General features: G+C 50.6%; 2 protein-coding genes and 2 long non-coding RNA genes across 4 annotated transcripts; 2 read left to right on the plus strand and 2 right to left on the minus strand.

Annotated features, from left to right (window-relative positions):
• The first annotated feature begins 4,662 nt into the window (after nt 1-4,662).
• Nucleotides 4,663-5,552, plus strand: LOC139829489 (uncharacterized). The gene is made up of 3 exons (XR_011741978.1): nt 4,663-4,774; nt 4,881-4,935; nt 5,397-5,552. It is a non-coding gene; the product is annotated as an uncharacterized lncRNA (long non-coding RNA).
• Nucleotides 5,553-15,677: 10,125 nt separating this feature from the next.
• LOC139829427 (S-adenosyl-L-methionine-dependent tRNA 4-demethylwyosine synthase TYW1-like) lies at nt 15,678-34,205 on the minus strand. The gene is made up of 5 exons (XM_071816926.1): nt 34,183-34,205; nt 28,368-28,489; nt 27,731-27,815; nt 26,750-26,944; nt 15,678-16,848 (listed from the first exon to the last, which is right to left on the minus strand). The coding sequence occupies exons 2-5, from the start codon at nt 28,391-28,393 to the stop codon at nt 16,693-16,695; spliced, it is 462 nt and encodes a 153-aa protein (XP_071673027.1). The 5' UTR covers nt 28,394-28,489; nt 34,183-34,205; the 3' UTR covers nt 15,678-16,692.
• Nucleotides 34,206-45,777: 11,572 nt separating this feature from the next.
• On the plus strand, nt 45,778-51,350 carry LOC139829452 (coiled-coil domain-containing protein 81-like). The gene is made up of 7 exons (XM_071817000.1): nt 45,778-46,065; nt 46,736-46,797; nt 47,297-47,453; nt 48,316-48,572; nt 48,977-49,062; nt 49,534-50,500; nt 51,236-51,350. Exons 1-6 carry the CDS (start codon nt 46,002-46,004, stop codon nt 49,694-49,696), a joined length of 789 nt encoding a protein of 262 aa, XP_071673101.1. The 5' UTR covers nt 45,778-46,001; the 3' UTR covers nt 49,697-50,500; nt 51,236-51,350.
• Nucleotides 51,351-64,808: 13,458 nt separating this feature from the next.
• On the minus strand, nt 64,809-65,618 carry LOC139829405 (uncharacterized). Its single transcript, XR_011741891.1, has 2 exons — nt 65,446-65,618; nt 64,809-64,893 (listed from the first exon to the last, which is right to left on the minus strand). It is a non-coding gene; the product is annotated as an uncharacterized lncRNA (long non-coding RNA).
• Between the last annotated feature and the right edge of the window lie 4,671 nt (nt 65,619-70,289).

Genomic DNA, 70,289 nt, shown 5'->3' on the forward strand with positions numbered 1-70,289 from the left:
CGACTCCTTCTGCTCTCTCGTGGAAGTTGGAGGGTTAAAAGGCGGTAAAAGCAGATACAAATTGGCAAAATTGTTTGCGACTTTAGCATTCTCAGCTTTCTCATGTTCTTTGGGCAAGTTGTCTGACTCCAGTCCTCTGGACTTGCTGTTCTCACCAGGGTTGGGCAATGGTACAGGAGCCCACCCGCTCGGCATTTTTCCTCCCCCCGCCCCGGACTGCTGAGCTGTCGGGGGTGCCGAAAGCACAGCAGGGGATGGAGTAGGGAGAGTATCAAAGACACGAACCGGGCGAACTTCACAGCGACTTTCAGGATACTTATCAGGCTGCAACGCTGCAAAAATTCCCGCAGCAGCAGACCGTTTAGCCTTAAGATCTTTTAAGGTGCTAATTATAAGCTTCCATGTAGTTGCTAATGATTTAGCTTCTTTACCTCCATTGCTGACTTTATCCCACAACTTCTGCCCTGTGTCGTCCCAAAGCTCAAGTTTGACTCACTAATGCTCATAACAGTCTTTTCAGGTTTTAGTTGCTTCACTGTAGTAATTATCAGTTTCCAGGCGGTTACAACGCCGAGAATATGTTTTTCACTGCGACTAATTGCCTTCCACAACACCGTTCCCACTTTTTCTCAAGTCTCTATTTGAAAAGCTCCTAAGAGATCAGCAGGAAACCCATTGCCTCTGCACCAAATTAGCAGTCTTTTGAGGTTACTCTCCTCATACTTCACCCCTCTCTTAGAGAGAATATGCGAGAGGAGCCGCAGTATTTCTTCTTCTTCTTTAAAAATATTCTGCCCCGTCTCCTCCAGCCCCCAGCTGCCCACCTCTTTGGGTGTCCGTTGCAAGGATATCGGATCCTTTATCCCTCCTCTGTCGCTTCTGTAGCGATCAATCAGGAGTCACGCAGCCCGCAGACCGCGCCCCGGCCACGGTCCAGCCGAGCCGTTCCAGCTGGGGCTCGCTCCCCGCAGCGACCGTCCCCCTGCCGTAAATTCTCCTTATGGATCACGTCGGGGTCACCACTTGCGAGGGCGAAAACTCATGGACTCCACACAATTCAATACGAATTCAAGCGAAGCCATTTATTAGAGAAACAAGCCTCTTTATATATGCAGTTATTTCCTGATCACGCGTCCACGCTCCAGGCGTTCACGGGCCGATTGGATATTGTCCGTGTTCACGAGCTGTCCACGGGCCCGAGTCTCACTGCTGATAGGCCTGTTGATTTACATCCCCCACCACGGCTGGCAGCTGCTGGGATGCTGCGGGAAGGGAGCTTCATTTGATCTATCAACACATTAATGTACATGCTTGCAGTTGTTGTCATAGTTGTCCTTCAGCAGGAATGTATGGTAAGCATCCAAATAAAGATCATATTGGCGGCTGGTTTGCGTGTGCGGGTTTGAAGAACTCCCTGCGCAAGCGTGTCCTGACTAATGAAGTGGAATTTGGGAAGGAGGATGTCCAGGGAGTGACAGACTCCTCCTGGCACTTGGAGCAAGCTGGCAGCTCCCGGGCGAGCGCTGCTGTGTTGTGTGTCCGTGTGCGCGTGTTTTGGCTGCAGTGGTCCCGTTTCTGGTGGGGTTCGGAGGGCTCTCCCGCCTGGGCTGGTTGCGGCTGCCGCAGCCGCGGTGCCGGGCAGCAGAGCTGGGCTGTGCTCGCTGTCCTGCCTGTGGCTGCCGCAGGGCGCTCAGGAATTGCTCCTGAATGAGTCCGCCGCGTGCAGCTGTGGAGAGGAAGGGGCTGTGAGCGGCCGTGTGGCCGTTGGAGCTGCCGCGGCAACGGTTCCGCAGGCAACGGGCACCCGGTTCCACAGGCGGTGCCGGCGGCGGCTCCGGCAGGCGGTGGAGCGGCCATGGCTGCGGCGGGGCCGGGGGACCGGGGCGCGACTGCCACCGTGCGGGGCCAGAAGACACGGCTGAGCCGGCGCGCCCGGGAGCTGCGCGCCGCCACCGCCGTGCAAGGTGCTGCCCCTTGGGCTTGGCGGGGACGGGCTGGGGCTCTCGCTCCCCCGTTGTCCCGCACCAACGGCGCCTTCGTGTCCCCCAGAGCAAGGGAGGCAGTTTTTCACGCAGTCCTGCGAGAAAAAGCTCCGTGGGAACAGGGAGCGGCTCCCCCGCCTGTGTGAGGCCGTGCAGGAGGATGCCCAGGCTCTGGCCATGGCCCGGAAGGTAGCGGGAGCTCCCATCTGCCACGTCCCCCTGCCCGGTGCTGGCCCTGCAGAGCCACCTGCTCCGCCAGCCCTCTCCGGGAGCAGACAGCAGTAGGACGTGACCGTCCCCATGCTGACGGGGACGTTCTCTCTGCCCGCAGCACAAGCCCGTCCTGGCCCCCGAGGTCCTCAGGGCGCACAACTTGCCCCCCGATCTGGCCGGGCTGACGGTGGAGGTAACGGGCTCTGGTGGGCACGGGCTGGTGCGGGGGCTGGGGCTCAAAGGACACTGGGAACAGGGTGCACCGTGGAGGGACCCGGTGCCGGCACAAGGACAACCCCACAGGGCTGGTGTGGTGAGACACGGGGTGTTCACCTGTGTCCCACGGGTCCCTTTCCACCGCAGGACGCATCCGTGCAGGTCCTCCTTTAGCTCCCGGAGCAGATCCCTTGCCCCAGCAGAGCTCCTGGCCCTTCCAGCCTGCCTCTCCTGGGCTGTCTGACGCAGAGTCCCCCAGCCCTGAGGTGTTGATGTCACCTCTGCCTTAGCCCGCCCACCCCCCAGAGCAAAGCTCTCCCAGTCCCCATCCTTCCAAGGGAGTGACAGTGTCCTGGAGCAACGTCCCAGCGTCCCCGGCTCTACGGTGGGGGGAGTTTCCCAGGCAGGACCCCCTTCTCCCGCGGGTGCCCAGCAAGCGCTGCCTCCGGCTTGGTGACCTCTGGCTTGCCCATCCAGGAGGCCCGGGAGAAGCTCCGGGCCACAATCTACAAACAGGCGAACACGCTCAACATGCTGGACTACCAGCTGAGGCAGCGCTGCCAGACCCGGGACAAGCTGCAGCAGCAGCTGCTGCGGCTGCAGGAGGAGGAGTCGGATGAGACTAAGAAGCAAAAGCGGGTACCCAGGACCCCTCTTCCTGGGGTGGCTGCACCCATGGGAGGCTTGAACCCAAGCCCTGCAGCCCCTGCGTAGGTGCTGGGTTCAGCAGGTGGTGTCAGCCCATGTGTCCCCGCCATCTCTGCCCCAGATGATTCGCCAGCTGGAGAACGACCTTGACAAGAGGCGCGCCAAACTCCGCGCTGCAGAGAAAGTGGGCACCGTGTACGAGCGGGTGTATGATGCCCTGCAGAAGGTGAGCTCCTCCTCAGCGGGCCATCGTCCCACCCGCTCCCCCTGCAAAGGCAGCGAGGTGCCCCAGGGACTGTGCTGGAGGGACGTCCTCCTGGCTCAGCGAGGTTCTTCTGCTCCCCTCCATGAAGCGGTGAGAGCCTGGCCCGGGTTGCCCAGAGAGGTGGTGGAGGAACCATCCCTGGAGACATCCCAGGCCAGGCTGGACGGGGCTCTGAGCAACCTGAGCTGGTGAAGACGTCCCCGCTCATGGCAGGGGTGGCACTGGGGGAGCTGGGAAGGTCCCTTCAACCCCAGCTATTCTAGGATTCTGTGATTCCATCCATTGTCACAGTGTGGGGACCCCCAGGGCTCAGTGGGGTGACACGCTGTGGTTCCCTGTGTCCCAGGAGGTGAGCCAGCTGACTAGGGAGGCGCTGCGCATGTGCAGGGAGTCCGAGCTGGACGACATGGAGCTGAAGGACATGGAGGCCAGGGCCGAGGAGGCCCGCAAAGCTGCTGAGATAGCCCAGGTGAGATCAGCCAGGGCACTCTGGGGCCCACTGCCACCCTCCAGAGCCCACAGACAGCACCGTGCACCCAGGCTGGTGGATCTTCCTGCAATGAAGAACAAAAGAAACTAAGCTGGGCTGGCCCACGGCACCTAGATCCTCTGGAGCTACTCTCACGTCTCATTCTTGGGCCAGGATGCCCTGGGGCTGGGGACAACGTGCCCAAAGCAACAGCCATGGTGAAAGCAGCACTCTCCACCCTCCAGCCCTCCCTGCCCTCCATCCTGCCCACTTTCCTACCCAGCCCATTTACACGGGGGGGTCATTTATGACACTGGCCATCTCAGAAGCTCAGCTGGCTCACAGAGGTCCATCCTCAGAACAAGAAAGCCCTTGAGGTGCTGGAGCGAGTTGAGAGAAGGGAACAGAGCTGGGGAAAAGGCTGTAGCACAAGTGTGATAGGAGCGGCTGAGGGACCTGGGGGGTTCAGCTGGAGAACAGGAGCTGAGGGGAGACCTTCTGATCTCTGAACTGCCTGAAAGGAGCTTGGAGCCAGGGGGGGTCGGGCTCTGCTCCCCAGGAACAAGCGCCAGGAGCAGAGGAAACGGCCTCAAATTGCACCAGGGGAGGTTGAGGTTGAATGTGGGGAACAATTTCTTCCCCAAAGGGCTGTGGGGCATTGGAACAGGCTCCCCGGGGCAGTGCTGGAGTCACCATCCCTGGAGGGCTGGACAGAGGGAGATGAGGTTCTCAGGGACATGAGGCAGTGCCAGGGATGGGTTGACGGTCGGACTCGATGATCTTGAGGGGCTCTTCCAACCCAAATGATTCCATGATTCTGTGGTCCCAGCTTCTGCAGCCACTTCTCTCTTCTCCGATACCCTCCAGGAGGAGCTGGCCAAGAGGGAAGCCGAGTTCCTTGCGGAGCGCTCCCTGGACACCCAGAAGGTTCCCATGGAGAGGCTGTGGCTGAGGGAACTGAGCGAAAAGAAAGTGCCAGCGGTGAGCTGAGGGGAAAGCAGCAGCACCGAGCCCCATGGGTGGGGGTGGCAGGGCCAGCTCCCCAGGGTGCCAGCAGCTCGGGGGGTGACCATGAACGTCCTTACAGGCAGCCAAGTCCGAGTCCAGTGTGGACGTCTCGACCCAGCAGGACCCACTGGTGGGTGAGTGCTTGGCGGGGTGCAGTGGGGTGGGACGCGGGGGCAGCTCCGGGCATCCCTCTCTGCCGCTTTTCTCCCGCCTCAGCCCCCGAACTGGAGGCCGACGAGTCCCAGAGAGACCGCGAGGCCGGGATAAGCGAGACGATGGAGGCGGCCAAGGCTGCATTACAGTGCTCCCGCCTCTGGGTAATGGAAGAAGCCATCTCCCCAAACACCTGAGGCTGCTCGTAGCCACAGGGAGCCGAGACCTCTCTGCTCGCTTTGTTTTCTTGAGGGGTTCTCAGCTCTCCTGTGGGCCTGGAGCCCCCCAGAGCCCCTCTTGTGTGGGCAAGGATGGAGCTGTGTTTCTCCATGCCTTGAGCCTGCGGTGGTCCCTGGTGCAGAAACCCCCCTGAGGCCACGGGCCAGCTCCTGCACCCTGCATGAGCACTGTGGGCTGAGTTCTCGTGCTGTCCCCTGGTTAGGACATCCCCAGCAAGATCCTGGCACAGGAGTCATCCTTGGAGGCCCTGGAGAAGTACATCAAGGAGCAGGAAGAGCTGCAGGAGGAGCTGGAGAAAAAACTGAGGGATCTGGAGCTGAAGAAGGCTTTGCTCATGTTTCACCAGGCCCCCAACAAAACCAGGTGCTGCTGGCCTCGGGACAGCCGTGTCATAGAATCACAGACTCGCTTTGGTTGGAAAAGACTCTCAGGATCATTGAGTCCAACCATCAACCCACCCCTGACACTGCCCCATGTCCCTGACAACCTCATGTCCGTCTGTCCAACCCTCCAGGGATGGTGACTCCAGCACTGCCCTGGGCAGCCTGTTCCAATGCCCCACAGCCCTTTGGGAAAGAAACTGTGCCCCAGATCCAACCTCAACGTCCCTTGGCGCAACTTGAGGCCATTTCTGTTTGTCCTATCACTTGTTACGATTCGGGTGGTGAGAGCCTGTCCCATGTTGGCCAGAGAGGTGGTGGATGAACCATCCCTGGAGACATCCCAGGCCAGGCTGGACGGGGCTCTGAACAACCTGAGCTGGTGAAGATGTCCCTGCTCATGGCAGGGGGGGGTGGGTTGCAAGCTGAGCAGCTTTTGCAACGGATTTGTGGTGTCTCTGCACCCCTGTGCAGTTGTATGCATGTGGCTGTGGTTGGCTGCAGGATGCTGGAGAAGGAGCTGAGGGCGAAACTGCAGGAGCAAGAGGCCGGGCGAGACCGGTTGCGAGCCCAGATGCTGAAGAACGAGGAGCTCCTCTTTGAGATTGAGAACAGAATTGACCACTTCCTGTTCCGTGTGCGCGGCATCACCGTGCCCGGTCAGGTAGCCCCCCAGCGCTGGGTGGCGCAGTGACACAGCGCGGTGACACTTGGTGCAGCCACCGTCACCCCAGGTGGCTCATTTTGCCCACCAAGGTTGTTCTCTCTGTCTCCAGGATGACTCTCTCCTGTCCCGGGGGGTGGAGGGGAAGCTCCAGTACCTGGCCCAGAAGTGGCAGTACCTGGAGCAGCGGGCGGCCCACCTGCCCCCTGAGTGCAAGATCCTGGATAAGAGCAGTGAGGTACGTGGGGTGTCCATCCCTGCTGGGGTCTTCGGGGACCCGCGCCAGGAGGCTCCTCCTGATGGCCCGTCCCAAGTGAGGAGAATGGCGGTGGCCCCATGGAGCAGCTCAGCTCCAGGTGGCACTGGGCACTGCAGGGTGCTGTTCCCAGGGGATCATCAAGGGCATCCCTTGGGTTGTAACACCCACCTCCCCTTCAACAATTAACCCAGGGTGTCTTTCACAGACTTTTGTGAAGGCCAGGGATTTTCTGGAGAAGAAAATGTCAAGCGATCCTCGGAACGTGATGGTTTCCTTTGAGGAGAGAGACAGCAGCGATGACGGTAGGAGAGCTTAGCGGGGACGTGTCCCACGGCGACTGTCCCTGCCCCTGCCTGTTGGGATTTGTGACCATCCTCGCCTGTCTCTCCTGTCCCAGCAGAGCCCAGCCCATGAGTTCTCTCCAGACCTTGGGGCTGTCTCCAAGGCTTTGAGCATGGGTGGTGCTTTTAGGTGGGGATGTGGGAGCATGAAGGCAGCTGGCGGGGTGGCGAGCATCGAACCACAGAAGGAACAAGAAAAGATGCTGTGGGGCAAGGAGGGAGAGCCTTGTCTTCAAAATCACCTGGTTGTGAAGAACAACCAGTGCTGGGGTCTGTCTGTGGCCTTTTCCCATTGGATGCTCTTGGAGGAGCCACTGAGTTTCTGAGCTTGCCACCTGTTTTGAATGAAGCTGGAGCTGCGTCCAGCACCGCGTGGCTCCAGACCTTTCTGGGAAGCCCCAGCAGCTGGGGATGGGCCACAGCAGCGGCACTGCCAGGCCCTGCAGGTCAGCCTGGGATGCTGGGCAGGAAGAGCCAGGGCTTGGCAGGAAAGCTCACTGTGATGCCACCAGCCCTCCAAAGCGTGCTGGCTCTCCCTGGTGACACCGGCACAGCGGAGATGGCCCTGCAGACCCTCCCCAGCCCGTTTCTCTCTGTTCGCTCCTCCAGAATCCTCTGAATCCTCTGAAGAGAAGGAGGACGAAGATGGCGAGCACGTCCCTACCCGGGAAGACATCAAGAGGGAGGGGCAGCTGCTGATCCAAAGCCAGAAAAAAGCCATCAAAAAGTAGCAGCTGCTCCACGAGAGCTTTGGATGCCCCAGACCACCCCTTGTTCTTTGGATACCCCCACTACCCCTGTGTTTTGGATGGCCCAGACCATCCACTTGACCCTGTATTCCCCCGCCACCCCTTGTACCCTTTCTCCAACAGGTTTAATAAAGCAGATCTTTTTCGTTCCTCCCAAACCTGTGGTCAAGCTGCAATGGGGGGTCCTAGGTCACTTCTGTCACCCAGGACGCATGGGTGTCAAACCCTGAGGAGCACTCACCTGGGTTTGGAGGCAGCCCCATCGCCCTGGCCCTCACCCAGCTGTTCTCCTCGCAGAGCTGGGGATGGGCTGGGACGGGGGCGGCGTTCCTGGCCAGAGGAAAGCCGGGGGCAGGCTGGCTTTTCCCCCACTTGATCCTGTGGAGCCAGCAACTTCCTGGGACCTCTGTCCCCCAGACGGCTCTGGCTGCACCAATGGGCCGCTGTGTGTCCACAAACATCTGCCAAAGCCTCAGGTAACCGAGAAACCCACTTCTCAGCAGTGACATCACCGAATCCAAGATCCAGAGTCTGTTGGTCAACAGCTGGGAATGTCCCAGTTCCAGGTATTCTGACAGCCTGAAGGTCATAGAGAAGAAAATCATAGAATCCCAGAAACAGACTCACAGAACAGTTTGGGTTGGAAGGGACCTTCAGAGCTCATCCAGTCCAACCTCTGCCATGAGCAGGGACATCTTCACCCAGATCAGGTTGCAGCTGGTAGAAATGATGACCTTTCAGAGCGTGCTGGTGGTACTTTGTCCCTTGTGCCCTGCCCGGATGTGCAGAGGAGACAGAAGGGACCCTGGGAAGCTTTGGGGAAGACCCTCCATATGCTGAGGTGGTGTGTCTCCTTCCTCTTCAGCCTCTAAAAGGCATTTGGTAAAGAGCAGAGTTGGAACTGGGGGTTCCCATCTTTTGAGATAAACTGTAAAACCTCATTAATCATTTTGGTTGGAAAAGACCCTCCAGATCATGGAGCCCAACCATAACCCACCCCTGGCACTGCCCCATATCTCTGAGAACCTCATGTCCGTCTGTCCAACCCTCCAGGGATGGTGACTCCAGCGCTGCCCTGGGCAGCCTGTTCCAATGCCCCACAGCCCTTTGGGGAAGAAATTGTTCCCTAATCCCATCTAAAGCCTCCCCTGGTGCCGGTTGTTTCAGGCTCTTGGTCTGGTCTTTGCACTCGGGCTGTGGGGAACAGAGAAGCCACAAAACGTGTTGAAGACTTCTCTCTGGTAAAGCTGGACTCCGTTTTTCCATCTCAGTTTTTGGAGAATCTGCTCTGTGGCCTGTTTGTCAGATGCAAGGGAACACTGAGATGCTTTAGCTGTCTTGAAAGGAGGGAAGAGCAACGACACGCAGCAACATAGGAATTTCAGGTCTACTGAAACCATTAAGTTGTGAGCAGAAGATACAAAGGCCAATTGCTTTATCATGAGCATTCACTGAATGTGCTCAGACACAGCATCCCAACTCCTCACCACGTCTGCGAGGAGAAGACGTCACCGCACCAGCGAGCTCCTGCCCGGAGTGCGGCGATTAGGAACCACGCACACCAGGACGCAGACAGAAATTCACGCAGAGGCAGAGGTCTTGTTCAGGACGGAGCGCAGCGCCTGGCCAAGCCGAGAGCTGCCCCAGGCCTAGGCTGCCTTCTTTATTCACCATTGACAATTTACAGGATTTACAGGTACAGGCCTGGACTAAGATGTTTACAAAAAGCTGCTTTTCCACTAATGGTTGTTAAGAACACACTAAACTCGTGCGATGTTTATCTCACTTGTTTAACCACTCATTCACAGACCAAGGCCAAGGACATTCGCACATCCCATGCACTTGGGGGCGGTTATCCGGCCCAAGATACCATTCTCACAAGTCTGGGCTATAACTTTTTACAATTACAAGAAACGTACACAAAGTAATCTGTCCAAGGCCCTTTATATGTTATTACGTTAGTATTATGTCTTTGACCGTCCAAATGGTCACGTTAGTATTGATCTTCCTTTATCATCCAGATGGCTGGAACCGCACATCTTGCTCTCCCATATTTTACTTTCCAACATTTTCCCCTTTTTTGTTTTAAAATCAGGTTCTCAATGAGCGCAGTAAGGACCCTGGCTTTGTTCTTCTTTGCATTCTGTATCATTGTCCAGGTGATTTGAAGGACTACAAGAAAAACATCACACAAGCATATCCAAATCCCTCAAAAACCCATATACGCAGACTGAGAGCTGAAAATGAAGTTTTAGGGTCTAATCACTTTATGCTATGAGATAATGTTAGCCATTTTGTCTTACAGTCCTAACTCTTACAAACTGTGTAATTATTTGCAGAGTACTGGCTAAATCCTAAATCAGGCCTTGCACATTAGCAAAGACTGTTATTTGACTTGATATCACTCATAAACACTAGAATTCAAGTTCAACAGTATTACACATATTTAGCACTCTGATAAGAGAAAATACAGGTTCAAATAGCAGCTAAGGAGATTATTTAAATACGATATCATAAGAACAATGAGGATCCACAACGTGCATGCAGTCACTCACAAGAAACAAAACCGGAGGCCTTTTGCTTCAGGGTACTCACAAGAAACAGTCGCTCACTCCAATAAAGAAGTGAGGTGTCATTAATCCCAGGAAGTTTCCTTAGACGCTGTTCCTGTCCAAGGAAAGGACTCCAGTTCACAGACCCGCAGCTCCGAGAAGACCACTCAAAAAGGGTCTTTGGCAGGAACCCCATTTCACTGTTTGGCCAGATGTGGCTGTGGGCATTACAACATAGTCCAGAAGCTTCTCAGCGAGTCTGGGCACCTCCTTTGTAAAGGACCCTGTCAACTGACCGAGGATCCCACCCCTCCTGACCCATCAGTTGGTAGAGGTGAAGTTTATTGACAACACCTTGATACCATTCTAGGTGTATGTATGTGGGGACAGGCACAGTGGGGCACAGAAGGTGCTAAAGAGCCGTCAACCTCCTCACTGAAAGCTCCAGATTTCAGGGGAATGTGTAACTGCCTCACAATCCAGCCTGCGACCACAGTCATCTGGCAAACTACTTTGGAGTGGTGGTGCAGTCAGCTCTTGCCTCCAAAGTCAAAAGGGGGCATTCTGTTGGTGAGTTTGCATGCCCGCTGTGGATCATCATACCTTATGTGTCATTTTCTTGTTGCAAATCAACCTACAACAAAATAATACAAATTACAACAATTACAGTTATTAACAAATATTGGAGAAAGCTGCTTAGCCATACTAATAAGGAAAATAAATGCGTTGAAAGTGTTTTCGCCAGTTAGTCCCCAGTCCAAATCATGTAAATCTGAATCATTCTGATATGCCAGTGCCTCTTCCTTTGATCTCTTCTATTTCTTTGTTGCCCTCTGCCGCAGGGACAGATGCTGGATCTCTGGCATTAGGTCCTGCATCGTGTTTGTCCAGCTCGTAGAAAGGTTTAACGTATTTCACAGGAAGCCACTTTGGTCCTGTTGGAAGAAGAACACAAGCAGAGCCCTTTCCCAGGCGATTAACTACAGGCCCTTGCCACTGACTGTTGTGCAGGGGATCCGGTTATAAAACCTTTGGTCTCTGAGACAGTGAATCTGGAACACGGCAGTGTTTTTCCACTGCTGCGATAGAGGAGGGAGGCACAGTACGATTCAAAAAATGTAAAGCATATATTGCATTGTCTGATTGTTCTTGAGGCATCATATTTGCCCTTTTTTGTTTTAATAACATCTGTTTCAGTGTGGAATGTGCTCGTTCAGTGATAGCCTGTCCAGTGGGAGAATGTGGAATACCTGTGACATGCGAAACACCCCACTGCTATAAAAATTATTGCATGGATCTAGCAGTGTATCCAGGACTGTTGTCAGTTTTAATCTGTTGTGGCACTCCCAGCACAGCAAACAGCGGGTCCAGTGGGGCTGAACATCTCGGCTTTTCTCACTTGTATGTGCAGATGCACAAAACGTACCTGGAAAAGTATCTATAGAAACATGTACATATTTCAAACGGCCAAAAGATGAAACACGTGTAACCTCAGAGTGCCAAACGCCATTAGCTGAGAGTCCGCGAGGGTTAACTCCAAGGGAGGGCGAGCTTGTAATCAGACCTTGACATTCCGGGCAAGAGCGCACTATGTCGAGACCAAACACCTTTTTGAAGGCAGCAGCATTCTGATGGAAGAAAGCGTGTGAAGCCCTGGCAGACTGGAGGCGACTGTAGCTACAGTATAAGAATCTGGAACTGCACTGCCTTCAGTTGTGGGACCGGGTAAAGTCGTATGAGAGCGTATATGAGTAACAAACAGTGGGTGTGTGCGAAGCTGTAATGCAGTTTGCAATGATACAAACATATCAAAAAGCTGCTGTTGCGAGATTTAAGAAAAGCGGAGGGGATGCGCTGTAGGACCTTGACTACGTACTCAGAACCACAAACCAAATTTAGAGGTTCCTCCCTAAAAAGCTCTAAGGCATGCAAAACTGCACCAAGTTCCACTAATTGGGTTGAGCCTTCAACAGTTTTAACAGAATGATGCCAATCGTTATCTTCACGCCAGACCACTACAGCTCTATGAGACTGCCCTGAAACATCAACAAAAACTGTGCGAGCATTTGGGATAGGACCGAATACAAGTACGGCCTGTGGTCTGGTATCGAAGACACGCAGATTTTGAAGCAATTTACGTTTACATGCCAAAAGCTGTGCTGTTAAGAAAATCAGCTAGCGCCATTTGCAAAGACAGAGATTGTGAATAAAAAAATCAAAATCTGCTTTCACAAAAGGTACGTGTATGACAGATGGATCACGGCCTGCTAAAGCCTGAATCGGTTCTCTGCCTTTTTCGATCAGAGTAACAATCAATTCTAGGGGCTCAGGAATAGTTTCACGAAAAGAATTAGGCAAAATATCCGTTCCAAGTATATCAGTCTGTTTGCATTCTCACCATACGGTCCCGCAACAGCCACAGGTTGTTTCTATGTTGTAGCTCTGAACAGACAAATCCGCAAGTCCAATCGAATGCAGTCAGCCTGTTAGGTTGTCATAAATTTATTCATCAAAGTTTCTAACTCCATTTTGGCTGTCATATTTATTGGATATTGTTTTCCCTTACCGGATCGAAGTCCTGTTTCAGATCTATCAGTGTAGTGTTTGCTTTACCGATACTTTGGTTGCCCATACCAGCGGAAATACAGCATCCAAAATTCCCTTGGAGGTTTCTCACTTGCACCAGCAGATCTGCACCATCCAAGCAGCTTCTTGTGGGACATGCAACGGAACAGAATTCTCAGAAAACGTTATTTGAGCTCACAATTTACTTAACAAATCTTGACCCAAGAGAGGGCTGTCCTGGTCCCTCTGGATGCCACCCCTTCCCTCCAGCGCATCGACGGCACCACTCGGCTTGGTGGAAAAGCAAAACTGAAGTGTCTTGGGTGATGCAGAGACCAGAGAAAAGTGTTTGGCTTTAGCTCTCTGCCAAGCACATCTGGGGAACCCTTTGAAATGCTTCAGCCACTTTAGCAGAGAAAAATAACACCCCCACACATTCGCCAGGCTTTCACTGCTCACGCAGGGACAAAGGACAGCGCGGGGACAGCACAGCTCTCACTCTGGAGCTCGCTGGCTCTGACACCCGTGCCTGTTTGGGACAAATATCAATGGGAAAGATTTTGTGCTCTGGGATTCAGGTCATCTGGAGAACACCAGCAAGGAGAACGACTGCCAAAACCTGCACAACGATGTGACCAGCTCCAGCTCCCCTGGGGAAGGAGGCGGCTGGTGCTTGTCCCAGCCCAGCCATGCCATGGGCGACCCAGAGCGGCTGAAAGCAAAGCCTCTTTCCAGGCTCTCTACGCTGTGAGACCGTGGGGCAGGGTCCCATCCAGGGGGGACATGGGGGCACATCCTGCCCGAGCTCTAGCAGGCCACTCTGCTGCACGGGGAGCAGAGGAAGGGACAGAGGCACCTGGGTGGGCAGGTAGCCACCCAGCGCTGGGTGGTGCAGTGACACAGCGCGGTGACACTTGGTGCAGCCACCATCACCCCAAGTGGCTCATTTTGCCCACCAAGGTGGTTCTGCCTCCAGGATGATTCTCCCCTGTCCCGGGGGGTGGAGGAGGAGCTCCAGTGCTTGGGCCAGAAGCTGCAATACCTGGAGCAGTACCAGGGGGCAGCCCACCTGCCCCCTGAGTGCAAGATCCTCGATGAGAGCAGCGAGGTACGTGGGGTGTCCATCCCCGCTGGGGTCTTCGGGGACCCGCACCAGGAGGCTCCTCCTGATGGCCCGTCCCAAGTGAGGAGAATGGTGGTGGCCCCATGTCGAGCGATCCTCGGAACGTGATGGTTTCCTTTGAGGAGAGAGACGGTAGGAGCAGCGATGACGGTAGGAGAGCTTAGCGGGGACGTGTCCCACGGCGACTGTCCCTGCCCCTGCCTGTTGGGATTTCTGACCATCCTCGCCTGTCTCTCCCTGTCCCAGCAGAGCCCAGCCCATGAGTTCTCTCCAGACCTTGGGGCCGTCTCCAAGGCTTTGAGCATGGGTGGTGCTTTTAGGTGGGGATGTGGGAGCATGAAGGCAGCTGGCGGGGTGGTGAGCATCGAACCACAGAAGGAACAAGAAAAGATGCTGTGGGGCAAGGAGGGAGAGCCTTGTCTTCAAAATCACCTGGTTGCTAAGAATAACCAGTGCTGGGGTCTGTCTGTGGCCTCTTCCCATTGGATACTCTTGGAGGAGCCACTGAGTTTCTGAGCTTGCCACCTGTTTTGAATGAAGCTGGAGCTGCGTCCAGCACCGCGTGGCTCCAGACCTTTCTGGGAAGCCCCAGCAGCTGGGGATGGGCCACAGCAGCGGCACTGCCAGGCCCTGCAGGTCAGCCTGGGATGCTGGGCAGGAAGAGCCAGGGCTTGGCAGGAAAGCTCCCTGTGATGTCACCAGCCCTCCAAAACGTGCTGGCTCCCCCTGGTGACACCGGCACAGCGGAGGTGTTAACTCTTTGTTTCTCCTTATCTCTTTGAGTTTTTCTAGTTTCTTTCTTATATCTCCCCAGGACTTTGTTACAAACTGGGGGGTCCACTCCTTGAGTCCATTTATCCTTCGCTTTTTCCTTGGATGAACTTCTCTTCATCCCAGAATTCTAGCACGATCCCCCCCAAGAGACTGTTGGGGAGTCCAAAATTCTAACATGACCCCCTCTACCCCCGCAAAGGGACTGTCAGGGGGGCACCTGCAGCAGGTCGCTCCCCTTCGACCTCTTGTGGGGATCAAACCCATGAAACCTGGCTCACAACGTGGGGCTCAAACCCATGACACAGAGAGTTCTTCACTCGCTTTGTCCCTTCAGTGGCCAAGCCCCTCGCAGGGTGTTGGAACCCCACTTAGAAGGACTCCGCGCTCGCTTTGCAACCAGGTTGCGTCTCAGCCAACAGCAGTCACAGTCACACTGCCCGACCCGGCGGTACTTACAGTCCATTCTTCCCATCAGGACCTACCCGACCCAGCAGTACTTACAGTCCACTTTTCCCGTCGGGACCTTCGTGCACTCTGGATTACGGGTAAACTGCAGTATTCAGGGGGAGCGAGCTCCATTCTTTCCCTTCCGCTTTGATTTTGAATAATGTTGGTAGCTCTCCGCACAGCCGAGTCCAAGGGCCACTATTGAAGTGGGGCGCCTCCCTTGAACCTGAGGTAACACAGAGCTATCCAAGGTTATCATGTTGAGGTCGCCAATTGAAACAAATAACTTAGGCTTTTTCTATGGATAAACAACGTTTTATCCAATTCCTTAATTGTATTCCTTAAACACGTGTTCATTAGAGCAGAAGCAAAACAGCGCTGGGTGAGTGGGGGATTCGCTCCGGCCAACACGCGCACCTTTTAACAATAAGAAGTGTGCTTAAATACAGTAAGGTGTTACATATTCGTAATGACCCCAGGAACGCCTCTACAGATTGATAAGCTTTCACGCTTCTTATTAAAATAAGTCTCAGATAACCATTTCCACAGTCTCCTCCTTGACCCCTCCCTGTTACGCCTGCGCAGTGCCATGAAGATTGGGGAGCCCCGGAGTCAAAGATGGGTCCTCATGGAGCGATGATCAATGCTCGTTTTATTGCAATTCTGATTCTGTTCTACAGGGTTAGTCCAGGGTAGACGCGGCATATGACACATCATAACTAGCTACAAAGTAATGTTCACGCGGTACAGCAATAGCACATCTTTGTTCTACAAGACAGCATACCTTTGTTCTATAACCTCTTTTCGTGTTTTACTTCTTAATAAGTTTCTTTCTATTGATTACCCAAGGACAAATCCTTGCCGTCCGACACGTACGCTGGGTTGTGCAAGTGGGACTGGAAAAGTACTGAGTGCCCTGTTTCTTCAAGCATATTCTCTACAGTGTCACTTGGTGATTTTGAGGAGGGGTCTTTGGATGAAGGCTCCTTCAGCTTCGTCACAGTGAACCTTTTACCTTTGGCTCATTATGCTGAATTGGCTGGAACCCAAGCTGCCAAGTCGACCGAAATCAGAATGGCGCCCCCTTTTTGCTGTAAATCTTGGCTATCTCTTCTCCTCAAGGTTACAGCTGGTGCTGTGAAACTTCTTCTCTCGGCATTCAATGAGGTTCTGTTTATTTCCTTAACTGGTTACATACAGCTCTAAACTAGATATTCATTATGTGGCTTAAAGTGCTAGTTCGTTAGTAGGCCCTTGGAATGTGGTTGGGTAACCCTTAAAATGTTAGTTCCCTCTATCAATATAACTTCATAAACAAGTTTCATAACTTTTTGCATAGAACTTAACCACCTTTTCCTTTTTCCAGGTTCAGAGCCTGTGCCTCATTTGGTTATATCTGTAAACACTGAACATCTCCTCAGCAGGAATCACAGCTGCATTTCTCACAATCATGGGCAGCTCTGGTGCCCTTCACGCCAGAACCTGGGCCACATGTGGCAGCGATGGGGGGGCTGTAAGACCCTAAAGCCCATGGCAAGCACAGCTGAAGCTGCACGGCTGCCCTGGGCAGCTCTTGCTGCTCCCTGGGTGCTCCCCCACGGGATGCCCCCTCCCTCTGGGCTCCACGCTGCTATCGTGCTGCCCTCAGACCTGTGAGAAGATGAGCAAGTTTAAGGAGGCGCATTCCAGCCTGGCAGAGGACATGCGTGCAATGCAGGAGGCGCATTCCAGCCTGGTGGAGGACATCCGGGAGATCCAGGAGATGCTTGGCCTGGTGAGGACAGGGCTTCCCTCCAGGATCTGTGGGAGGAGATGAGCAAGTTTAAGGAGGTGCAGTCCGGCCTGGCAGAGGACATGCGGGCCATGCAGAAGGCGCGTTCTGGCATGGCAGAGGACATCCAGGAGATGAAGGAGACGGCTTGGCCTGGTGAATGTCCTCTGGTGCCCCGGGAGGGAGCTGGGCCCTCGTCCCCTCCCCACTTCTCTCCCTGTCAGCCTGTGCCCCTGCCCCACGGCCATCGGTGTCACCAGCATGAAGGGCAGCAGGAGGGAAGAGTGGGAAGGGTGTCCCAAGAGTTGCTAAGGCACTTTTGAACTAGAGAGCCATGCAAACAGAACCATGGGCAGGGAAGGAGGGGAGATAAAGCTCTGCCCGTGCAATTCAGCCGCAGCACAGCCCTGGCCAGCGTCCCCCTGCCTCGTGCCCTGCTTCATTTGGGGTCCCAGGCCAGGGCGTTGGGAGCGGGGGCTCCCCTGAGAATCGCACTGGAAGAATTTTCTAGGTATTATTTCTAGGGTGGGGGGGAGCACACACTGCTGGGGAGGGCACTGGCCCTTGAGAGCCTCTAGATGGTCTTTTCTCCCCTCATTTTTTTAAAAATATATATCTAAAGCATAAAAATCCAGAGAGAAGGAGCAGCAGCACAGAGGTGGGCGCTGGGTGGGGGGGTTTCTTAATGCTCCCTCCCACCTGCATCGCTGCAGTGGGGCGGGAGAGCGAAGGGGAGACAAATAACAAAGCAATCAATGGCTGGAGGCAGCTGTCGGCACCCGGATCATGGCTATGGGGGCACCCTGGATTGGGGGCACACAGCCACTGGGGCCCCTGCCTCTGCATGTCCCAGACCCCTGATGAAGCCCCCAAAGTGCTCCCCTCCTCCGGCTCCTGAAACCAGCACGGCTTCTTGCACAGACCCCCGGGGCCCCCTCACCCGTCCTCCCTCCCTTGACACCCCCAGGGCCCAGGGGGATTTTACAAGGTGATGTCCCTCCTGTCACTGCCACTGCCACTCATGGCCCTTCCCAGGGGAGGGGGGAGCTGGGGGGGTTTTAGTCTTCAAATCAATCTTGCTTATAAAAAGAAAACAAAAAAACAACCAAGACAGGTTGAAGGTTCATTATTAATGCAAAAATAAGAAAAATAATTTAAAGAAACCCCCACTTTTTAAACCCCAGGTCCCCCACGCTCCGTACACAGCACAGGGACTGATCCACTCCCCAGCTCATGCGGTTCTGACTGGGCAGGCCGGGCTCCATTGATGGATCCTCTGGTGTTCACCAACCGGGTACAACTGCTCAAGGGAAACCCCATTGTTCAAGGTTCCACCACCCACTGTCCTTCATGTGTATTTTACAGCTCCATTTCCCAGAGGCTGGTGCCCGGCAGGGGCTGTGATCCACCCACGCAGTGCCACGCTCTGTCCCACGTGTCTGAGCTTGTTTCAGAAATGAGTCCCACTGTGAGACTCAGTTCTCTCTGGGTGCTGTGTCAGCACAGCCTTGCTGTCCACGGCCCAGGACAGTGCTCTGGGCAGTGGCATCGGGCACTGGGCATCTTTCAGCCATCCAGTGGTTACTTCCACCATTGTCAGCACGTGGTGTTTACCTTGGCAGGCTTGTGGGAGTGTGATCCAGTCAATCTGCCAGGCCTGCTCAGATGTGTATCGAAGCCACCACCCTCCATCCCACAGCAGCTTTAACCGTTTGTCTTGTTTAATTGCAGCACAACAGTGTCCGTAGTGAAGCCCACCCCTCGATCACGAGCCCGTGTACGTGTTGCAGCTCTGATGACCTGAGCCATCAGGGCTCACCGGGCTACCAACAGTTGCTACTTCGCATCCACCTCAGCCACTTCCATTTTAGCAGCGGCATCGCCCTGCTGGTTGTTTTCATGTTCCTCAGTGGCCACATTTTCTGGCCCATGAGCACCTGCGTGATGGACTTTTCCAAGCAGGCTCTCTAGCCTGGCAGCCAGAGAGGCTGTTTGAAAAAGATGGACTCACTTTGAAGCTATTGTACCTCTGCAAGCAGAAACCACCCATTAACGCACCTCTTAGCACTTCAAAAGGGCACGACATAATTTAAAGTGATGAGGGTTAGACACCTCTCCCAGCGCACAAACAGCCCCCGGCCTCGGTCATTCGCAAGACAGCGACCCTGCAACACAAGGCGTTTTGCAGTCTGCGCTTCAGCAAGACGGAACCCGTAACTGCGGTGCAGTGCATATTTCAAGGGTGTTTTGGTGTTGATCTGTCAATGCCAAAGAGCACTCATCGTTGGTACCGACAATTTGAGGCAACAGGCTGTATCTGAGGGGAAGAGCACAGTGCAGCCACGCACTTGAGAAGAAAATGTGAGACGAGCTCAAGAGTTTTCCGCGGAACATGCACCAGTCCCCTCGTCCTGCCAGCCGAGAACTCGGTGATCCCTCATTTGACTGTCCAGTGTGTATTAAGGTGACATTCAATCGTGAGGCCACACGGGTTGAACTCAGACAGGCCGTTCGTGCAGGTGACAAAGCGTGCAGAACTTAGGGATGCGAAGTTACAGAACGTGGAGGACGCAGCTTCTGCCGCGTTTGATTTTTAGTGGTGAAGCGACGTTTCGTCCAAGTGGTCGTGCTGCCTGTCACAACGTGCACATACGATGATCGGAGAATCCACACGGAACAGTAGAGCACAGGCATAATTCTTCAGAAATGAACATCTCAAAACCCCCCACACCAGAAAGATTTTTATTAGAGAAGTCTCACGATCGTAAGCCCGTATTTTATTAGAGACTTGTCCCAGCTGCCCGCAGAATATTTCATTTTTAGTAGAGATGCAGTGCATCCCCCTCCCCACTCCCCTGGGTATTATTTTTATCAGCTTTTGCTTTATCCCCTCCTATAATGGCTGCTCTGTTCCTTGAGCAATGCTTAGTGCTGTGGAGTCTTGGAAGAAACTTTGAGGGAAAATGCAGCACAGGTATAAAGTATCATTGACTCCAGTGATGTAGTGATTGACGTGGATACCTGCTGGGGACCAAGAAGGTGGGGAGATGCTGGTGGTGGTGGCCACGAAAGGAGAAGAAGAACAATGAACATGAAAACTCAAGAAATGAGACTTCCCTGAACCACAGGTGAGATCCCAGAGGAGGAGAGTTGAAGGGCAAAGGAGTTCAGGACAACTGGCAGTTTTTCAAACCCTATTCAGTGCAAACGGTGCCAATAATAAAGCGAAGATCGCAAGCGTAACAAGAAACCAATCTGGCAGAATCACAGGCTCTTCTGCACCCTTGTGATCCTCCAGCTGAAAATAAAAGGAAAAGCACAAGAAGACAGGGTCATAATCAGAAAGGTCAAGGCAGAAAATCAGATAAAACTAACAAAGGACATCCAAAAGGGCTAACAAGGAAGAGCCCAGACAGGAGTAGGGAGAGGACAGGTCAGAGATATTTAATCTAAATGCAATGTTTTCACTTGGATGGTTAAACCCACACACATACACACCCGGCTGAGCCGCTCACCAGGGTCCGCACCCATCTCACCCCACCGACCACCTTCACATTTCCTCCTAGAAAAGCCTCAGGTTGTTACAGTGCTGGCAGAGCAGCACAGAAAGGCACCAAGACTTCACTTTTACCATTCACAGGGGCATGAATTAGGTGTATTCTCTCATGTCCTGTCCCTCACCCCATCTAGAGGGTTATTTCAAGAGCTCCTGCAAGACAGGCAGGCCCAAAGGTCAAGAAACCAGCAAATAATCTAATCGGAAGGAAACAAGGAAGCTTGGGTCACAATGTATTAATTCTGGAAACAAAAAATAAGCAGATTGAAACACTGGGAGAAGAGATTATTAACTCAGCAGAACAAGGACTGGTGGCTGGAGATGGACAGAGACTCTGAACTTTCAGGCTCAGGTCCTGAGTTTCACAAACCTGCAGTGTCCACTCCTTTAATATCATAAAATTTATATTTCCCTGAAGAATTTAGGCCCTTGAGTCAAGTTACTTAATGAGAAGAAACTTTTGTTTTAATCTATGTTTTCAGTTTCTTCTTCATTTTTTTTTAAAAGACCTCTTTAATTAGCCCTCCTGTTACTCATCTCTTCATTTTGCAGGGCTTACTGTGATTGCTGGCTTTTGGCCACACACTTATTCAGCTCATCCGAACAGAACTTCAGCTGTTGCCTGTAAGTTAGAGCTGAACATCCAAGTACAGGTATAAACACCAGAAAGTTACAGAAGAAGAAATATGAACCAATTTCTTTACAGGATATCTCACTCTGTCTGGTTTGCCGCCTCCTCAGACGCAAAAATAATAAACCCTATTAATTTAAGTCTTATTTAGCTGTTCCATCTCTCTGCAATAATTGATTGGGCTTTAGACACTCAGCCAGAAAACACAATCAAATCAGGTTTGCCTGGTGACTGCGCCATAGCAGTGCCAGAAACCCCCAGTCCCCACACTTGCTCTAATTGATTAAAACATTTGGTCACTCGCACATTTCTATATAGACAATTAAGCTAAAGAGACACTACAAACGCAGCAAGACCAGCTGAGAGCAATAATGGATCTTTTCAGTCTATTTTTCTAGGGAGAATTATGACTTAGCGATGTTGCAGTAACTAAAGCGGGTTTTGTCTCCCCTTTGCTCCCGATGCAGCAGCCTCAGGAGCTCAACGCTGCACAATCGCTGCCTTGCAGGGAACCACACCAACGAATTATCTGCTTTTCCTGCCCTCCAAAAAAGCTGCCACGTGCTAAATCTGCATCTGTTTGGCATCTATCAGGGCTGTAGCACTTCCAGGAATGAGGGGGAAGGGCTCCAGTGCAGAGTCAAGCCACATTTTTTACAAATACCCCCAATTTTCTGAGTGTGTTTGGATGCTGGCTCCGCACGTGCCGGCTGGCACGGGGCCAAAATGTGTCAGTCACAACCAGGCAAACACAACGATACCCAGTTCCCAGGAAAGTGGCTGAACTGCAGCATTTCTTGCCAAAGTGATGCACAGAGAACAAACAGGCTCCTCGGACTCTTCCTCAGAGATCTTGGGGGAGCTGCAGCGGTCGGAAACATTGGCAGAATCTACAAGTGTCAAAAGCCTAAAAGAAGAGATCCAGAAAAAGAAAAAGAATTGCAGCCGCCTTATCTGCAACTTTGTGCACACGAGACAAGAACGGTGAGGCATGACATTTGTATTAAAAACATTTTGCCAACAGTAGATCCAGACTATCACTTCATACGTCTCCAATGGCACAGGTGGTACCTGCTAATAGAAGGTAACGTTTATCCTACCCAGTCACTGGTCCCTGCAGTTCTACATTCAGTCTTGCGTGACTAAGAATCTGCAAACGTGGTTTAAAGCAGAAAGCGTACAGCTAGTCCTGGCTGGAGGATTAGTAAGCTGTGCTGACATGCAACCAGTAGAGAGGAGCGTGGGTATGGAATTCCTGTCTCCCTGCACCAAATCAAATGACCAGCACAGCTCACAGCCACACAGAGGCTGTAACACCCCAACCACAGGGTCTAAAAAAGAAACAACAAGCAGAGAAAGCTTCAGTTCTGCTTTACATCAAGCTTAAGGTGTGCATGATGTGAGACTTGAGATGAGTGTCAAAATTAACCTTTAAGTCTTCCTCCTCAGTAGAGATCTGAGAAGACAGGCAGCTGCAGTGCATATGGAAAATCCAGCAGCTGAAAACCCATTTCACCTGCAGCAGGTCAATAGTCATAGAATCATTTTGGTTGGAAAAGCCCCTCAAGATCAGGGAGTCCAACCATAACCCACGCCTGGCACTGCCCCATGTCCCTGAGAACCTCATTTAAACACCTTTTAAACCCCTCCAGGGATGGTGACTCCAGCACTGCCCTGGGCAGCCTGCTCCAATGCCCCACAGCCCTTTGGGGAAGAAATTGTTCCCCACATCCAACCTCAGCCTCCCCTGGTGCAATTTGAGGCCGTTTCCTCTGCTCCTGGCGCTTGTTCCTGGGGAGCAGAGCCCGACCCCCCTGGCTCCAAGCTCCTTTCAGGCAGTTCAGAGATCAGAAGGTCTCCCCTCAGCTCCTGTTCTCCAGCTGAACCCCCCAGGTCCCTCGTGAAGTGGTTTGGGATGGAAGGGACCTTAAAAATCACCTAGTGTCCACCCCCCAGCCATGGGCAGGGACACCTTCCACTGGACCAGGTTGCTGAGCATCCCAACATGGCAAAAAGTCCAGAAGAAAACCCAAAGACACCTTCCGGCACAGATCTCTACACCACCAAAAACTCATTGCAAGAAAAGGCTTGGAAAGCATACACAAAAAGGCATAATTACAAAGGAATGAAGTAGAGCAGTGGTTGAAAAATGCCCAGAAGTCACAAGAAAGACTCAGCCATCCTCCTCCAAAAATGCAGCCACCATGAGCTCGGTTATAGCCCATCTGATGTCACATTGTGCTTCACAAACTCCTCAACGACCTCCAGAGGGCTTTTCTTCTGAGGAGGGAAATACACAGCTGGCAAATCAGTGTGGGTCTACCAAGCAACCTCCACAAAAGCCCTGGGGTTGGAAGCAATGATTGTCTGTTAAAGCTGAAACATTTCGGTGCAGAAAAGGGAGCTTCACAGCAGGAGATCTTTACAGGGGGAAAAAACGTCCCAGTTTCCCGCTGTTTTACAGGAGTGTGCCGGAGCCGAAGGTCAGACACAGCGGCAAATCCATCACCACCGACTTCAGGAGCATTGGCTGGAACACAATTGCTGCACTTGAGCCACCACCCAAAAGAATGTTCTGACTAAAGCGAGAAAATGTCACTGTTGGTGAAAGGAACCTGTTCAAATTATTTCAGCGTTTTATACCAGAATAGAAGTGGAATCCGGGCAGCGGAATTTTTCAGTTTGCCCAAGTGCGACAGGAGAAAACTCCAGTTTCATTCCTAGGGCTGCTCAGTCTTTGAGAAACCCTTGAAAGGCCACCAAGAGCTATTCTTTAGGCTTCCTCTTTCCCTTAAAAGAAAAGAAAGCGCTGTTGAAAAGTATAAAAGGCTTGAGATTTGTGGAAGGGTTTGCTTCCGTGAACTGAAAGCAGGAGTGAGAACATGACAGGGGATATTACAGGGCTCTACTTGACACGCAAAAATACTGCAGTCGCAAAATGGATGGAAAGCTTGGTCTTTCCGTGATGCTGCTTCAGATCCTTCTCGTCATACAGGAAACTAAGAACACCTTGGACATTTTTAACACGTAGTAAAAGCCTGCTAAGGTCAGTGAAAAATGCAGCTGCTTCAGCAGGCAAGCCAAGCCGAACCTGGTGTCAAGAAAACGGGACTGGCAGAGTTCAGGGCTGGGAATGCCAGGAGCTGTAAGAAATACCAACCTCACCAGCTGAGCAGAAAAGAGCTAACAAATTGTTAGGATCTGGCTTTTTGCCTAAACCCAGATGCCCATTTTAATCCAAGAGCCCCTTCTGCTTTGCAGCAGGGGACAACAGGAATAACAAAAATTTCCAATACATAAGCGCATAATTTCTTGTCAAACTAAGCCTATGATGGGGTGTCGAACATTTTCACCGGAGGCCACAGCAGCCCCGCAGTTGCATTCAAAGGGCCGAATGTAATTTGAGGATTTGGCCCACAGGGCTTGTGTTTGTTATGTGCATCGTGCTCCTTTATCGCCGACTCTGTCTCGTAACACAAAAGACATACTGGCTTTTCCTCCCTGAAACACAAACATGTATTTGCTTTCCCATCTATCAATAAATCGCCTTCCTTCCACATCAATCTTCCTCTTACTGGACATTTTGAGATTCAAATTGCTCCACCAAAGACGGTAAGATGTGTCACCTAAGTAAAAGATCTAGATGATACTTTCACCTCCATCAACTAGTACTGAAGAAAAACCAAAATCCTGGACCTTTCACAATAAGCCCCGTGGTAAGTCAGAACGCTTGCTGAGCCTGTCGCAAAACATCTGCCATGAAGATCTCACATTGGTGACCTCCACTAGTGGCAACCACGGCAAACCGTGTCTTACGGAAGTGAGGCCATGGGTATCGACCACACGGCAGCTCATCCCATTTCAATCCCTCCCCCAAATCTACCTGCAAGTTCTTGAGAGCTCCTCTCACCCAGGTGAGATGGAGAAGAGACATCCGTCCCTCAGCCCAAGTAGATTCACTAATTCCTACATTGGCTTCGCCATCCCAGGCTGCTCCCTTGAATTCTTGAATTAGATTCTGGAGGAACTGTTACTCTTTTAGCAACTAATTTGAATGAAAAAAACCTATTGCTATAATAAAAGCATTCTGAAACTAATAGACACTGGCAGATCATCTTCTCAGGGCATTTTGTCCATTAACAGCAGCTGTGTCATGCACCTGTGCTGTTAGATTGCCCACAGAAGAATTCGGAAGACCTATGAAGATGTCACATATTTCCTTATTTGGAGAACAGAATCTACAATGATTATTGAAGTGTATCACCACTATCCATATAAAATAAATGAGAGATACTCCATAGATAGTGTGAGGACATCACTATCATCTGTATCACACTTGACTGATGAGTTCTCTGCCCTTACCTGAAGTTTGAGGCCAAACTTTTGCCAAGAGATTTTAGATTTAAAACCCATCACCATCCGCCAGAACAATCCTAAGAAAACAGAACTAACCAGCCACCTCCAAAAACCATCTTCCAACTGCTCTTGGACACTGCACCCAAGAAAAAGACCAGCAAGACAAAATCCCCTCAAAGGGTCCCCACGGGGAGGTTGGGAAGACACAAGAGCGCACGCAGTTCACGTTTGGGCTGCAAAGCAAGCAGAAAAGAAAAATCCAAATAAAACCACAGGATGGGACTCGAGAACAGGTTGTGTCACAGAAGAACCAGTTTCCCGGTCCCAGCTCCCCTGCCAGGGCCAGAGCAACGGGACCCTGGGCTTTCCCCTCACACCCATCTACTCTCCCCACGAAAGGACATCTGGGTTCCTCCAGCGCCCACCACAGCCCAGCCTCATATCCAGCTATCGCTCCCAATAAATCATTTGGCAAATCAAGGAGCGGTTAAAACTAACGATGGTGAACAACCCACCAGAGCACAGGTCTGTGCTGACTTTACAGCAGCAGGGAAGTCTAAAAGACAATCAATATTTTTGTACCCATAAAATAAGAGGACACTGAAGGAATATCTGTGGAGTCACACTGGGGGTTTGTTTGGGGTTTTTGCTGCTCTTGTTTTTAGTTTGGGTTTTTTTTTTGGTTGTTTTGTTTGTTTGGGCCCATTTTGGTTTTGGTTCAGTGCCTTTTTTTCCCCCAGTCATCTTTCCTATGAGAACAGCAGCTTGAGCCTCCCTCTAAGGCTGAAGAAAGATTTAAATGTACTTCCTGGGAAAAAGAAAACCACACAAAAAACCCACCACCCAAACTTTGAGCCCAGCAGGAACTGTTTCAAGCAGCTACAAGCAACTGCAGAAACAAATAAGAACGTGTTAGGCTGTACCTACTAATCACCACAGGAGACACTAATATGAAAAGTGCTTCTATCTGCATTTTAGTTCCTGACACCTACCTGAACAGATTAAATTACTAAAGCGTTCACACAGCAAAATGGAAGCACTGCAAATAGAACCCAGCCAAATACCTGAACCATCAGCCTCTCTCCAGCTCTGTGTTGCTTGCAGGCACTTGGTTTGTGCTGTATTTGTATTTTTATTCAAGACTGAACACTGATGGAAAGGGAATCAGCATTTTCTCAGGCTGCAAGATTGGCTAACAACCTCCTTTCCCATTTCAAGGGGCAGCACACTTGCTTCAAAACTGCACTGCCTGTGCCCTAAACCCAGTCCACACAAAGGCTGCAAATCTCACACAAGCTACCAGTTATCATTCAGTTTTGGAGCATTTTGGGAAGCTCAGCCTTTCAGCGGAGCAGAAACTTCAGAAAGGTGCAGAGCAGATACTTACAGTGTTGTAATGATCGACATAAACCGCATTTCCCAAGCCAAACACAGCGTATCTCAGGCCTTTCAGATACGTTTTCCCAAAGCGAAAGTCACGCGCTGCCTCTTCTAACCCCTTGCAGAACCACGCTGCACTCTCGGTTGGCTGCCCGTCAGTGTACGTAGCTACCAAGAACACACAAACGTTCCTGCCGGTTGTCTAATAATATCAAGAGAATAGAAGAGATCGGTGCATTTCTCAGAACGCTTCCCATTAGTAAGACAACTGGAACACATGGGGAGTTGGAAGAAGTTAAAAGATGAGGTTTTTTCTAAGTGGGATTTTGGTGTGGGATGCTGCAGGTGATAACCCCAACAGTGGCGAACGGCCATCCCCCCTGCAGAGACGCCTTAAATTAGCCAGGAGAGATCAAACTGTCTGTCTGCTGCTTCACAGAGGTGGTACAAGAGAACAGAACATCTCCCTTCCCCACCCCAATCAACAGCTTCTTGAGCAGACTCTTGCAGCAATCAAGTTTCTCACTGATTCAAAAAAACAACTATCAATATTCACAGAAGAAAAATGCCTCAAGGATTACTCCATCTAAATATGACCAGCAAGGAGTTTTTAGCTTATGAGCCTGTGAAGGCTGCAAATTGTCACCATCTGCTTGTTCTGGCTTTGAACCCTTCCCTGGGGATACAGAGACAGAACAGAGGGACCTGGTGCAACCGCTCTCACTGAACTCACACCTGAGTTACAGAACCAGCTCATACCAAGTCACTGTCACCATCAAAATACTCTAGGCAATCCTCTCCTAGGAATATTCAAAATTTAGGTGTTTTCTGCTGAGGGTTGATGGGCTACACTTATACAGAAGGGAAGCGATTTTTAACACACAGCATGGGAATTTCCAGAATAATAGGAGAGAAATACAAGGGGAAAAGAGCCTTCGCAACACAAGGAAAAGCTTTTCTTTATTAGTCATATTTATAAGGTACTTACCTCCTCTGGATCATAATCTCCCATGCTGATGACTTCCACAGGCAAACAAAGTGAAATAACGGCTTCAGCCAGACCTCTGGCAAACCTCCAAAAAAAAAAAAAAATAGGAATTTATCAATTGCTTCAACCCAAGCATGGTAGCGACCAAACAACCCCCCACACGCCCAGTCACAAGACACCTCCCACAACAGAAAGAACAAAGACATCCGAGAACTGGACACTGGACCTAGAATTCCTCATGTTAAGAAAAAAAAAAATCAAGTATATTGGCTGCAAGAAGAGAGTGACATGAATTTTAATGACTAATGATTTCACATTTACACACACCATTTTTTTCAAAAGCACCTAAACCAGTACTTGTCTCTGAGAAGACCCGCTCGCAACTACGGGTACGGCAAGAGTAAACTTTAAACTTCATCATCAATGTCTCTACTGCATGCGCCATTTAAAGCAAGTAGAAAAAAATGTTATTTTTACATAATTTTACGTTATCTTTCATGTTGGGCAATGACTTCTCATGAGCTAATGAACTTTCCGATGTTTACACTGTGCAATACTTCTAAGGCAAGCAACAGACTTGAGTCTCAATATTTCAAATTACTTCATGTAGGTGGGGAAAAAAAAAAGTAACTGATACCTTTGCTGTGCCAGTCTGAGACCCATAGAAAATCTTTACTTTGCCTCCAGGGTGGCTGATCCATTTACGAGTTTGTCTTCTATTCCTTCAGAAGAAGCTGGATTCCCATTGGATTTTTCACCCTAAGAAACAAGCACCACTTCTCATTCAATCCCTTTTCAAAGTGATGTTAACCCCATTCTCCCAAAACCACTTAAAACACCTATCCTGTGAACAGACTCTCAGCACTAATTAAATGAGGCTATCAAAGCATTTTAGCTTCTCACACCCAGAGAAAGACACAACCACGTCTCTGAACTAGGCCACGCTCCAATAAACTCAGGTCACACGCAGCCGGATCCAGCTGAACGCAGGAACCTCCCAACTCGCGCAGCAGAACTTTGCTCACCTGCGCAAGGAGCTTTTACCATCCTGAACAGCCTAATCCCACTCCCGTCCTAAAACCAGCCCAACCTCATCAGTAACATCAATGGAAAGAGGAACCCGAGAACTCCAGCACAAGTAGAGTGATTGATTTGCAGTGACAGAGCAACCCAGGCTGACACGATCTCTCAGTAACGACGGGAGAAGCGTTCAGCAGAGAGCTGCTCCAACATCAGAGCAACGAGGGCACCGAGTCACCCACAAACATGAGACCGTCCAGGCTGCGGATTATAACCCTCAGGTGCACTGAACTGTAAGGAACGTTCAAGGAAGAAACGTTGTTTTCACAAAACTGGGGAGCTGGCACCTGACCCCAGCGAGGGAAGGGACCGAGACACATCAGACTGTGAATCCTGAATGTAAAACAAAATCTCTTCAAACTAATCCCAGAATGCAAACTGACACCTGTATTTACAAGTTAATCTAGAGGGAAGGACGGCCAAAGAGCCAGGAACCCATTTTTAAATAGATCAATAAGGGAAAGGGTGTTGTTCGGATTAGATGAATGAAATACGTAAACTGAGGCAGGTGTCGGGTGCTCTGTAAACCCTGAAGAACCGACCAGTGGGCAACAGGGGAGGGAAATTGCACCCAGGGTTTGGGGGGATATAAACGGGGGCTTTTTGCCCTATTATGCGTGCCTGCCTTTAGGGAGAACACCCGGTCTTGCAAAATCATTAACAAAATGTGCTTTGCTGAGAGATCCTGCCTGGGCCTGTTCTATTGGCAAGGTGATCGTTTCCTACACGACCACACCTGGGCTCCGCAGTGACCCACGGGGGGGCCCACAGTGGGGCAGCACGTGTCACTGCACCAGTGGGGACCGTCACCCGGCAGCCACTCGCCTCCACACGCAGATTTCGGGGCCTTCTTGGACAAAAGCACTTCCATCTTCCCTTGCCTTCTTTCTGGTTTTGGTGGTGAGGAACTGAACGATGATCCAAATGCTGATCCCAATGATACAGGGAATTGACCTTCTCCCCTGGAGAAGTTGTAGAAACTGAGGGCAACAGAAAGTAGAAATTTGGAAAGGTTGTTAGATGAAGCTTGGAGAGTATTCAGTAACAGGGACAAGGAAGATTCTTGAAAGGATAAGTAAGTATGGAACTGAAGAGGTTGGAAGGCTTTGAAAGCCTTTAGAGAGAGGTCAGTATATATGTTGGGAAAATGAACGTTGGGGAAGGTACAGAGGAAGTAGGCAGAGAGAGAAACAGACAGTAGCAAGTTTTGAAAAAGACTGATGGGAACCTGGAATGAACAGAAACAAGTGGAATTTTTGGTGGATTGACAACAAGTAACAATTACATAGTAGGTAAAGGGAGTCACTGGCCAAAGTGAACGGGCATATTTTTGTGAACCTTTGAAATACAAATTGGGTAAACAAGTAGGTATTGATAAATTTCTATATATGTCCAATTCCTTCCAACCTTTTTGGGAGAAGGAATTTGGCCAGTAATAGAGAAATTAATACAAGTCAGGTTATAAACAGAATAATAAAGGACCTCTACCCAGTGGTAGCAAACACCTTTCTGACTGTATTAACTCTAATTTGATTTGGCTTACTGTTTTAGATTTGAAAGATGCCTTTTTGCCTCTCTCTCCGTGAAGCCAGCCAGACAATATTTATGTAAAACCCAGCTCACCTGGATGGTGTTGCCACAAGGATTTAAAAACAGCCCAACAGTACTAGGAAATCAGCTCGCTAAAGATCTTGAATCTTGGGAAGCCCCATCTGATGAAGGACAGATGCAACAATATGTGGATGATCGCTACCAGGACACAGAAGACATGCATAACCTGAACTGTAAGCTTATTGAACTTTGGGGGCTCCAAGGATACCAGGTATCACAGAAGACAGCCCAGATGATACAGCAACTCATGAGTAACTCATTTGGGCTATGAAATCAGCGTAGGGCAGAGGACCCTGGGCCAGGCTCGAAAGGAGGCCGTATGCCAAACATCAAAGCCTCAAACTGTAAAAGAATTACGGACCCTTCTTGGGCATGACAGAGTGGTGCCGGTTGTGGATTTATAATTATGGATTGTTTGTCAAGCCACTGTATGTGCCAGCAGCCACAGATCAGGAACACCTGCAATGGAATAAAGGAGCTACACGAGCCTTTGAAGAACTTGGTAAGGCTTTGACAGCGCCTGCTCTAGGACTCCCAGGTGTGAGTAAACCATTTTTTCTATTCTCTCACGAGAAGCAGGGAATAGCCTTGGGTACACTGGCACAGGATCTTGGCCCGTACCGACGAGCAGCGGCCTATTTCTCCAGACAATCAGATGCAACTGCAAAAGGGTGGCCGGGATGCCCGCGGGCAGTTGCTGCAGCGGTACTGAACATACAGGAGGCCCGGAAATTTACCAGGGGTCAGAAAATGGTTGTGCTGGTATCCCACACGGTGCCTACAGTTCTAAAAGAAAAAGGGGGACGTTGGCTTTCCCCACAAAGATTTCTCAAATATCAAGCTAAATCATCCTCACTAACACTGTCAAGCCAGCTTCTTTCCTCAGTGACAACATTGGAAAACCAGTTCATCATAATTGCCTGGAAACCATTGAAACAACATAATCCAGCCAAGCAGATCTAAAGGACATAGGATTATGGAGAACACTGAGAACTGCCTTACGGACGAAAGCAGCAATATCCTGAACGGTGAAAGGCACGCTGGTTATGCTATAACTACTAGCCATGAAGTGATGGAATCTGGACCTCTGTCTGAAAGTACTTCAGCACAAAAGGCAGAAATAATCGCCCTTACCTGTGCTCTGGAACTAGCCGAAGGTAAAACTGTGAACGTTTATATGGACTCTAAGTATGCTTTCAGGGTCGTGCACGGAACAATTTGGAAAGAAGAAGGACTCTTGAACTCTCAAGGCACACATATCAAACGTGCAGGAGAAATATCGGCAGCTCAACTTCCTAAGAAGGTGGCAATCATGCATATCCAGGCGCACCAGAAAGCGAGCTCGGAATTGGAAAAAAGGAAATGAGCTGGTGGACAGGGAGGCAAAACTGGTGCCTAAGCAAAAGGTAAAAGTGGAAAGTGCCCTAGTCCCCGACGGGCAGGTTATTTCAGAAGGTAAGCCAGAATATACTAAGGAAGACCAGAAACTTAGTATAGATTTAGAGGAATCATATCATGAGGAAGGGTGGGCTCACGCCCCACAAGAGAAAACTTATTGTTACCTCCTATTTAGTTTGCCCTTTAGTAGCAGAAACATTATACGAACATTTGATCAAAAATAGTAACTACAAATTGGTACACTACTGTAAGACAGGTGACACAGCAACGCGCTCTTTGCCTCCAGACTAATCCTAAGAATATACCTAAGCTAGAAATGGGTCAAATTGGGAAAGGAAACGGACCTGGGCAATAATGGTAAATTGATTTTTCGGAACTCCCAAGAAAAGGGGGGTGCTGATATTGGTTGGTACTAACTGATACCTTTTCAGGTTGGCCAGAAGCACTCCCTACCAGAACAGCAAAAGCTCGGGAGGTAACTAAAACATGAGCACAAGAAACAATACCAAGGCTTGGTGTTCCAGCTGATATATCCTCTGATAAAGGGCCACATTTTAAATCAAAAATTGTACAGCAAATCAGTCAGCACTTGAGAATAGACTGGCAACTACATACACCTTATCATTCTTCCTCCAGTGGCCAGGTAGAAAGAAAAAAAAAAAGATGAAGTGAGTCATCTAATTGAACAACAAATTGTAAATCTGGGGCAGGAGGCAAATTTGGCTTGGTCTCAATCTTCACCTTTGTCCCTCTTGCATATGAACAAGGACAAGGGCAAATAAGGGTTAAATCCTTTTGAAATCCTGGATGGGAGACCCTATAGTGTACAGAAGGGGATGTCTGCACAAGAAGGGGATGAAATTATGACTTTTTATATGGTTATATTGCGTAAACAACTTAACAAAATTGGGAAGAGTGTTTGGAACTTGGAGTAGGGGTCTGGATGGGCCAGTACATAACATCCAATTGGGCGATTATGTGTCTGTGAAGTCTCTTGCAGAAAAGGACTTTGGAATCACAACAGGAAGCCCATTTCAAGTCCTCCTGGCATCCTTCACTGCTACCAAGATTAAAGAACGGAATGCCCGAATCCATCATTCTAGAGTGAAGAAAGTCTGCAAAGCACCACGAAGGGTAACCCAGGCGCAACCTGGAAAATGCCGTTTCTTACGGTCATAACCCTAGCACACGGATGGGACGAAAATTGCCATGAGCAAGATCTGAATAAAACCATGGGGGAACGCTTTAAATTGGTGCTTTGGAATCAAAACCATCAGAGTGTATATATTACATTGCCCACTTCCGCAGAAGAAAGCTTTACATTTGTAGTAATTAACCAAAACCTTTCTGAAATTCTATCAAAGAAATTAGGTTATGTCCACCCTGACATGTTTTGGTCCTTCTGGACCTTCTGGGTAACCTTTTGGTCCCTTTGGTCCTTCTGGGTGACCAACCCAAACGGCACTTCCTACCTCAGCAAGAAGAAACCCAAAAGAGAAGACAAATGCTACAGCTGCAGTGAGCGGGGTCACCACGCCAAAGAACGCAAGCTCCCGTCGCAGCCCAGAAGATGCCATTCCTGCCGGAGCACCAGCCACATGGCTGTCAGCTGCCCCCAAAGAGCTCAGCAGCGCAGAAGACAAACACCAGGAGCCTGACTTTTGCATTAACATTAAAAATCTGTTGAAGGATAGAGATGGGTTTTCTCAGGTAGAAGTAGCCTTCTTACCTGCGGCCAGAGAAAACATAGACAATCATCACATTAGTAAAAGAATTTACTAACCTCTTAGCAAAGGGGGGAATGATACAGGGAACTGACAATTAACTAATTAACACTTGACACTTAAGGAACTAACCCTACCCCACATCACTAAAGACACTTAGAGAGCTAACCCTTTAACCCACATCACTATTGCCTAGTCTTGCTTAACTCTGTGTAACTTATTGTACGAAAAACAGGACTTCACTGACGCCTTGCAAAGATCACAATCCTCGGGTGCATCCTTGGGTGAACTAGATTACAGAAACTTGGACACAGTTTTAACCAACTCAGCAGTCTGAGACCCAACCAACTCATCACACTGGACCAAAGGTGATCGGGTACAGAGAAGAGGACCCGGGGTCACGATCACTGCGCAGCTGCAACCAGGAGGAGCCGGAGACTCTGGAAATGGTCTCCTGAACTCATTGCAATAAGAACCGCCTTCTCGGGGACAGGTTATGAATATGTACAGGTGTTCCTAAAACTTCCGTGAATATGTAACGCTTTACTGCATTTAACCAAGCTCACAGCTACTGTAATTTTACACACGTATTAGGTGAAATGATTCCCCGTGTGTCCGGCATCGTACCTAAATACATACCTTCCTTATAACCTCAAGGGTTGTAAGGTCATTCCACACCTCACCAACAGCAACAACAGAATCAACGTAAAGTCTGTGCAGCCATAAGGACACCAGGGAAGTATAGAAGAAGTTCCACGTATCCATTGAGACATCTAGATCTGGAATAAATAACAGATTTAGCGAAAGCAGATTCCTACAGGATGAATTCAGTGTAAGCACACAAGAAAAATAATCATACAGGTTCTGTTCTAAGGAAAGGCAGAAAATACTTTTGTGCTGTGCAAGTGCCTGAAAGTAAAGAGTCCTTGCAAAACGTTCGCTGGCCTTAGTTTTGCGCGGACCTGACACAGGCAGATCTCTGGAGCTAAAAAGCTCCATGTCAGGGGAGAAATCACTGCCACAGAGGCTGCTGCCGAACACAGCCCTTGCTTGTGTACATGAGACACCACACTGGTTACAACAACAGCTTCGACCCAGACTTTCAAGGCCAGACTAAAACCTGGAAACCTTCAAAGTACTTTTTCAGAATTCTATCATGTGGGTGACGGTTGGTTCAGAACAACCCACACTGTTCTGAACCAACTTAAAAATTCAGGGTACATAACGCTGCAGCCAGGAGTGCACCTGTGCAGTCACCGACACTACCTAGCTCAGAAAAAAAAAAAGCATTTAAGAGTTTAAATAAGGTTTGTTTGCAACACTGATGGACTGAGGAACGCAGATGACACCCTCCTGCTGTTATCCACAGTCCTCTTGGATCTTGTTTCTGCAGACGTGAGACGAGCTCAGAAACTGAGCATTTCCAAGAGGCTGGAAGCTTTGCTAACTTATTTTTCCCCTGGGCTGTTACTAATGCTAAAAAAGCTTCTTTCCCCCTCACCCCTCCACAATTAATACTGAACCCCAAAAAAGAAAAGAGCCGAGGGGCTCCCAGGCCCGTTCAGCAGCTCATCCTGTGCCTCCAGCACGACCGGTTTATGTGGGCAGCCCACAGGGGTGGGTTTTACCCCTCCAGGGGGCTCCAGAAACCTGCAGCAGCCCAAGTACCCCACACCCTGTGCCCACCCCAGCACGCGCCATCCTGCACCCCCATCCCATCCCTCCCGTGTTCACCCACCCCTCTAACCCCCCATACAAACCCCTCACACTGACCCCCACATCCCACACCCCAGTAACTGCCTCAGAACCACCCCCCCCAGTTATTACCCCTTCACATACCCCCAGATATCACCCCCCCCACACACACACACACATTTTCCCGCCCCGTGGTTATTACCCTTCCCCCCTCACACACACACACTCCCAGTTATTACCCCCCCACACACACACTCTCCCCACCTCAACATCATTACACCCCCAGTTATCACCCCCCACCCTACAGCTATCACCCACCCCCCCATGGCTATTATTCACACACACAGTTATTGCCCCCTCCATAGTTATTACCCACACCCACCCCTCACAGCCCCCCCAGTTATTACCCCCACACACTTCTCCCCTCCCCACAATTATTGCCCCCAAGGGTTATTACTCTTCCCTCCCTCACACCCCCCGCCCCCCCAGCCCAGTTATTACCTTCACACACAGTTATTACCCCACACACACCCCTCCGGGGTTATCACTCACCCCGCCGCTATCAACCCCCCACACCCACCCTCCTCTCATGGTCATTACTCCGCCCCTCACACACACCCCTTCCCCCGCCCCGTTATTACCACTGGCCCTCAGAGTTATTTAGCCCAAACCCTACGGTCACCCCTTAGAGTCCTCACAGGTTCACGCCCCTCACGGTTATTCCTCCCCCCATACACCGCAAGCTCCCCAGACCCCCGCCCCTTCCGGCCACCGTTTCCCGCCGGACGGTTCTTGCTGGCGCTCCTGGGGGCGGCGGCCACCAATGGGAAGGCAGCGTGAGGCGGCCCCTCGGCCGTGGCGCAGCGGCGGCCGGCGCCGTGTCCGTCTTCACCCCCACCAACCAGGGGGAAAGCGCCGGGAAGCGCTTCGGGATCGCCTGTTACCGCAACAAGGCCATGGGATGGCGCAGCGGAGCGTGAGTGCCGGCCCGGGGCCTGCCCGAGGGCGGGAGGGAGGCCGGGCGGCCGGCCGGCCCGTGTGGGGCGCAGGCCCGTGTGGGGCGCAGGCCCGTGTGGGGCGCAGGCCCGTGTGGGGCCCGGCTGGGGGGGGCTTGTGTGGACCTCCCTTGGACACTCTGAAGAGCAGAGGGGCCCTGCAGAGGGACCGGGACAAATTGCAGAGCTGGGCAATCACCAAGCACATGAAGTTCAACAAGAGCAAGTGCCGGATCCTGCACCTGAGCCAACCCCGGCTGTACAGACAGACTGGGGGACAAGGTGCTGGAGAGCAGCTCCATGGAGAGGGATCGGGGGTTCTGGTGGACGGCAAGTTGAACGTGAGCCACCGGTGTCCCTGGAGCCAAGAGGGCCCCGTGTCCTGGTGCACCCAGCACAGCACGGCCAGGCGGGCAGGGGGTGATTGTCCCGCTCTACTCTGCGCTGGGGCGGCCTCACCTGGAGCATCCACTGTGTGCAAGGCTGGGGACAAAGGAGACAAAGCTACTGCAGCGTGTCCAGAGGAGGCTGCGAAGCTGGTGAAGGTTTGGAGGGGAAGCCGGATGAGCAGCGGCTGAAGTCCCTGGGTTTGTTCAGCTGGAGCAGAGCAGACTGAGGGCAGAGCTCATGGGCTGCAGGTTCCTCAGCAGGAGCAGGAGGGGCAGGGCTGAGCTCTTCTCTGTGACAGTGACAGAGCCCGGGGAATGGCAGAAGATGTGCCAGGGAGGGTCAGTGGGACATGAGGAAAAGGTTCTTCACCCAGACGTGCTGGACACTGAACAGGCTCCCAGGGATGTGTCACGGCCCCAAGCCTGGCAGTGTTCAAGGAGAGACTGGACAATGTCCTCAGGCACACGAGGTGACCTGTGGGGTTTCCTGTGCAGGGACGGGAGTTGGACTCCGTGATCCTGGTGGCATTGGGGGAGCTGGGAAGGCCCCTTTCAAGCCAAACTATTCTGTGATCCGTGTAGGTGCCTTCCAAGTCAGCACATTCTGTGATTCTATGACCCAGTTTTGTGGGGCAGCCCCGTGTGGGCACCCAGCTGTGGCAGGGGAGAGGCCCAGGTGGGGCCTGGCTGTGGAGCCGGGGAGCTTTTGTGGTACGCGGCTCTCCAGCCCAGGAAGGTGGTGGGATCTGTGTGAATCCGGGTACGCGGAGCGCCCTTGGGCACAGGGCAGTGCCCTGCGCTTTCCTGGGGAGTTACATCTCAGGAGTAGAAGTTTCCAGGCTCGTTGGCAGCACAGGTTGTTCCTCCTTGCTAAAAACTCATGTTCTTTTTTATATTGTTGACTTCACAAATTTTCTAACCGTGCCCTAATCTCTAGGGAGAAAGATTTTGATGAGGTCCTGCAGACACACAGAGTGTTTGTCAACATTTTCAAAGGCCAGGTGGCAAAGAAAGATGATCTTGTTAAAGCATTTGTGACGGATGACCAAACAGAAATCTGTAAGATGGTAGGTTTCAACCACTTCGCGGTTAGCAGCTTTATAAAAGCTTGGAGAAGACTTTCCCCTCCAGGGCTGGTGACTCCAGCACTGCCCTGGGCAGCCTGTTCCAATGCCCCACAGCCCTTTGGGGAAGAAATTGTTCCAAGATCCAACCTCAGCCTCCCCTGGGGCAACTTGAGGCCGTTTCCTCTGCTCCTGGCGCTTGTTCCTGGGGAGCAGAGCCCGACCCCCCCTGGCTCCAAGCTCCTTTCAGGCAGTTCAGAGATCAGAAGGTCTCCCCTCAGCTCCTGTTCTCCAGCTGAACCCCCCCAGGTCCCTCAGCTGCTCCCATCACACTTGTGCTCCAAGTCTTGAATATTTTATATGTATTTAGCTGAAAAGAGTTCTGAATACTCTGTAGAATATACAGCTTTTATACACTGATGTCTGTGGACACAGAAAAAAAAAGAATTACCAGTGCTGAAGAGTTTCTCACCTAAGGTATATTTTTAAGGATGCAGGGGATGCAAAGGGGACAGTTGCTCACTTGGGGAAGTCCAATGAAATGTTAAGAACAGATCTAATTTCTTAGTCCTTCTTGGTAGGATATGAACTGTGGGCTTGTTGTGAATTCAAGGAAATCTGTGCATCTTTTTTTGTAGTTTTTCTGTGGTGAGTTTTTTCTTTGAAATCTCTCCGTGCTGTCTGTCATAATGACGTACATTATTAATACTGTTATTTTTTTATCCACTTCACATCTGACCAAACCATTCAAGCAATTGTTAAATTTAACAGAGTTACTAGATTTTTCACTCTGTAGTCAAACCCATGACATTTATTAACTGGGTTTTTTTAGTTATTTACTGTCCAGATTTTAACAGAAGGAGAGCTGCAGGTATCGGACAAAGAACGGCACACGCAGCTGGAGTAGATGTTTAGAGACATCGCGACCATTGTCGCTGACAAATGCGTGAATCCCAAAACAAAGAGGCCGTACACAGTGATCGTCATAGAAAGAGCCGTGAAGGACATTCACTACTCCGTCAAACCAAACAAGAGCACGAAGCAGCAGGTCTGTTTTCTTGCAAAATCGGTTTCAGGTCAGAGGTGGTGGCTTCAAGTGTAATTTCTCTGTTTGCAGCCACAGAGGGATCAGCAAAGCCCTGGGGGCTGAATTCTGCAGAGTGATTCTTCATCCAGCCGGTGGTTGAATGCTGGATGCAAACAGCTGCTGAAACTCGTGCAGTTTGTTTTCTAACAATTCAGGGAAGGGAGAAAGAAAGAAAGAAACTAATTAAAGCAGCAACAGTGATACGCCTGGAACAGAAAGAAAAGTTTTGTCCTTTAGTTTGATTGAGGTAATAAATCGGGCCTTGCATCTGAGCCACATGTTGGTTTGTAGTATAAGTGCTATTTAAGATTTCAGAGGGGTTTTTTAAGCGTTGGAGGGATCACGAATAACAAGAACTCTGCCTTTCCTTGTTAATCTACCAAAGCAGCGTTCGAGCAAACTCCCTGCAGCGCTGACAAAAGTGTCAGAAGCTGATGCGAAGGATTTGAGGTTTTGGTCTGTGTGACGGTTTTCAAGCAGGTGTGTAAATGCTCTTTGTTTTTAACACCTTTGTAGGCACTGGAAGTGATCAGACAGTTAAAGGAGACCATGCAAATCAAACGTGCTCACATGAGGCTGCGATTTATTCTTCCAGCAAGGGAGGGGAAGAAACTGAAAGAGAAGCTCAAGGTGCTGATTAAAGTGATTGAGAATGAAGATTTCCACCAACAGTTAGAAATTGTAAGCGATAAAGCCTGGCAACTGTGTGGGAGTGTTATTTTTCTCTGCTAAAGTGGCTGAAGCATTTCAAAGGGTTTCCCCAGCTGTGCTTGGCAGAGAGCTAAAGCCAGATGCCTTTCTCTGATGTCTGCATCACCCAAGACACTTCACTTTTGGTTTTCCACCAAGCTGAGTGGTGCAGTCGATGCACTGGAGGGAAGGGGTGACATCCAGAGGGACCTGGACAGGCTGGGGGGTCCATGTGAATCTTGTGAAATTCATCCAGGCCAAGTGCGAGGTCCTGCACCTGGGTCAGGGCAATACCCAGTACCAGCACAGACTGGGGGAGGGAGGGAGGGTCAGACGGATGGGCAGCAACCCTGTGGAGAAGGGCTGGTGGGTAACAAAAGGGCCATAAGCTGGCAGTGTGCTCTTGCAGCCCAGAAAGCCAAGTGTGTCCTGGGCCACATCACCAGCAGGTGGAGGGAGGGGATGCTTCCCCCTCTGCTCTGCTCTCCTGGGGCCCCCCAGAGAACTGAGTCCAGCTCTGGGGTCCCCAGCGCAAGACAGACATGGACCCCAGGGGGTCTGTCCCTCTGTCACCAGTGCTGCCTCAGGCCCTCCAGCATTTTAGAACGATGCTAAAACCCAACCTGTGGCTGGCAATGCCAACCCAGGCGATGTGATGGTGAGTTTTGACCCACACTTATATTAACCCTCCTAAAACCAACATGGAAATGGCAGATGTTTGTGCCTCCTTGTGTGGAAGCAGCTCTGGCTGCCTCCTCCCACATCCCACCCTTGCAGCTCCAGGACAGACCCCACACTGGTGGCCCTGCCTGCATCTCCCGTCCCAGAACAGCCAAAGGAGCTGCTTGTTTTGGCCTCCAGCTGGCTGATTTAGCCTGGTTCCCTTTCTCCATGAGTGATAAAACCCGGTGCTGAGGCTCCGGTGTCAGTCCCAGCCTGTGCCTATCCTTCGTTGTGTGTCATTTCATGTGATTTTGATCACATCCTTGAAAACAAAAACAAACCTCCAACGCACTCAATGTCAGCCCTCCCAGGGCAGAGATATTTCCGCGTGGTGAACGCTCCCGTGCAAATTCTCCCATGTCCTATTTTAGGTTTCTCACCGGCAGCGGCTGCAGACAACTGCGCTGGAGCTCCTGTCAAGCCTTTGGCAGTGGTTGTTGTGGAAGGAATAAGGGTCTCTCAGGGCAGAAGAGGAAATCTCTCCTTTCCTTCCCTGGGCTGTGTCACCCCCCCCCACCTGCCACCTAATGAAACCCCAATGGCATCAGCCCTTTCCCTCCCCTGCATTTCTTAATTTATTCCTTACATTATTAATTTTCCTATATTGGAGGGCACCGTGCAACCTTTCTTTTTCCAGTGTTTGGGAATGTGTGTGCTCCCCTGCGCACTGGTGGCGTCACCATCATTGGAGGGGTTGGACAGATGCAGAGATGAGGTTCTCAGGGACATGGGTTAGTGCTAGGGGTGGGTTATGGTTGGATTCCATGATCTTGAGGGTCTCTTCCAGCCAAAATAATTCAATGATTTTATGACCTCCATCTTGGGGACGCCCCGACATGGGCTCTACTGCCCCATGGCCCCCATGGGGTGGGGACAGTGCCCTACTGTGCCCCATGCAGCTCCCCTGCCCAGTGCAGGCAGGCTGTCCCAGGCAGGGCTGTCCTGTGTGGCCCAGGGGTCACTTTGGCAGAGGGATGCTCCTGACCCTGCCACTGCCTTCCTGGTTGGTTGTATTTTGGTGTTTTCTTACTCTAGAAACCCAGGCATTGCCTCTGGTGTCTTCCCACTCGCTCCTGTACCTTTTTGCCACTTGTCACATCCATTTCCACGGGCGCCTCTCCCGGGCCAGGCTAAGACAGCGGCAGTCAGTCCGATTGCACCCAGTGTTGTCTCCCGGGCAGGAGCTCGCTGGTGGGGTGACGTCTTCTCCTCGCCTCACAGACATGGTGAGGAGTTGGGATGCGGTGTCTGAACACATTCAGGGAATGCTCATGATAAAGCAGTTGGCCTTTATCTTCTGCTCACAACTTAACAGTTTCAGGAGACCTGAAATTCCTGTGTTGCTGCATGTCGTTGCTCTTCCCCTCCTTTCAAGGCAGCTAAAGCATCTCAGTGTTCCCTTGCGTCTGGCAAACAGGCCACAGACCGGATTCTCCAAAAACTGAGATGGAAAAATGGAGTCCAGCTTTGTCAGAGAGAAGTCTTCAACACGTTTTGTGGCTTCTCTGTTGGCCAGAGTGCAAAGACCAGACCAAGACCCTGAAACAACTGGCACCAGGGGAGGTTTTAGGTGGGATATAGGGGACAATTTCTTCCTGAAAAGGGCTGTCGGGCATTGGAACAGGCTGCCCATGGCAGTGGTGGAGTCACCATCCCTGTGTGTCCCTTGGGACAGCCATGTCATAGAATCACAGACTCATTTTGGTTGGGAAAGACCCTCAAGATCATTGAGTCCAACCGTTAACCCAGCCCTGGCACTAACCCACGTCCCTGAGAACCTCATCTCCGTCTGTCCAACCCTCCAGGGATGGTGACCCCACCACTGCCCTGGGCAGCCTGTTCCAATGCCTGACAGCCGTTTGGGGAAGAAATTGTTCCCCAGATCCAACCTCAACTTCCCCCGGCGCAACTTGAGGCCATTTCTGTTTGTCTTATCGCTTGTTACGCTTAGGGTGGTGAGAGCCTGGCCCAGGTTGGCCAGAGAGGTGGTGGATGCCCCGTCCCTGGAGACATCCCAGGCCAGGCTGGACGGGGCTCTGAGCAACCTCAGCTGGTGACGATGTCCCTACTCATGGCAGGGGGTGTGGTGGGTTGCAACTTGGGCAGCTTTTGCAACGGATTTGTGGTGTCTCTGCACCCCTGTGCAGTTGTATGGATGTGACTGTGCTTGGCTGCAGGATGCTGGAGGAGGAGCTGAGGGCAAAACGGCAGTCCGAAGAGGCCCGGCGAGACCGGTCGCGAGCCCAGCTGCTGAAGAACGAGGAGCTTCTCCTTGAATTTGAAAACAGAATCGACCGCCTCCTCTTCCATCTGCATGGCATCACCGTGCCTGGCCAGGTATTCACCCCAAGTGGCTCATTTTGCCCACCAAGGTGGTTCTCTCCGTCTCCAGGATGACTCTCTCCTGTCCCGGGGGGTGGAGGAGAAGCTCCAGTACCTGGGCCAGAAGCTGCAGTACCTGGCACAGCGGGCGGCCCACCTGCCCCCTGAGTGCAAGATCCTGGATAAGAGCAACGAGATACGTGGGATGTCCATCCCTGCTGGGGTCTTCGGGGACCCGCAGCAGGCTCCTCCTGATGGCCCATCCCAAGTGTCCCCCAGGGGGACATCAAGGGCATCCCTTGGGTTGTAACACCCACCTCCCCTTCAGCAATTAACCCAGAGTGTCTTTCACAGATTTTTGTGAAGGCCAGGGATTTTCTGGAGAAAAAAATGTCGAGTGATCCTCAGAACGTGGTGGTTTCCTTTGAGGAGAGAGACAGCAGCGATGACGGTAGGAGAGCTTAGCGGGGACGTGTCCCACGGCGACTGTCCCTGCCCCTGCCTGTTGGGATTTGTGACCATCCTCGCCTGTCTCTCCCTGTCCCAGCAGAGCCCAGCCCATGAGTTCTCTCCAGACCTTGGGGCTGTCTCCAAGGCTTTGAGCATGGGTGGTGCTTTTAGGTGGGGATGTGGGAGCATGAAGGCAGCTGGCGGGGTGGTGAGCATCGAACCACAGAAGGAACAAGAAAAGATGCTGTGGGGCAAGGAGGGAGAGCCTTGTCTTCGAAATCACCTGGTTGTGAAGAACAACCAGTGCTGGGGTCTGTCTGTGGCCTCTTCCCATTGGATACTCTTGGAGGAGCCACTGAGTTTCTGAGCTTGCCACCTGTTTTGAATGAAGCTGGAGCTGCATCCAGCACCGCGTGGCTCCAGACCTTTCTGGGAAGCCCCAGCAGCTGGGGATGGGCCACAGCAGCGGCACTGCCAGGCCCTGCAGGTCAGCCTGGGATGCTGGGCAGGAAGAGCCAGGGCTTGGCAGGAAAGCTCCCTGTGATGTCACCAGCCCTCCAAAACGTGCTGGCTCTCCCTGGTGACATGGGCACAGCAGAAGTGGCCCTGCAGACCCTCCCCAGCCCGTTTCTCTCTGTTCCCTCCTCCAGAATCCTCTAAATCTGATGACGAAGATGACGAGCACGTCCCCACCCGGGAAGACATCAAGAGGGAGGGGCAGCTGCTGATCCAAAGCAAGAAGAAAGCCAGCGTGTCACGGAATGCACCCCGAGATTAGTTTAAGGGACAAGAGGGTCCAAAACAACTTTTATTAAACCGGTGAGAAACAGGGTTTTAGAACTCCAAAAGTGACTTAAATATAGGTTCGGGTATCAGTTGAGGAAAATTATGAAGGGGCAGCAACTAGTACAACAGGAGGTCCACAGTGTGCATGCACGTGGCTTCACCCAAAACAATGCCGGAACCGCCCCTGAGGCCCAGAGGAGTACACGCTTGCCTGAACACGGTGCGGGATTATTCTTAAAGGGATATAGGTACTCGTAGTGAGTACGGAAAGTGTACGCTCGCGATTCCGCGAGGGTAAATTTATAATACACTCGCAATCCTGCGAGGGTTAATTTACTTACACGTGCAAATGTGCACGGAATACTACACGTGCTTATATGGAAGCACGGGAGGAAAACACACTCGCGATTATGCGAGGAAATAATTTTATACGTGTGCCAATGTGCACAGAAGGTTACTCGTGCATATGTGCACGGAAAGTATAAATACACTCGCGCTTATGCGAGCAAATAATTTTATACATGCTTATATTAAGCACGGGAAGTTACAGGTGCAAATGTGCACGGAAAGTATAAATATACTCGCAATCCTGCGAGCCGTTTTACTCACACCCGTGGCGGCAAGGCAAGCGGAGTCTCCATCCCGGGGAGGAGGGCTCTCGGCGGCAGCATCTCGCTCGTGCTCCGAGAGACCCGCGACAATGGGCGGAGTCTCGACGAGAGTCCCGTTTTTTATAGGCTGATCAGACCTGACTCTAGGCATTCTAGAAGCTTCTCTGCACCCCCACACCGGTTGTGGGGTGCCCCTGAAGCCTCCAAACATCCCCCACACTGGCCGCGGGCACCCAGCGGCTCACTGGCGCCTCGGCACTCCCGTCTCCTAATGACCCTGAGCCCTTCTCTCTGTCAGCCTCTTCCCGAATGTTCTGCAGGGTACGCTAAATTAGGCTTTTACACATATCTGTGGAACAGTTTTTTTCTACAAAGACTACATACAGGTTGCATTGTTTAATGGCAGCATGTACTAATATTATATGCTCAGGTTTCACAGCCACTGATAACATATCCATTTAGACCAGTTTGATTAACAAATATATCGTTAAGTCTATTACAGTCTCTAACCCCAGGAAAAATACACCCACGTGTTTAGTGAGAAATTATATTACGGATATACGCTTGCCTGAATCTGGCAAGGAATTATTCAAGAAAATCCACGGGTTTATAATGAGGAAAACACCTGCCCAAGCGGCGAGGAATTGTTTAATACACTCGCTGATCTGGTGAGGAAATAGCTCAGTTCTACCTAGTAAGTTATCGCTCACCCCAGCGAGGCGACGAGGCTGACCCAATCCCGGGAGGCTACTTTAGGTGGCGATCCTGCCTAAGGGGAGGCTTCAGGCAGACAGACCCGCAGCTCCGAGAAGACCACAAACGGCCATTCAACGGGACCCCGTTTATATCCGTGTCAGATCTGACTGTGGGCGGTCTAGAAGCTTCACGTCTTCTCTGCACGCCCCTACTGTGGCAGGGCAGCCGCGCTCCCCGCTGCAGACACGTTGGGTGAGAGAGGCAGGAAGAAGCGGGGAAGGGTAGAAGGAAGCCCATCGGCGCTTGCAGCCCTGTGTCCCCATGTGGGGACATGGCAGGGGCGGCCTGGGGAAACCCCTCCCACTCAGGAGACAGTGGGGTGGGGGCAGCTCCCAGAAACCCCTGCCCACTGCAGAGCCCCTGGCAGGGCCTGGGGGGCAGGTGTGTGCAGCCCCTCTGTGACACGGTCCGAGGTCACAGTGGGACAGCCAGACGTCACAGTGGTGACAGTCCCCCTTTCCCTGTCGTGACCAGCATCTGCCCCACTCACCCCGGTGAGGCCGAGTCGACTCCAAGTGCTGAGAGCTGCTCTCGCCACCGCTCTGCTCTGGAGTAGCTGCTCTGCAGTGAGGAGGAGAAGGTGGAGAGAGGGAGCACGACAGCACCAAGGAGTGTGAAAGGTGGAGAAGGAGAAGGAGGAGGAGGAGGAAGAGGAGAAGGAGGAGGAGGAGGAGGAAGAGGAGAAGGAGGAGGAGGAGGAGAAGAGAAAAAGAAGGAGGAGGAGGAGGAGAAGAAGGAGGAGGAGAAGGAGGAGAAGAGAAAAAGAAGGAGGAGAAGGAGGAGAAGAAGGAGAAGAAGGAGGAGGACAAGGAGGAGGACAAGGAGAAGCAGTAAAGCCATTGTCCAGCCACTTGCTGCTGTTGTTGACTTGAAGCAGCAGTGGAACTAAGATGGCAAGACAGCTCTTCTTGCAGCCTCACCTGAGCCCAACTATTGAGAAGCTCGAGCGTTATGGTAAGGCCTTCAGGCCCAATTTCACATGTGTGTCTGGGTCAAGGACATCTCTGAAATCAGGATGGAAACCCGAGGACTGTGGGGGGTGGTTGCTCAGGAGTGGTGACTGCAAGGAGGGACCTGCTTGACCATCCCAAAGGGCTGAGGGGCTGATGTGGCAGCCAGGGCTCCTGGTTCCCTTCCTGACGTGGCCCCTGCCTTCCTGGGGCAGCCCAGGCAGAAACCCCTGACCCCAAAGGGCTGCCCTTGCCTGGCGCTGGGCATTACCCACGCTGAGCTCATGTCTGAATGGAAGAGCTGAAGGTGCTCGTGGGCCACGTGGGCTCTGTGTGTTCAGAGATGTGACCCGGCAAAACTGGCCCCTGCTGGGGAGACACCAGGGCCTGCCCTGAGCCTCCGAGAGCCGCGTGGAGCACAGCCCCGTGCCCCCGCGGGCATGGCAAAGCACTGCCGGCTTCCCGTGGGAGTGGGTCACACCCTGGAGAGCTGCACCTGCAAGGAAAGGAGCCCCTTGGAGGCAGCATGAGGTGTCCTTTGGTTCTTGCCGGGCTGGAGAGAGACCACCTGAAATGCCTGAGTGAAAGATGCATCGCTCCTTGGACAGGAGTGGGCCGAATGGTCTTGAGCTTGCTGCCTCAGAGCATGACAGGTCTTTCCCTTGTTTTTCCAGAGTTCGCTAAGATTTGGGCCAGCACATCGTATCACCTCAGCCTGCAGCTGGCTCTCCACCAGGTGGGCCTTACCTCCTTCTCCCCTCACACCCTGATGAACGCTGATCAAGTCCTGACAGCCCTTTGCCATGGGGTGCAGCTGTTCTTCCCCTGCGTTGAAAGCAGGAGCAACGCCCCAGCACGACACTGCAATGCACACAGTGACATGGACACCTTCTCTGTCCATTCAGATGTACAAGAAGGTCCCCCCGTCAGAGTTGCATGTGAAAACCTGGAAGCCTGGGACACATCTGGATTTATTCCAAGTGTGGGAACCCCCTGCCTTCTATCTGATTGAGCCAGAGGGTGTTTGTCAGCTTTCCCTCACCTATTTGGTTCTTCGTAGCTGAAGGGGGGTGAGAGGGAAAAGCGCAGCCCCTGTTTGTGTTCTCCCAAGGAGCCCATCTTGCTCCTTTGTGCCTCAGGCCAGGGCAGGGCACTAAACGCCATCAGCCTCCTCTGACAAGTCACCCGTCTGCCCCTCCAAGACTTCTTCCCATCCGCCATCTCCTCTGTTCCAGGCTGTCCGCATTCCCGGAATCGGGACTTTTGCGGTTGTCAGAAAGCGAGTAGCCCTCAGCGAGCAGGATCTGGTGATCGTGGAGAGACCCGTGTTTCGACCTGACAAGGCTGTTGTGCAGGACTATGAGCTCCGCTATGGTTGCAAAGACTTCCCTGGTAAGCAGCGTGAAAGCGGCGCTGGCCCTTGAGCAGGGTGGGGAGGGGTGCTCTGCTCCCCAGAGGTGACTGAGGGGAGTACCAGCCACCCACCGCGGTCCTGCCAAGAGCTTCACTCGACAAAACCAGCCGGCTGTGAAAGGACCCTGCCTAGCTGTTTGTTTTAAAGAATCACCAGAGGACAATACAGCTAAGAGCGCACTCTCTTTGTCCTGCTTCAACAACAGGTTCCCTCACAGCTTCCTTGGTGTGGTGTCTTCTGGTTCTGTGATGCTTCAACTCTTGCTCCCCCTTTCCGCTGCACCAGACCTCCTCCAGGCAAATGCCAGGGCTCTTCCCAGCTCCCTCAGCCTCCTTGCACAGGGGAAAAGCAGGGGAAACCCAGGGGGGTAAGACGGTTCCTTCCAAAAGCCAGTGACGGCGACACCTGCGCCTTCTAGTCACTACTGCCTTTGGGTCAGCTGTTGTGGGACCCTGGGGAGCACCCAGAGCTTGGGGCTGTGTTTGGGGTGCGTTTCTCTCTAAAGACAAAGACAGCACCGAGTGTGGGCTGGCACCCTCCAGCTTGCCCTGGGACCTGGTGCCTATCTCCCCACTTTGTCCCGCAGTCACTCTTCTTCCCACCAAGTGCCTAAGACTCTTTGTTTCCCTTTCTGTATCAGAGAAGCCACAGCTGTCTGCTCCGCACCTCACTGTCCACTTTAAGAGGAAGGGACAAGCCGAGCGTCTCCTCAGAGGCGCTGGCCCAGCCAGGCAGCCCAGTACCAAAGTGTTGCCTGAGGGCCTGGAGGCTGCAGACCTTTGATTGTAGCCTGCCCAGCAGGTCTGCAAGCTCATGTGTTCCTCTTCTCTTGTCTTTCAGGCCATCAAGATTTCGAACAACTGCCGTATGCTGAGATAGCCTCAGAGAACGCTGTCTCTGAGGGCACCGTGCAGCTCTACATGGAAAGGACCACGCACCTTTTCCATGCCTACCTAGAGAACAGGAAGAACGTTGCCATCATCTGGAGGGACGTGGGCATGCTGATTGCCGAGGGAAAAGAGATAAAAAAGAGATTTTACTTACACTTTTTGGAAAGGCTGAATGGCGCTGGCAAGATGCTGCAAGCTCTTCTCGAGGTAGGATTTTCACTTTCCCAGCCCCACTCCTGCTGCTTCTGAAATGCTTTCTGGGGGCTGCTTTCCCCTGGCCGACCATGCCTTGTTCAGTCACCTGGGCTCCTGGAGCTCTAGAGCACAGCAGGCTCTCTGCAGAGCACCTCCCTGGCGTGCAATGGCCTGGCTTTGCAAGAGCCACCCCCAGAGGAGCTGCACTTTGCGAGAAAAGGCCGGCGTTGATGGCGGGGAGCGCTGCGTGCCCCACTCTGGGGGCCGGGAGCAGAGGCACAGGCAGAGCAAGGCTTGCTGAGCCCAGAGCCCTTGGGCGGCTCTGGCTCTTTGCTGGCGCTGGGCTGAGGCGGAGCGAGCAGCCGGCCCTTCCCAGTGTCCGCTCCTCCCGTCATCCGTCTCTGTCCTCGTTGCAGATGCCGGAGATGAGGGACTCAGTCATCTCACGCCATGACACCGCTGCTTCCCAGACCTCCTCTGGACGTGTTATCGTCCTGCCATGGTATGTTTGACTTCACTTGGAGGAACGTGGGACAGTGGCACGGCTTATGCATCTGTCCTACTGTGGAGCTAGAGACGCATTTAGGCAACATTTCCCACTACGTTTCTCCTGCTCCTTTTCTTTCCTCTGTGGGAGAGACTGCTCTTAGGTCCGGAAACGTTAATCTGCAAGGCTCTACAGGAACTTGGAGGGCAAGATCAGAATTCAAAAGGGTGTTAGAAAATCAGAGCACTAGATAATATTCTGCTCTCCATGTGCACTGTGAGCAGGATCATTTCCCCAGAAGCAGCAAGGGGGTTTTGTGGGAGGACGGCCATTCTCACGGGAAGGATGGAAAAAAGCGGGCACAGGCTGACGGGGTCTCACCTAGCCCTCCCGGCACTGGAGTTTCTACTGCAGCCCTCCGGGTTGGGCTGCCTTGGGAAACAATGTGGTGTCCTTTCTTCAGCCTGGTACCTTCTTGCTCTTCAGGTGCCAACTTGAGACCGTGCCTAAGATGCCAACGCTGATAGACCTGACGGGACGTGTGCAGGGAAAAGGTGATGGCAGTGGAAAGAAAGGTCGGGGACCAGTGGGTTGCTGGCAGGGGGCTGCAGGGTTTCCTTCCACGGCACATGGAGGGGATCAGAACTGAGGTTACCCCAGGAGGCCTGGAAGAGGGAGAGGCTCCTCCTGTGACTCTCTGGACCCATCATGGTAATGCTCCGGTGCCCCATCATGGGACAAGGTCTCAGGACAGTCCTGCACCACAAAGGGCCTCTTGGACTGCTGAAGGACACCTTTCCAGTGGCCTCCACTCCCTGCTTGGGCTGCAAACAGTGCAAAGCTCTAAGCCTGCTTCTTTCCATCATGTGCTCAGATGTCTCAGAGGCAATGCCTGTGGTGTGAACCTGCTCCAGCAGCAAATGTGTGTACACAGGACCAATGCAGAAATCCCAGAGCTGGGTTCCCTTGAGCAAAATGATTCCCCTTCCCAGAATGACTCCCGGAGACCACCGGCTCTGCCAGGGAACCCCCTGTTTCAGCACAAGGATGAGAGAAAGCCATCCAGATAGTTTTCCCCAGGGAACCCCAGGGAATAATAGTGCACTGTAGGCACGAGGAGCTGGACCAGAAAAACAGTGTCAGAAAAGGCCTAAGACCTCCCAGGAAACATGGCTTTCCCCCAAAGGGATGAAAAGGACCACCTTCCCCAGTGTTACCACAGCCCTGAGCAGACCCGCACGTCACTCTCCTTGGAACTGGCACACAAGTGGCACCCGGTTCCCAGAACAACACCGAGATGCTGTTCTGAAGAACCGTCTCCTTTCCCCTTTCTAGAGGATGCTGCCGAGAAGCGCCTCCTCCGTCGAACCAGGCTTCCTCCAAATCGGTTACCTGCACCGACTGTGAAGCCGGAGCAGGGTCAGAAAGCTGAGGGGAGTGAGCCTCGCGCCAGGTGAGACACTCGCATAAATGGGTGAGCGTGACCCCCTGCTCCGGCCTCTGTGGGAGCGAGACGTTTCTCCTGGAAACACCCCAAGTGCGCTTTTCCCACGTCCCACTAACTCATGGTTTCTTGCTCATGGCAGTGTCTTGTAGCTTCTTGGCAGACTCTGCTGGCACCACTATTTCTTTCTTCCCTTCCGATGTGCAGAACTCTTGAGTAGCCAAGTGCAAAGGCTGATTCCAGGAGCAGAAGGTCATTTTGGCTTTCCCTTCAGGTTGAAATGAGCCTGGCCTTTCTGTTTGCTGAGAACAGAGTTCTGCAGTTAGTTACTGCAGAGGATTGCCCTGAGCAACCAGGAGCCTCTTCTACGCTGACGCCTGTCTTACGGAGAGCCCAGTGGCAGGATGGCCCTTCTCGTGGGGTCGTGTCCTCCTCCCTTTGACACTGTGTCCCCAGCGCCCAACCTGCCCGTACAGGGCGTAGCGCTATCTCCGGGCACAGGACCCTGTTCCTCTGGTTGCTCCAGCAAGAGAGGGCCGAGACCTGGGCATCCTGAGTTGCAGGGGGGCTGTTGGGCCCATCCGAGGCTGACAGCTTGGGGTCTTCTCTGTGCCTGGGGACTTGATCACAAGGATGCGAGCAGAGCACGTTCTGCTGCAGAAGCAGGTGCGCCACCTGGAAGCACAGGATGCAGAACCAGCTCCTCCTGCGCTCCTGCCAACACGCCCTGTTGTGTCTTTGCAGGCAGCTACCGGTCATCCAGAGGAGCTGCTTGAAGGAAAAGGAGGAGAAAGGAAAGCTACCGCCTCTGCTTGCACCCAGAGAAGTGGACTTCATAGCCAGAGCCATTGAGAGGAGAGAAAAGGTACCCGACACCGGATGCTGCAGGAGCACATCCTACTGGACTGTAGAGCAGCGTTGCTCCACACGTGCCAGTGCTCACAAGATTCTTCACTGGGTGTTCACGGGACCACTGACCAGTTGCTTTGGTGTTTGCTTGAAGGGAGGCGGGTCACTGTCAGTTGAGAATATACTTGTCACTTCCAGTAGCCTGGAAACACCCCCAGAGCCCTCACTTGAGGCCGTTTCTGTCGGCCAGGTGACTGCAGGGCTTGTCTGGGCTCGCCAGCTGCCGGCTGGTTTGTAGCCCGGTGGTGGCTTATCTCCCTGGTCATTCCAGACGGGCTCCTCGGTGGAGCCTGCGGGAACCTGGGAGCAAACCAGTGTGGACAGCAAGGCAGAAGAGAAGGGAGGGAGGGAGGGAGGGAGGGAGGGAGGGAAGGAAGGAAGGAAGGAAGGAAGGAAGGAAGGAAGGAAGGAAGGAAGGAAGGAAGGAAGGAAGGAAGGAAGGAAGGAAGGAAGGAAGGAAGGAAGGAAGGAAGGGAGGGAGGGAGGAAGGGAGGAAGGAAGGAAGGGAGGGAGGAAGGAAGGAAAACAGCTCAGCCGTGGCAGGGAAGGCTAATGCTGCCTGCTATTGCATTTTGTTTGTCCCCCAGAATAAATGGGAGAAGAAGGAGGAGCAGCTTCCACCGTATATCCAGAAATACCTGGAAGAACAGGAAGAGAAGGAAACAGAGCTGGCAGAGGCCGAGGCAGAAGAGGAGATGCCCAATGTGGAAGGAAATGGAGAAAAGCCAAAGGAGATGCAGAGGAGCCAGGTACTTGGGATTCCTGCAGAAAAAGAGCACTTTCTCCCGTGGGGCGGCTGAGACTGCAAAGTACCCTGGTACCCAAGCCGTCATAGCAGCCTTGCTGCAGCAGAACCGGGCGGGTGATGCTGCCCTTCCTGAGCAAGAAGGGGGACACAGAGTTGCAGTGAAACCCTGGTGACACTCAGAGGTCACCCCAGGGCCTGCTGAGCTCCTTCTCCCGGCTCTCCCCGTCCCGTGTGGTCCATTCAGAAGTGTTCTGGGGTCTGCGTGCTGGGAAGCAGCACCCTCCGGGTGCAGGGCTGTTGTATGAGAGTCTCCTCCTGTGCAGGAATCCAGCTCCCCCGAGTGCTCCTCAGACAGCTCCTCGAGCAGCGTGGAGTCAGACGAGTCCAGCTGTGACCTGCTGGAGATGAACATGGAGGGCTGGGAAGAGGCCGGAGAAGAGCCCCCCAGCGTCCCTGAGGACAACAGCGTCCCCCAGAAGCGGTACGAGATCTACTCCACGTCGGCCAGTGCCAGGAGACCGTCTCAGGCGCTGAGGCTCGCGAGAGACACGTCCAGCAAGAGCCTCCTCCAGCGTGACGAGCGCCAGTGCCGGCCAGCCAGGCTGCTGACACCAGCTCTCCCTTCTGTTCAGTAAAGCCCCACCTGCAAACCGCTGGGTCTGACACTGTGGGTGTTTCCTTGGCGGCTGTGGAAGCTGCGCTGGGCAGTGGCGCAGGGAAAGGCCACTGCAGGGAAGAGGGCTGGAGCCTCAGCCTCAGCCCTGCTCCAAGGGCAGCCCTCCCCAAGGCTCTGCTGTACCGGCTCGGCTGCGGCCCTGCTCTTTGTGCCCCTGCACCCCGCGTCCCTGGCACGGAGCCTGCCGCAGCTGCACATCCCGGACAGGAGCGGGAGGAGAAGGAGGAGGAGGAGGAAGAGGAGGAGGAGGAAGAGCCTGGGCACCCTGGGGAGCCGAGCTGCAGGGGAAAGCATCCGGGGGCTCGCCCAGCCAGGGCACTGCGGGGCGCCCAGAGCTGTGCAGGAACCACCGTGTGCCACAGGGACAATGGCACCCCAGGCAGGAGCCGTGCCTGGGGAGAGGAAAGCCATGGCGGGCAGCTGGGCTCTGCCAAAGCTCTGCTGGGGCTCCCGACCCTTTTGTTCCACAGCCCCTGGCAGGAAAGGCAGGCTGGAGCCGAGGTGGGATGGGGACACCTCCGAAAGCTCCTCTGCGGACCCCTGGGTTGGCATAAAGCGTGTCACAGGGGCCTGAGAGCGGCTGTGTGGCAGGAGGGAAGGAAGTTCGAAACTGCTGGCTGTTGGGCACCCTCACCCTGCCCGTGCTCTGTGGGGACTCCACGCAGCGGGTGTCAGCGATGCTGGCAGAGCCCAGGCAGGCTTAACCGCGCTACGAGAGATCGGGCCCATTTGTCAGACCTCTGTGGGATATTTTTTCCTGAAAAGCCCTGATTTTTGGGCATCCTGACTTTGCCTCCATAGGAGTAATTCCTACTGCCATTTACACTCTAAACAGCTGTGCCTTTCTCATGGCACCACGCGTGAGGTTGGCCAACGGTCAACAAGAATGGCTTGCCTCTTCTTAGGTGAATCTAAGCAGCTAAGGAATATATGGATATATATATGTATATATGAAGACTTATGTAGATAGGTGCCATGCAAACACCTGCCCCTGAGTTACCTACCTGCTTCCCCTCCTGCTCTAGTAGGCAGAAACGGGATTTCTTCCATATGATGCCAGTGACTTCAGACACCCACTTTGCTTTATCTTGACGTGCCGCACACAGGATCACCTTTCTTTGCACTGGAAGAGAGTCTGGATCACTGAGAGACAGAAACCTGCAGTTGTTGCTGCTCTGTAAATCAGGTCTTTTGCAGTCTTCAAGATGGATATAAAATGTAGCGAGAAGTCACTTGCAGAAATCATAGTCCTGTTTCTCCTGTAGTGTTCCTGCGCTTGCCCAAGGCGGGGGCTGGAGAAAGCGTAGGACAAGCTGAGGCACCATATGGAAGTACAAGAAAGTACAACTTTCACCCTTTGGCAAACAAGATTTGAGCAAATCAGATTGCAGTCTGGGTAATTCAGTGAGAAGGGAAACTGTGCGTGAATTTGGGGGTGGGAGGGGCTGTTTCTGTGAATAAAATGTCACACAGATGTGTTTGACATTCAAGAAGTTAACAGCAATCACTATCCTAAAAAATATAAACACCCCTTCCTTCCCCAAAGCGTTAGAGGCCTTCAGACAATACACACAGACTCACGGAGATTCCTAGATCCAAATCAGTTCACATTCCAGCAACTTTTAAATACAACCTCATACAATATCAAGTTCCCATCCATCATAGCATTTCGGGTTTGTTTTGGTTTTGGTTTTGTGGGGGGTTTTTGTGGATTTTTTTTCCCCCCCAATCGGAATCAGAGTTTAACAATTTAAATTCTTTCCTGGTCTAAAAATTATTAGATAACAATAAGAGTAAATTAACTTAGAGTACCATACTTCATCCCATTTTTTCCAAAGTTCTGCAGAACAACATTAATTGCAATACAGCACTAAAACCCAGAATTCCACATTTAAGCCACATTCGAGTACAGTATCGTTTCAAGTTTCTTTTATCAGAATATTTCCCCAAAAGTTACTCTAATGTGTAAGGATGCATCCTAAGGGGGAGCAAGGTGGTATTTTAGCAGCGGAACCGGTTCCCATTTCGTAATTATCTCCCCAAACAAAATTCTTTTGGTACGAAATACATATATATATATATATATGCCAACTAAAATACTGAGCTCAGATATGACAACCAAGTACCAAGTTCAAATATGCAGTTGGATCACAGTTACTTATTCAAGACAATATCTCCATTTTAGCACTGCACCTCAAAATTATTTTAGCATTGATCTCAAAATTATTTGATAACAATAAGAGTAATATTTCCTTTTGGGGTCTTCTGGCTTCTCACTGGGTCTTTTCACTGATATCACGTGTGCCTTTGTTTAGTTCAGCTGTAGACACTGTTTATGGTCCATAGCCTTCCGGGTACTGTTTGTGTGAATAAATCCTTTTCTTCTCAGCAAAGTGCCAAACAGGCCCCGTTCTGCAGACGTCTGTGATGCCTCCACGTTAGCCTTGCATTGTTATTTTTTTCCCCAGTCAGTTCCGTTCTTCCCAGCAAAGTGTGAACCAGACCTTATCTTGCAAGTCTTCAGTGTAGTTTGTAGGTGCTTTTGGTAAATATGAGCAGAACTTTACAGCTCCAGATTTTAGCAAAGATTAGTTACAAAGTTTTCTTTTACAGCAAAGATTTTAGCTTCCTAAGTAACATGAAGCAGCAAGTATATTAAAAATCATGCAACCTTATACTTCCAGATAATTCGTTATTTCTAGTATGCATTTGCTTAAGCTAAACGATTGCTATGAAACATAAATTGGGCTCATCCACTGAGCTGTGAGCAGTAAAACCATGGCCATACGGCTGGTTATTCAGCAGAGCGAGCTCAAAGTAGGCTCATCCAGGCTGTCATATTTATAAAATAAAGTTGTTGGCTCATAGTCAAATTGCAGACAGTGGGAAAGGTCTGCACAAGACCCCCTGCACCCACAACCCATTGGTGTTCAGCTGCTGTTCTGCTTCCCTGTGGGTCTCCTGGAAGGAGCTCTTGGCCTGGCTGCAGCCCAGGCCTTTCCCTCCTCTGGAGTCTGAACCAAACTGCCGCTGGGCTGGCTGGAGGGGGTCAAGTGCATCCACCACACCTGGGAACCTGTATCGTTCCTCCTCGTGCACCACAGCTGCCCCGGTCCCTTCCCTGGAGCCAGCCCCAGGATGGACTCCATCCACCCCAGCAGCCTGATCACCACGTGGTCCTCTTGGGAGTCACAGAATCAGAGTGGTTGGGCTGCAGGAGCTCTGCAGATCCCCAGCCCAGCCCTGCTCACACAGGGTCACAGAGCAGATCACACAGGTGGGTCCAGGCGGCTTTGGATGTCTCAGAGAAGGAGACTCCACACCCGCTCTGGGCAGCCTGGGCCAGGCTCTGGCACCTCCCAGCAAACAAGTTTCTGCTCATGTTCACATGGAGCCTCCTGTGTCACGGTTGAGACGGACAAATGGCATAGACCAAGTTCTCTGAGGATAAAAGCAGCAGATGCCATTTATTGCCACAAGTGCATTTTTATACAGTTTTACCAATTCAAGTGTCTCTTCACTATTGGTTACAAGTTACAGCAGTAACATCTCTTTGGCTATTTTTGCTGTCATCAATGTTACTCTTTTACTCCCTTCTCCCTCCCGGGTACATCCTTAACATCTCCGGATACTCCATCACTCCCATCTTTCTCATGGGTAGGCCTTCATATCTTCAAGGCTAATTTTTGTTCCCATGCCCTCCGTCAGGGAATCCACAGACCCACCATAGTCCCACATAACTGTGCACAATATTCCTGCCCTTCCAAAAATAAGCAAAAAATCTCACTCAAAACCCCCCACACCACAAAGATTTTTATTAGAGAAGTCTCACGATCGTAAGCCCGTATTTTATTAGAGACTTGTCCCAGCTGCCCGCAGAATATTTCATTTTTAGTAGAGATGCAGCGCATCCCCCTCCCCACTCCCCTGGGTATTATTTTTATCAGCTTTTGCTTTATCCCCTCCTATAATGGTTGCTCTGTTCCTTGAGCAATGCTTAGTGCTGTGGAGTCTTGGAAGAAACTTTGAGGGAAAATGCAGCACAGGTATAAAGTATCATTGACTCCAGTGATGTAGTGATTGACGTGGATACCTGCTGGGGACCAAGAAGGTGGGGAGATGCTGGTGGTGGTGACCATGAAAGGAGAAGAAGAACAATGAACATGAAAACTCAAGAAATGAGACCTCCCTGAACCACAGGTGAGATCCCAGAGGAGGAGAGTTGAAGGGCAAAGGAGTTCAGGACAACTGGCAGTTTTTCAAACCCTGTTCAGTGCAAACGGTGCCAATAATAAAGCGAAGATCGCAAGCGTAACAAGAAACCAATCTGGCAGAATCACAGGCTCTTCTGCACCCTTGTGATCCTCCAGCTGAAAATAAAAGGAAAAGCACAAGAAGACAGGGTCATAATCAGAAAGGTCAAGGCAGAAAATCAGATAAAACTAACAAAGGACATCCAAAAGGGCTAACAAGGAAGAGCCCAGACAGGAGTAGGGAGAGGACAGGTCAGAGATATTTAATCTAAATGCAATGTTTTCACTTGGATGGTTAAACCCACACACATACACACCCGGCTGAGCCGCTCACCAGGGTCCGCACCCATCTCACCCCACCGACCACCTTCACATTTCCTCCTAGAAAAGCCTCAGGTTGTTACAGTGCTGGCAGAGCAGCACAGAAAGGCACCAAGACTTCACTTTTACCATTCACAGGGGCATGAATTAGGTGTATTCTCTCATGTCCTGTCCCTCACCCCATCTAGAGGGTTATTTCAAGAGCTCCTGGAAGACAGGCAGGCCCAAAGGTCAAGAAACCAGCAAATAATCTAATCGGAAGGAAACAAGGAAGCTTGGGTCACAATGTATTAATTCTGGAAACAAAAAATAAGCAGATTGAAACACTGGGAGAAGAGATTATTAACTCAGCAGAACAAGGACTGGTGGCTGGAGATGGACAGAGACTCTGAACTTTCAGGCTCAGGTCCTGAGTTTCACAAACCTGCAGTGTCCACTCCTTTAATATCATAAAATTTATATTTCCCTGAAGAATTTAGGCCCTTGAGTCAAGTTACTTAATGAGAAGAAACTTTTGTTTTAATCTATGTTTTCAGTTTCTTCTTCATTTTTTTTTAAAAGACCTCTTTAATTAGCCCTCCTGTTACTCATCTCTTCATTTTGCAGGGCTTACTGTGATTGCTGGCTTTTGGCCACACACTTATTCAGCTCATCCGAACAGAACTTCAGCTGTTGCCTGTAAGTTAGAGCTGAACATCCAAGTACAGGTATAAACACCAGAAAGTTACAGAAGAAGAAATATGAACCAATTTCTTTACAGGATATCTCACTCTGTCTGGTTTGCCGCCTCCTCAGGCGCAAAAATAATAAACCCTATTAATTTAAGTCTTATTTAGCTGTTCCATCTCTCTGCAATAATTGATTGGGCTTTAGACACTCAGCCAGAAAACACAATCAAATCAGGTTTGCCTGGTGACTGCGCCATAGCAGTGCCAGAAACCCCCAGTCCCCACACTTGCTCTAATTGATTAAAACATTTGGTCACTCGCACATTTCTATATAGACAATTAAGCTAAAGAGACACTACAAACGCAGCAAGACCAGCTGAGAGCAATAATGGATCTTTTCAGTCTATTTTTCTAGGGAGAATTAGGACTTAGCGATGTTGCAGTAACTAAAGCGGGTTTTGTCTCCCCTTTGCTCTGGATGCAGCAGCCTCAGGAGCTCAACGCTGCACAATCGCTGCCTTGCAGGGAACCACACCAACGAATTATCTGCTTTTCCTGCCCTCCAAAAAAGCTGCCACGTGCTAAATCTGCATCTGTTTGGCATCTATCAGGGCTGTAGCACTTCCAGGAATGAGGGGGAAGGGCTCCAGTGCAGAGTCAAGCCACATTTTTTACAAATACCCCCAATTTTCTGAGTCTGTTTGGATGCTGGCTCCGCACGTGCCGGCTGGCACGGGGCCAAAATGTGTCAGTCACAACCAGGCAAACACAACGATACCCAGTTCCCAGGAAAGTGGCTGAACTGCAGCATTTCTTGCCAAAGTGATGCACAGAGAACAAACAGGCTCCTCGGACTCTTCCTCAGAGATCTTGGGGGAGCTGCAGCGGTCGGAAACATTGGCAGAATCTACAAGTGTCAAAAGCCTAAAAGAAGAGATCCAGAAAAAGAAAAAGAATTGCAGCCGCCTTATCTGCAACTTTGTGCACACGAGACAAGAACGGTGAGGCATGACATTTGTACTAAAAACATTTTGCCAACAGTAGATCCAGACTATCACTTCATACGTCTCCAATGGCACAGGTGGTACCTGCTAATAGAAGGTAACGTTTATCCTACCCAGTCACTGGTCCCTGCAGTTCTACATTCAGTCTTGCGTGACTAAGAATCTGCAAACGTGGTTTAAAGCAGAAAGCGTACAGCTAGTCCTGGCTGGAGGATTAGTAAGCTGTGCTGACATGCAACCAGTAGAGAGGAGCGTGGGTATGGAATTCCTGTCTCCCTGCACCAAATCAAATGACCAGCACAGCTCACAGCCACACAGAGGCTGTAACACCCCAACCACAGGGTCTAAAAAAGAAACAACAAGCAGAGAAAGCTTCAGTTCTGCTTTACATCAAGCTTAAGGTGTGCATGATGTGAGACTTGAGATGAGTGTCAAAATTAACCTTTAAGTCTTCCTCCTCAGTAGAGATCTGAGAAGACAGGCAGCTGCAGTGCATATGGAAAATCCAGCAGCTGAAAACCCATTTCACCTGCAGCAGGTCAATAGTCATAGAATCATTTTGGTTGGAAAAGCCCCTCAAGATCAGGGAGTCCAACCATAACCCACGCCTGGCACTGCCCCATGTCCCTGAGAACCTCATTTAAACACCTTTTAAACCCCTCCAGGGATGGTGACTCCAGCACTGCCCTGGGCAGCCTGCTCCAATGCCCCACAGCCCTTTGGGGAAGAAATTGTTCCCCACATCCAACCTCAGCCTCCCCGGTGCAACTTGAGGCCGTTTCCTCTGCTCCTGGCGCTTGTTCCTGGGGAGCAGAGCCCGACCCCCCTGCCTCCAAGCTCCTTTCAGGCAGTTCAGAGATCAGAAGGTCTCCCCTCAGCTCCTGTTCTCCAGCTGAACCCCCCCAGGTCCCTCATGAAGTGGTTTGGGATGGAAGGGACCTTAAAAATCATCTAGTGTCCACCCCCCAGCCATGGGCAGGGACACCTTCCACTGGACCAGGTTGCTGAGCATCCCAACATGGCAAAAAGTCCAGAAGAAAACCCAAAGACACCTTCCGGCACAGATCTCTACACCACCAAAAACTCATTGCAAGAAAAGGCTTGGAAAGCATACACAAAAAGGCATAATTACAAAGGAATGAAGTAGAGCAGTGGTTGAAAAATGCCCAGAAGTCACAAGAAAGACTCAGCCATCCTCCTCCAAAAATGCAGCCACCATGAGCTCGGTTATAGCCCATCTGATGTCACATTGTGCTTCACAAACTCCTCAACGACCTCCAGAGGGCTTTTCTTCTGAGGAGGGAAATACACAGCTGGCAAATCAGTGTGGGTCTACCAAGCAACCTCCACAAAAGCCCTGGGGTTGGAAGCAATGATTGTCTGTTAAAGCTGAAACATTTCGGTGCAGAAAAGGGAGCTTCACAGCAGGAGATCTTTACAGGGGGAAAAAACGTCCCAGTTTCCCGCTGTTTTACAGGAGTGTGCCGGAGCCGAAGGTCAGACACAGCGGCAAATCCATCACCACCGACTTCAGGAGCATTGGCTGGAACACAATTGCTGCACTTGAGCCACCACCCAAAAGAATGTTCTGACTAAAGCGAGAAAATGTCACTGTTGGTGAAAGGAACCTGTTCAAATTATTTCAGCTTTTTATACCAGAATAGAAGTGGAATCCGGGCAGCGGAATTTTTCAGTTTGCCCAAGTGCGACAGGAGAAAACTCCAGTTTCATTCCTAGGGCTGCTCAGTCTTTGAGAAACCCTTGAAAGGCCACCAAGAGCTATTCTTTAGGCTTCCTCTTTCCCTTAAAAGAAAAGAAAGCGCTGTTGAAAAGTATAAAAGGCTTGAGATTTGTGGAAGGGTTTGCTTCCGTGAACTGAAAGCAGGAGTGAGAACATGACAGGGGATATTACAGGGCTCTACTTGACACGCAAAAATACTGCAGTCGCAAAATGGATGGAAAGCTTGGTCTTTCCGTGATGCTGCTTCAGATCCTTCTCGTCATACAGGAAACTAAGAACACCTTGGACATTTTTAACACGTAGTAAAAGCCTGCTAAGGTCAGTGAAAAATGCAGCTGCTTCAGCAGGCAAGCCAAGCCGAACCTGGTGTCAAGAAAACGGGACTGGCAGAGTTCAGGGCTGGGAATGCCAGGAGCTGTAAGAAATACCAACCTCAACAGCTGAGCAGAAAAGAGCTAACAAATTGTTAGGATCTGGCTTTTTGCCTAAACCCAGATGCCCATTTTAATCCAAGAGCCCCTTCTGCTTTGCAGCAGGGGACAACAGGAATAACAAAAATTTCCAATACATAAGCGCATAATTTCTTGTCAAACTAAGCCTATGATGGGGTGTCGAACATTTTCACCGGAGGCCACAGCAGCCCCGCAGTTGCATTCAAAGGGCCGAATGTAATTTGAGGATTTGGCCCACAGGGCTTGTGTTTGTTATGTGCATCGTGCTCCTTTATCGCCGACTCTGTCTCGTAACACAAAAGACATACTGGCTTTTCCTCCCTGAAACACAAACACGTATTTGCTTTCCCATCTATCAATAAATCGCCTTCCTTCCGCATCAATCTTCCTCTTACTGGACATTTTGAGATTCAAATTGCTCCACCAAAGACGGTAAGATGTGTCACCTAAGTAAAAGATCTAGATGATACTTTCACCTCCATCAACTAGTACTGAAGAAAAACCAAAATCCTGGACCTTTCACAATAAGCCCCGTGGTAAGTCAGAACGCTTGCTGAGCCTGTCGCAAAACATCTGCCATGAAGATCTCACATTGGTGACCTCCACTAGTGGCAACCACGGCAAACCGTGTGTTACGGAAGTGAGGCCATGGGTATCGACCACACGGCAGCTCATCCCATTTCAATCCCTCCCCCAAATCTACCTGCAAGTTCTTGAGAGCTCCTCTCACCCAGGTGAGATGGAGAAGAGACATCCGTCCCTCAGCCCAAGTAGATTCACTAATTCCTACATTGGCTTCGCCATCCCAGGCTGCTCCCTTGAATTCTTGAATTAGATTCTGGAGGAACTGTTACTCTTTTAGCAACTAATTTGAATGAAAAAAACCTATTGCTATAATAAAAGCATTCTGAAACTAATAGACACTGGCAGATCATCTTCTCAGGCCATTTTGTCCATTAACAGCAGCTGTGTCACACACCTGTGCTGTTAGATTGCCCACAGAAGAATTCAGAAGACCTATGAAGATGTCACATATTTCCTTATTTGGAGAACAGAATCTACAATGATTATTGAAGTGTATCACCACTATCCATATAAAATAAATGAGAGATACTCCATAGATAGTGTGAGGACATCACTATCATCTGTATCACACTTGACTGATGAGTTCTCTGCCCTTACCTGAAGTTTGAGGCCAAACTTTTGCCAAGAGATTTTAAATTTAAAACCCATCACCATCCGCCAGAACAATCCTAAGAAAACAGAACTAACCAGCCACCTCCAAAAACCATCTTCCAACTGCTCTTGGACACTGCACCCAAGAAAAAGACCAGCAAGACAAAATCCCCTCAAAGGGTCCCCACGGGGAGGTTGGGAAGACACAAGAGCGCACGCAGTTCACGTTTGGGCTGCAAAGCAAGCAGAAAAGAAAAATCCAAATAAAACCACAGGATGGGACTCGAGAACAGGTTGTGTCACAGAAGAACCAGTTTCCCGGTCCCAGCTCCCCTGCCAGGGCCAGAGCAACGGGACCCTGGGCTTTCCCCTCACACCCATCTACTCTCCCCACGAAAGGACATCTGGGTTCCTCCAGCGCCCACCACAGCCCAGCCTCATATCCAGCTATCGCTCCCAATAAATCATTTGGCAAATCAAGGAGCGGTTAAAACTAACGATGGTGAACAACCCACCAGAGCACAGGTCTGTGCTGACTTTACAGCAGCAGGGAAGTCTAAAAGACAATCAATATTTTTGCACCCATAAAATAAGAGGACACTGAAGGAATATCTGTGGAGTCACACTGGGGGTTTGTTTGGGGTTTTTGCTGCTCTTGTTTTTAGTTTGGGTTTTTTTTTTGGTTGTTTTGTTTGTTTGGGCCCATTTTGGTTTTGGTTGAGTGCCTTTTTTTCCCCCAGTCATCTTTCCTATGAGAACAGCAGCTTGAGCCTCCCTCTAAGGCTGAAGAAAGATTTAAATGTACTTCCTGGGAAAAAGAAAACCACACAAAAAACCCACCACCCAAACTTTGAGCCCAGCAGGAACTGTTTCAAGCAGCTACAAGCAACTGCAGAAACAAATAAGAACGTGTTAGGCTGTACCTACTAATCACCACAGGAGACACTAATATGAAAAGTGCTTCTATCTGCATTTTAGTTCCTGACACCTACCTGAACAGATTAAATTACTAAAGCGTTCACACAGCAAAATGGAAGCACTGCAAATAGAACCCAGCCAAATACCTGAACCATCAGCCTCTCTCCAGCTCTGTGTTGCTTGCAGGCACTTAGTTTGTGCTGTATTTGTATTTTTATGCAAGACTGAACACTGATGGAAAGGGAATCAGCATTTTCTCAGGCTGCAAGATTGGCTAACAACCTCCTTTCCCATTTCAAGGGGCAGCACACTTGCTTCAAAACTGCACTGCCTGTGCCCTAAACCCAGTCCACACAAAGGCTGCAAATCTCACACAAGCTACCAGTTATCATTCAGTTTTGGAGCATTTTGGGAAGCTCAGCCTTTCAGCGGAGCAGAAACTTCAGAAAGGTGCAGAGCAGATACTTACAGTGTTGTAATGATCGACATAAACCGCATTTCCCAAGCCAAACACAGCGTATCTCAGGCCTTTCAGATACGTTTTCCCAAAGCGAAAGTCACGCGCTGCCTCTTCTAACCCCTTGCAGAACCACGCTGCACTCTCGGTTGGCTGCCCGTCAGTGTACGTAGCTACCAAGAACACACAAACGTTCCTGCCGGTTGTCTAATAATATCAAGAGAATAGAAGAGATCGGTGCATTTCTCAGAACGCTTCCCATTAGTAAGACAACTGGAACACATGGGGAGTTGGAAGAAGTTAAAAGATGAGGTTTTTTCTAAGTGGGATTTTGGTGTGGGATGCTGCAGGTGATAACCCCAACAGTGGCGAACGGCCATCCCCCCTGCAGAGACGCCTTAAATTAGCCAGGAGAGATCAAACTGTCTGTCTGCTGCTTCACAGAGGTGGTACAAGAGAACAGAACATCTCCCTTCCCCACCCCAATCGACAGCTTCTTGAGCAGACTCTTGCAGCAATCAAGTTTCTCACTGATTCAAAAAAACAACTATCAATATTCACAGAAGAAAAATGCCTCAAGGATTACTCCATCTAAATATGACCAGCAAGGAGTTTTTAGCTTATGAGCCTGTGAAGGCTGCAAATTGTCACCATCTGCTTGTTCTGGCTTTGAACCCTTCCCTGGGGATACAGAGACAGAACAGAGGGACCTGGTGCAACCGCTCTCACTGAACTCACACCTGAGTTACAGAACCAGCTCATACCAAGTCACTGTCACCATCAAAATACTCTAGGCAATCCTCTCCTAGGAATATTCAAAATTTAGGTGTTTTCTGCTGAGGGTTGATGGGCTACACTTATACAGAAGGGAAGCGACTTTTAACACACAGCATTGGGAATTTCCAGAATAATAGGAGAGAAATACAAGGGGAAAAGAGCCTTCGCAACACAAGGAAAAGCTTTTCTTTATTAGTCATATTTATAAGGTACTTACCTCCTCTGGATCATAATCTCCCATGCTGATGACTTCCACAGGCAAACAAAGTGAAATAACGGCTTCAGCCAGACCTCTGGCAAACCTCCAAAAAAAAAAAAAAAATAGGAATTTATCAATTGCTTCAACCCAAGCACGGTAGCGACCAAACAACCCCCACACGCCCAGTCACAAGACACCTCCCACAACAGAAAGAACAAAGACATCCGAGAACTGGACACTGGACCTAGAATTCCTCATGTTAAGAAAAAAAAAAATCAAGTATATTGGCTGCAAGAAGAGAGTGACATGAATTTTAATGACTAATGATTTCACATTTACACACACCATTTTTTTCAAAAGCACCTAAACCAGTACTTGTCTCTGAGAAGACCCGCTCGCAACTACGGGTACGGCAAGAGTAAACTTTAAACTTCATCATCAATGTCTCTACTGCATGCGCCATTTAAAGCAAGTAGAAAAAAATGTTATTTTTACATAATTTTACGTTATCTTTCATGTTGGGCAATGACTTCTCATGAGCTAATGAACTTTCTGATGTTTACACTGTGCAATACTTCTAAGGCAAGCAACAGACTTGAGTCTCAATATTTCAAATTACTTCATGTAGGTGGGGAAAAAAAAAAGTAACTGATACCTTTGCTGTGCCAGTCTGAGACCCATAGAAAATCTTTACTTTGCCTCCAGGGTGGCTGATCCATTTACGAGTTTGTCTTCTATTCCTTCAGAAGAAGCTGGATTCCCATTGGATTTTTCACCCTAAGAAACAAGCACCACTTCTCATTCAATCCCTTTTCAAAGTGATGTTAACCCCATTCTCCCAAAACCACTTAAAACACCTATCCTGTGAACAGACTCTCAGCACTAATTAAATGAGGCTATCAAAGCATTTTAGCTTCTCACACCCAGAGAAAGACACAACCACGTCTCTGAACTAGGCCACGCTCCAATAAACTCAGGTCACACGCAGCCGGATCCAGCTGAACGCAGGAACCTCCCAACTCGCGCAGCAGAACTTTGCTCACCTGCGCAAGGAGCTTTTACCATCCTGAACAGCCTAATCCCACTCCCGTCCTAAAACCAGCCCAACCTCATCAGTAACATCAATGGAAAGAGGAACCCGAGAACTCCAGCACAAGTAGAGTGATTGATTTGCAGTGACAGAGCAACCCAGGCTGACACGATCTCTCAGTAACGACGGGAGAAGCGTTCAGCAGAGAGCTGCTCCAACATCAGAGCAACGAGGGCACCGAGTCACCCACAAACATGAGACCGTCCAGGCTGCGGATTATAACCCTCAGGTGCACTGAACTGTAAGGAACGTTCAAGGAAGAAACGTTGTTTTCACAAAACTGGGGAGCTGGCACCTGACCCCCGCGAGGGAAGGGACCGAGACACATCAGACTGTGAATCCTGAATGTAAAACAAAATCTCTTCAAACTAATCCCAGAATGCAAACTGACACCTGTATTTACAAGTTAATCTAGAGGGAAGGACGGCCAAAGAGCCAGGAACCCATTTTTAAATAGATCAATAAGGGAAAGGGTGTTGTTCGGATTAGATGAATGAAATACGTAAACTGAGGCAGGTGTCGGGTGCTCTGTAAACCCTGAAGAACCGACCAGTGGGCAACAGGGGAGGGAAATTGCACCCAGGGTTTGGGGGGATATAAACGGGGGCTTTTTGCCCTATTATGCGTGCCTGCCTTTAGGGAGAACACCCGGTCTTGCAAAATCATTAACAAAATGTGCTTTGCTGAGAGATCCTGCCTGGGCCTGTTCTATTGGCAAGGTGATCGTTTCCTACACGACCACACCTGGGCTCCGCAGTGACCCACGGGGGGGCCCACAGTGGGGCAGCACGTGTCACTGCACCAGTGGGGACCGTCACCCGGCAGCCACTCGCCTCCACACGCAGATTTCGGGGCCTTCTTGGACAAAAGCACTTCCATCTTCCCTTGCCTTCTTTCTGGTTTTGGTGGTGAGGAACTGAACGATGATCCAAATGCTGATCCCAATGATACAGGGAATTGACCTTCTCCCCTGGAGAAGTTGTAGAAACTGAGGGCAACAGAAAGTAGAAATTTGGAAAGGTTGTTAGATGAAGCTTGGAGAGTATTCAGTAACAGGGACAAGGAAGATTCTTGAAAGGATAAGTAAGTATGGAACTGAAGAGGTTGGAAGGCTTTGAAAGCCTTTAGAGAGAGGTCAGTATATATGTTGGGAAAATGAACGTTGGGGAAGGTACAGAGGAAGTAGGCAGAGAGAGAAACAGACAGTAGCAAGTTTTGAAAAAGACTGATGGGAACCTGGAATGAACAGAAACAAGTGGAATTTTTGGTGGATTGACAACAAGTAACAATTACATAGTAGGTAAAGGGAGTCACTGGCCAAAGTGAACGGGCATATTTTTGTGAACCTTTGAAATACAAATTGGGTAAACAAGTAGGTATTGATAAATTTCTATATATGTCCAATTCCTTCCAACCTTTTTGGGAGAAGGAATTTGGCCAGTAATAGAGAAATTAATACAAGTCAGGTTATAAACAGAATAATAAAGGACCTCTACCCAGTGGTAGCAAACACCTTTCTGACTGTATTAACTCTAATTTGATTTGGCTTACTGTTTTAGATTTGAAAGATGCCTTTTTGCCTCTCTCTCCGTGAAGCCAGCCAGACAATATTTATGTAAAACCCAGCTCACCTGGATGGTGTTGCTACAAGGATTTAAAAACAGCCCAACAGTACTAGGAAATCAGCTCGCTAAAGATCTTGAATCTTGGGAAGCCCCATCTGATGAAGGACAGATGCAACAATATGTGGATGATCGCTACCAGGACACAGAAGACATGCATAACCTGAACTGTAAGCTTATTGAACTTTGGGGGCTCCAAGGATACCAGGTATCACAGAAGACAGCCCAGATGATACAGCAACTCATGAGTAACTCATTTGGGCTATGAAATCAGCGTAGGGCAGAGGACCCTGGGCCAGGCTCGAAAGGAGGCCGTATGCCAAACATCAAAGCCTCAAACTGTAAAAGAATTACGGACCCTTCTTGGGCATGACAGAGTGGTGCCGGTTGTGTATTTATAATTATGGATTGTTTGTCAAGCCACTGTATGTGCCAGCAGCCACAGATCAGGAACACCTGCAATGGAATAAAGGAGCTACACGAGCCTTTGAAGAACTTGGTAAGGCTTTGACAGCGCCTGCTCTAGGACTCCCAGGTGTGAGTAAACCATTTTTTCTATTCTCTCACGAGAAGCAGGGAATAGCCTTGGGTACACTGGCACAGGATCTTGGCCCGTACCGACGAGCAGCGGCCTATTTCTCCAGACAATCAGATGCAACTGCAAAAGGGTGGCCGGGATGCCCGCGGGCAGTTGCTGCAGCGGTACTGAACATACAGGAGGCCCGGAAATTTACCATGGGTCAGAAAATGGCTGTGCTGGTATCCCACACGGTGCCTACAGTTCTAAAAGAAAAAGGGGGACGTTGGCTTTCCCCACAAAGATTTCTCAAATATCAAGCTAAATCATCCTCACTAACACTGTCAAGCCAGCTTCTTTCCTCAGTGACAACACTGGAAAACCAGTTCATCATAATTGCCTGGAAACCATTGAAACAACATAATCCAGCCAAGCAGATCTAAAGGACATAGGATTATGGAGAACACTGAGAACTGCCTTACGGACGAAAGCAGCAATATCCTGAACGGTGAAAGGCACGCTGGTTATGCTATAACTACTAGCCATGAAGTGATGGAATCTGGGCCTCTGTCTGAAAGTACTTCAGCACAAAAGGCAGAAATAATCGCCCTTACCTGTGCTCTGGAACTAGCCGAAGGTAAAACTGTGAACGTTTATATGGACTCTAAGTATGCTTTCAGGGTCGTGCACGGAACAATTTGGAAAGAAGAAGGACTCTTGAACTCTCAAGGCACACATATCAAACGTGCAGGAGAAATATCGGCAGCTCAACTTCCTAAGAAGGTGGCAATCATGCATATCCAGGCGCACCAGAAAGCGAGCTCGGAATTGGAAAAAAGGAAATGAGCTGGTGGACAGGGAGGCAAAACTGGTGCCTAAGCAAAAGGTAAAAGTGGAAAGTGCCCTAGTCCCCGACGGGCAGGTTATTTTAGAAGGTAAGCCAGAATATACTAAGGAAGACCAGAAACTTAGTATAGATTTAGAGGAATCATATCATGAGGAAGGGTGGGCTCACGCCCCACAAGAGAAAACTTATTGTTACCTCCTATTTAGTTTGCCCTTTAGTAGCAGAAACATTATACGAACATTTGATCAAAAATAGTAACTACAAATTGGTACACTACTGTAAGACAGGTGACACAGCAACGCGCTCTTTGCCTCCAGACTAATCCTAAGAATATACCTAAGCTAGAAATGGGTCAAATTGGGAAAGGAAACGGACCTGGGCAATAATGGTAAATTGATTTTTCGGAACTCCCAAGAAAAGGGGGGTGCTGATATTGGTTGGTACTAACTGATACCTTTTCAGGTTGGCCAGAAGCACTCCCTACCAGAACAGCAAAAGCTCGGGAGGTAACTAAAACATGAGCACAAGAAACAATACCAAGGCTTGGTGTTCCAGCTGATATATCCTCTGATAAAGGGCCACATTTTAAATCAAAAATTGTACAGCAAATCAGTCAGCACTTGAGAATAGACTGGCAACTACATACACCTTATCATTCTTCCTCCAGTGGCCAGGTAGAAAGAAAAAAAAAAAGATGAAGTGAGTCATCTAATTGAACAACAAATTGTAAATCTGGGGCAGGAGGCAAATTTGGCTTGGTCTCAATCTTCACCTTTGTCCCTCTTGCATATGAACAAGGACAAGGGCAAATAAGGGTTAAATCCTTTTGAAATCCTGGATGGGAGACCCTATAGTGTACAGAAGGGGATGTCTGCACAAGAAGGGGATGAAATTATGACTTTTTATATGGTTATATTGCGTAAACAACTTAACAAAATTGGGAAGAGTGTTTGGAACTTGGAGTAGGGGTCTGGATGGGCCAGTACATAACATCCAATTGGGCGATTATGTGTCTGTGAAGTCTCTTGCAGAAAAGGACTTTGGAATCACAACAGGAAGCCCATTTCAAGTCCTCCTGGCATCCTTCACTGCTACCAAGATTAAAGAACGGAATGCCCGAATCCATCATTCTAGAGTGAAGAAAGTCTGCAAAGCACCACGAAGGGTAACCCAGGCGCAACCTGGAAAATGCCGTTTCTTACGGTCACAACCCTAGCACACGGATGGGACGAAAATTGCCATGAGCAAGATCTGAATAAAACCATGGGGGAACGCTTTAAATTGGTGCTTTGGAATCAAAACCATCAGAGTGTATATATTACATTGCCCACTTCCGCAGAAGAAAGCTTTACATTTGTAGTAATTAACCAAAACCTTTCTGAAATTCTATCAAAGAAATTAGGTTATGTCCACCCTGACATGT

This window comes from Patagioenas fasciata, chromosome 19 (assembly GCF_037038585.1).
Source record: "Patagioenas fasciata isolate bPatFas1 chromosome 19, bPatFas1.hap1, whole genome shotgun sequence".
Classification (NCBI taxonomy): Eukaryota; Metazoa; Chordata; class Aves; order Columbiformes; family Columbidae; genus Patagioenas; species Patagioenas fasciata.

Bases quoted from the DNA above. Each gene is read 5' to 3' on its own strand.
- LOC139829452 (XM_071817000.1), top strand. From the start codon at position 46,002: ATGGCAAGACAGCTCTTCTTGCAGCCTCACCTGAGCCCAACTATTGAG. The intron at 47,454-48,315 runs GTAAGCAGCGTG...CTTGTCTTTCAG, and splicing joins TGGTTGCAAAGACTTCCCTG to GCCATCAAGATTTCGAACAA. The intron at 49,063-49,533 runs GTATGTTTGACT...CTTGCTCTTCAG, and splicing joins CGTGTTATCGTCCTGCCATG to GTGCCAACTTGAGACCGTGC.
- LOC139829427 (XM_071816926.1), bottom strand. From the start codon at position 28,393: ATGGGTCTCAGACTGGCACAGCAAAG. The intron at 27,816-28,367 runs GTATCAGTTACT...TTTTTTTTGGAG, and splicing joins CTCAGACTGGCACAGCAAAG to GTTTGCCAGAGGTCTGGCTG. The intron at 16,849-26,749 runs GTAAGTATCTGC...CTCCTCCCACAG, and splicing joins ATGTCGATCATTACAACACT to ATCCTGGAGGGAAGCCCTGT.